The 72,089-nt window shown below is 35.1% G+C and overlaps 1 pseudogene; it reads right to left on the bottom strand.

Annotated features, from left to right (window-relative positions):
• Positions 1–21,131: 21,131 nt before the first annotated feature.
• On the bottom strand, positions 21,132–64,649 carry LOC106007956 (large ribosomal subunit protein uL30 pseudogene; annotated as a pseudogene).
• Positions 64,650–72,089: the final 7,440 nt, after the last annotated feature.

Raw genomic sequence — 72,089 nt, 5'->3', positions numbered from 1 at the left:
TTCTTCTGAAAGATCATTTTCCTACAAGTTTAAATAATATTTCTGACCAAGTCTATTTTGTATGTTTTCTTGATTAGTGCACATATTATAATCTCACTTCTCTCAAAGTTAATGTAAATCAATAAACTGGAGGACAAGGTCAAATGAGAGCAGAAATGATCTGAATGTTTTTTCTAAATTACATAAATGGAGCCCATTGTCCAAAACACTCAACAGTACCATGCTGCTTTGAGTTAGATATAATTTGATTGCTACAAAGAGGGGAAGCACTGATTTTAGAGAACTCATATCTTAATATAATACCCATTTTTCTCTCTGGTATCCATTTACTTTATCACTTTAGAATGAAACAAGAAAATCAAAAATTATCAAGTTTCATTTTCCCTTGAGTTTTTTTGTGTGTGTGTGTTCATACTGACTTTCATTTGCTTGGTTATGTGGTGTTATTTTGTTCTAGCAAAGTTCCTTGTCATAATGTGATTGTATTTTTCACTTGTGCCAATACATGATCCAATTTTGTATTATCTATTTTAATTTCACAGCAAGTAATTGAAGGGCCTATTCCATATACATATTTTTTAGGATACACTAGGGATAAAAAGTAAAATGTAAGAGAAATTAATAGTAGAGTCAAAATAAAATTGTTCTAGTTCATAGTAGCAAATAAAAAAAGAAGACATCTTTTTTTTAACAAGTACATCATATAATCTATATCTAGGAAACCAAGATTGAGGGCTGTGAAAACAGAGAGCATTTCAAATCACATTTAAGCACTGCTCTAGGGAGATGCTACTGTCACTGGAGGGGCCAAACGCTGCAGCTGTGGTAAGGGCCTTACAGATGGCAGGCCCTGAATTCTCCTGCTGGATCCCCTCACATTGGTCTTCTGGAAACAGATGGGACTGCTCTAATCATCACTGGAAGAGTTCCCACACACTGGCTCCATTTGGACCTCATTATCATCTGATACCAATTTCAGCACAGATGTATCTGATTGTAAAAACCTAGGTTTATACCCGCCCTTGAGCTGAGTGAGAGCTTGGAAATACTAATATCTGACTTCCTCAAGGAGAGGAATTCCATCAAATCCTAGAAAATATTTTGATCAGCCAAGGAGACTGACTGATACTTGACAATTCTAAAGGAAATTAAATACAATCACTCATTACATTGAAATATACAATGAATTCCTGAATTATGTGGTTTAGATCATATGCTTTCTGTAGTTTCAACCAGTAGAAACAATAGCAGTAATACTCATAAAAACAGTAATATCACCTTCAGAAAGAAGGAAATCTTGTCATTTGTAACATATGCATGCCTGGGTAATATCATGCTAAATTAAATAAGCAGCACACAGAAAGAAAAATACTGAGTGATTTTACTTATATGTGGAATCCAGCAAGGTGTAACTCACAGAAGCAGAGGATAGAACAGGGGTTACCAGAGGCTGAAAGTGGAAAGGGCATGAGGAGCTGTCCATCAAAGATATAAAATTTCAGTTAGATAAAACAGCATGATACCCATAGTTAATGACAATGTATTAAATGTAAAACTCAGAGTAGGCTTTAATTAAGTGTGCTCATCATAAATAAGGATAAACATATAAAAATGTATTTGTCAATTAGCTCTATTTTCATTCCACAATGTATGCATATTCCTTTTTTATTTTATTAGTACATGTTTACAGTACATAATGATTGTATTTATCAAGGGAAGTTGGTTCATGTACACATTATGCATATTTCAGAATAACATGTACATGATAAGTATACACTTTTTTCAATTAAGAGTTTCATATACCAATTCCTCAAAATAAATGTAAATATTATATATAACAAAAATATATGAATAAAATGTTTAATTTCAATTTAAAAATAGTAATATTAATTGAACACTTCATATGCTATAAATACTTTTATTGTATTTCCTCACTGAATGTATATAATAAGCCTAAGAGATGATTCTCTTATAACCCTTCTTTTAGTCTGAATAATTGACTCCAAAAGAAGTCCACTTTTTGTTATCAAACCTGTTAATCACTTACCTTATAGGGCCAAGTGAAAAATTATTAATGGGATTAACATAGGATCTTGAATGAAGAAATTTTCCTAAATTATCTAGAAGGGCCCAATGTAATCCTTGAAGTCTTTTTAAGAAAGATTAACTTTACAAAACAAGAGATGTGACAATAAAAGAAGAGGTTAGAATGATAAGCTTTGAGGAAGGAAATCACCAAGGGTCCAGTAGTGTAGGTGGCAGGGAGAAGCTGGAAATAGCAAGGACATGGATTCTCTTGCAGCAGTGATGCTGAACCTTTTAGAGATCGAGTGCCAAAACTGCAACCCCAAACTCATCTATAGCAAAGTGCCAGCACTGCAACTAAACCTGAATACTGAGTTTTAGTTTAGGGAAAAGAAAAACTCATATATTAACATCTTTTGTCTTAAAAGAAAAACAACTAACTTGCATGCCATAGGTTCATTGCCACTGTCTTAGAGTCTCTGGAAGTGGTGTAGTTCTGTCCAGTTCTTGATTTTTGCCAGTAAGACTCATTTTAGACTTCTGGCTTCCAGAACTCTTAAGATGACAAATTTGTGCTGTCAGAAGTCCCTAAGTTTGTGATGATTTGTTATGTTGTCAATAGAAAACTAAGTCACCCCTATTTTACAGATAAGCAAAGCAAGGAGCAGAAAATTAATCTATTTTACCCATTTTCGCAGAATAATGAGAGACAGAGCTGGGCTTTGGAGTGATGGTCTCCTGACTTCAGAATCTTACCTTTTGCTCTTTTTCCTCAACTCCTGTAGACATCTGTCTGGGTGAGGGAAAAAGACAGTGTGTTATAGAATTTGGATAACAAAAACATTGAGAATGGGTCGTTTCAAGGAATGAAATGTTTTCCAAGGGAAGTTCTGGAAGTTCAGGAGGCAGAGCTTAGCACTGTAGGATCCTGCCTTGAGACTGATACCAGAGGCACCAAAGTACAGCACTAGCTGCAGGTTGGAGGTTACTTTCTCTGGAGGAGGAACCCTCTTTTCCCTGTGTGGTAATTCCACATAAAGGTACATTGATTAGAGTGACACTCTTGGCCTCTCTATCCATCTATAACCTCTTTCTTCAGAAATAGCTTATTTTACTTATAAGTTTGGGAGAGGAAAAGAGTCTGCATAGCTCATGCCCTTGTTCACCTCCATTTTTTAAGACTTTGCAGCTTACATATGGCGAATGTTTCTTTGAATTTCTCTATGCCTAAAATTTTATAGGGTCCATCTTTTATAGAGGAGGCCTCTATTTTTCAATGCTACTTGAGACTGACAGTCAAATTTCCCTTAATCTTAAGTGTAGTATTAGTGAATCCATTTCAATCTCAGACATATGAAAGGATTCTCCCACATACCCTTTATCATTAATAAAATTTCCTTCCCCACCATTTTATCTCTCTCAATTTCTCAAAACCAAGTAGGAAAAGCATATTTATCAAACCATATCTTCCACCTGAGTTTTTGCACTACATAACTTCCTGAAGCATCTTTTTGTTGTAAATAAGCAATCAGACTCAATTTGTTGGTGGAGATAATAAAGAACTTAAACATCAAGAAATCTCAACAACACATTTTACTTCTGCAGAAGGGCACAAGCACAAGGCAACAGGCACCCCGGACAAAGGAAGGTTGTCCCTTTTATCCCTAATGGAGGAGAAGCAGCTGACCTTTAAATTCATAGGCTGAATTGAAGGACAGTCTATCCTGGCTAACAACTCCAGTGGTGTGGGGGGAAGGGTGTGTTGCTGAGTACATGAGGGGGCATGTTGTTTGGAATGGACAATTCTTGATTCTTTATCTTGGAAATCAACTGTGTTCTGGGAACATGTACTTGGTTACCCTTTCTTGGAGCTTAGGATATTAACTGAGGGTGAGTGAATAGGGAGTAGATGACCAGGTCATTTAAACCTAAAATAGAGTTGCTTTGGCCTTGTGCTTTGACAGAAAAGACAAAGCCTGTTTATTTCTCACATTTTCACCACCTCATAGTCTTCAAACTGATAGTTTAGTAGCCCTCCAACCTGGCAACACATTTGCTATAATTGCAAATTATTTGACATTGCTGTATGTGTATATCTTACACAGTTGACCATCCTTATGAAGCATAATTAGGGGATTAAATCTGATAATTACATATGGCAATTAGAAATGATTTTCTGTGAATTGAAGGAGGGAAATAACTAATTACAACTGTCATCACATAAGTGATCATTGATTTTTTTTATTTGATGTGTGTAGTCAATTCTAATGTTTTTGATGTACTTATAAAATAATAAGAATAATTTTCTCGCCTTAATTTTAGGTCTTTGATTATGAACCTACCTTTTCATCTATGTCTATTGCATAGTGAGATCATTGACTAATTTATCAAACTTATTAATTATGCTATTCAAATCTTCCATATCATCTTTTTTTTGTATACCCTTTTATTGGTACATTTTAGGTGTACAATATAATGACATTCATCATTGGAGATATGCACCTTTACATACTCTCTTGGTTATTATTTTTCCTCCTTCCCCTGCCCTCCCTTCAACCCCTCCATCCCTATTTACAAAGACTTTGTTTCCATTTTTTTCATTTTCTCATATTAATTCCATTTCATCATTGATTTTTATCTGCTTGATTTATCATACTGAAACAGCATATTAAAATAATCTTGTAGTTTTGTCTAGTTTTGCAACACTTGCATACAATTTACAATTGTCTTCCAGATAAATTGGATCTTTTCAGTGTGACTTTTTGCTTTTTTACTTTAGCAAAGTATTTGGCCCCAAAATTAATTTTCATATAATATCAAAAGTGCTATGTCAGTATTTTTTTTTTTTTTAATTTGCTTTCTATAATATGGTGTACCCTCTGAATTTCATTCTTTCTAATACTTTATAGTGCATCTTGATAAATGCCCTATTCCTAGAATATTGTATACTGCATTTGTACAATTATTGTGTTTAACAGAATAGTATGTTTACATTTACTATGACTATAGATTTTGTTTTCCTTTATGAATTTCCTGCTTTTTCTCATTTGCTTCTTCCTCTCTCCTCCCCATACCCATTACCACCCCTACTTTACTGCTTATTTTGTAGTAAGTTTAGTTTTCCTTGTTTCACTTTTCTAGGCATTCCCCATTCCTACTTTTTTTTTTAACCATAGGTTAGCCTTGTTAGTCCTTTTTGTAGAGAAAAATTATTGTATCTGTCTCCTAAATTTTATTCTTTAAAAATCATCTATTTTTTTAAGTATCTATTTCTTAAAGACAACAGATTTTCACATAATACACATCCTACATGATTTGCATACAATCTCTGTCTGAATGCTAACAATCTCATTCCTAAATTGGAGGTTCTTGAGATAAAAACTGGTGGATAATTACACACTTTGTAACGGGGTGTGAATAATAAGTATGTAGAAGTCTTCTCAGCATAGTAGGGAAATCAAGAAAAAAGATGCTAAAATTAAAGTTCTTGAAACCTCTTTTTAATCACACTGCATTTGACTGCTCTTTATGTTCTGGTACCATGCGAAGATTTGAATCCTCTATAACTATACATCAGGTTAGCACTGTTACACTGTATCTTAGTCCATTTGGGCTGCTGTAACAAAATACCACAAACTGTGTAGTTTATGAATAATGAATATTTATTCCTCACTGTTCTGAAGCCCGGGAAGGCCAAGATCAAGATCATGACATGTTTACTGTCTACTGAGGGCCCATTTTCCCACGGATAACACTTCTCCACTGTGTTCTGACATGGCAGAAAGAGTCTGTCTTAGGCCTATTTATAAGGACATTAATCCTTTATAAGACTTTCTTTCCATGATGTAATTTCTTCCCAAAGACCCACTTCCTAACATTTCACAATGGTAACTACGTTTCAATATATGACTTTTGTAAGACACAAATAGTCATACCATCGGCTTCGATAGCCAGCTGCCAAAAGTCACGTTCTTCTCATAAGTGAATGCACTTTCTTGGTTAGAATGTGTCCTATCCAAAACTCAGTATTGTAGCTCATGTTGTGAATTAACATGTGGGGACTTTAACATGTGATTAGGCTACAAATGCTCCTCCTTTCTGATTAAGGTCCTCAGAAAGAGGCTTCAAGGAATATCCAACTCTCTTGTCCTTCCCACTTTGTGCCACATGAGGACAGTGTCCCTCCTACTGAAGAACTCACTGTCAAGGCACCATCTTAGAAGCAGAGAACTGTTCTCAACAGATAACTAAAATGGCCAGTGCCTCTGTCTTGAACTTCAAATCCTCCAAAACTATGAGAAAATCTTCATCCTTTATAGAGTACCCTATCTCAGATATTTATAGAAGCCCAGATAGATTACAATAGTGCTTATTCCATCCCAATATCCCCTCTAGTCTACATTCATACCAGCATCAACTTGAAAGTATAAATCCTTATTTAAATATAAATGACATATGGATGAAATTCAAGTAGAGTAATTCTGAGGCAAATATTCCTTTGAGTCTGTAAAATCAAGGTAGTTATCTGGTGGGACAAGACCTAGGATAGATGCTTCCATCCCAAAAGTTAGAAATATGGAAGAAGAAAAGAGTATCAAGTCCCAGTTAAATCTGACACCCAATAGAACACGCAACATTAAATCTTAAGGCTTGAAAATAACAATCATTGACTCACATCCTTTCTTCCAGATACCTGGGGAATGGATTGGGTTCTGCAGACTCCACATATCCCTGTCTCCATAACTTTACTAGACATAACCATGCCATAGCTCTTCTAGAGTCTAGTTAGGTAGTTGCAGCTGTCCTGTGCTGGACTTGCATACTGGTGGGTCTAGCACTCTGAGGTCTCAGGGCTGGTCCCATCTCTGCCACTCTAGTAAGCATTGCCCTGGTGGGTACTGTCTTGGGGACTCTAGCCTCATGGGGGCTCTCTGCCTGAGTTATGCACCTGAGGCTCCAAGTGGCTCCAACCTTCAAAATCTAGATAGCAGTAACCATGCCTACCTTGATTGTGTACGTGCTCTACTTCCTGCTGGAAATAGTAGCAGACAGATGCCACCAAGATTAAACATTTGTGTCTTCTGGAGGAACACCCACCATGACTCCTTGCTGGTCCGGTGGAGCCAGTGTTAGGTTACCGAGGAATGGGCACCAGAATGCAGAGTGTGAAACTTTGGAGTAACACCAGTTAGAAATCTTTTAGGTCCAACTGGTCTACGTGGCTGCTCCTTTAAAACTTTCCTAGCACCCATACTCTTTAACTGAGACTGTAACTGAAGCAGCAGTCCCATGATCTATGGGGGTCATGCTTTCATTGTCTTGATGAAAAGCATCTAAGAAATCTCTACTAATCTCCTTATGAAACTACTGTTTGGTCACATCCTTGGAGTCCTCTCCAGACCACATTTTCTCATCTTCTATGATGTGGACAAGCTGATTTTTTATAATATGAACAAGCTGATTTTTTATGATATGGACAAGCTGATAATTTTCCAAGTCTTTAAGCTTTGCTTCCTTTTGATTTAAAAATTCATCCTTGTTTCTCTCTTCTCACATTTCACTGTCACCATTCAAGAGAAAGCAAAGTACATCTTTCACACTTTCCTTAGAAATTTCTTCAACCAAATTTCCTCAAGTTCTACCTTTGCACAAGTTCTTCGTTCCAGAAAACACGAGGGTGTGAACACAATTCAGCCAAGTTATCTGCTGCTTTAGAGCAATGATCATGTTTCCTCTAATTTCCAACAATATGCTACTCATCTGAGACCTCATCATACCATCCATATTCCTGCCAATATTCTGTTTATTACCACTTATAATTCTCTGAGATGAAGGCTTTCCCTGTAGCTTTCCTCTTTTGCTGAGTCCTCACCTAATCCTTTATGATCTGTTCACAGAAATGTAGGCTTTTACTAGTATGCAGCTCAAAACTTTTCCAGCCTCTTGTTCCAAAGCCGTTTCCACCTCTTAGGTTATTTCTGAAAGAGGCAGTCCTATTCCTCAGCATCAGTTTTCTCTCTTAGTCCACCAAGGCTGCTATAACAAAATATCACAAACTGTGTAGTTCCTAAACATCCAGTGTTTATCATAGCTCTGGAACCTAGGAAGTCCAAAATCAAGGAACTGGCAGTTTTTGTGTCACTTCAAGGCCCACTTTCTTAGTTCCTAGATCGTACCTTCTTGTTTTGTCCTCACATGGAAACATTGAGGAGTCTCTCCTGGAATTTCTTATCAGTTCACTCAACCATCCAAAGGTCCTACCTGCTACTAGATGCACTAGTGATTAGGTTTTCAGCTTATGGGTGACACAGCCATTCTGACCGCATCATTCTGCTGTTCTGGTAGTCATTCCATGTGAAAGAGGGTCCTTCTGAGTAACTCCTAGCCTCTCTTCTCTATGATCTTTTACTTATTCTTCCTACAGAAATAGTGATTTACTGTATAGAAAGCTGGAAGAAGACACTGCTAAGAAAGCTCAGTTCCCCCTCTCTTTGGGAAAGCCTACCTATGAGTCTGACTCTGGCATCCAATTCTAGGTCACACATTTCACAGCAAAGTGCAATTATCCAGCAGAGTGTGACTAATTCTAGAGTTGAGCAGTAACATCCTTGCCATATTCCATCACCAAACTTTCCCAAAAGTCTCAGTGACAGAGTTAATGCCTGCTCTTTTGCTGAATTCTTTGTTTGGATTTCATACAGTAATAGTAATAGATTGCACTATGTTTATCTATCTGTGAAATTGGTACTACTAATGAGTTCACTTAATAGAGGGTGATGTAAAGTTTCTTAAGTAGCCTGCATCACTTGACACACTGAGTACATTCCAGAGTCATTTCTTCAGTCTTTCTGCTCGATTCTAGTGCCTATGCCTTCAAACACCAAGCTATTCTGTTTATGAAAAATTGTCTTCTAGTATTTTTTTCCTGTGTAAAGATTTTCTCTACTCAACAAGGATAACTTAGTGGCAGGTCTCATTAGCACTGTTAGGGAGGGTGGAGTTTAGTGATGTGAGATAAATTGCAGGTGGCAGAAAATGTTGATACATATTATGAACAATAATTTATTAACCCTTGTTCTGTAAAGATGGATTCCTCAGAAAGCTGCTTGATGCCATACAACATAATATAAATTACAGCCACCTATATAACACTGAATTTAGTAAGCATATTAGTGCCTAACCAAACCATGCAGTTTCATACTTTATGAATTATAGAATTTCCTAAGCAGGACAAAAATTCCTACGTCTTTTTAAAAATTTTTTATGAGTACATGCTTGGAGTACATGATGTCTACATTTATCTTAAGGAGTAGATACACATATTAAACATATCTTGATTCTTTTTATTCCCCTTCCCCTCCTCACCCACCTCTGCTTCTAGATCTGCTTTCCTTATTATTATTATTACTAGTTCATGTTTGGGACATATAAAGATTGCACTTATCGTGGGAATTGGTACATGTACATAGTGCATCTGAAATCTTTTTATGTCTCTTTCCTTCCCCTGGACACCCTTCCCCCAGCCTCAGCCTATTGGTGCCCCTCCTATTTGCAAAAGATTTATCTCCCTATTTTCTTTCATCAATATTTAGTTTGTTCTTTATTTGTGCTTGAATTACTCAAATAAAAGAAACCACATGGTACTGAAGTTTATGTTCCTGATTTATTTCACTTAATAGTATGTCTTCAAGGTGCATCCATTTTCCTACAAATGCCTTGAATTTATTCTTCTATATAACTGAGTAGTTTATCCATAGATACCACATACAACTTCTATAAAAATAGAATCACTACGCTACAAAAAGGTTGAAGCTAAATCATTTAGTTGACCATAAGTACTAAATGTCTTTATTTTGAATAATAATACACTTTAAAAGTTTTTAGTGTACTAAGAATTTGGCGCATATATTAAGACATGTATCATAAACTTTAAAATGAAGATATCGATCCTTTAGTAGAATTATGTGGTATTGATATTTCAATCATTTTTGTTCTGAGAGTAGATACAATAAAGACATTAGAAAACTCACCAAATATATATTCAGCCTAATTATTTAAAATATTTTAGTCTTCTTTACTTTTTGTAATATGTTATGAAATTGAGAAAATAAGCATTTATTAAACATAATATTCAGAATGACAGATTTCTAAAGTAACAGAAAAATACCCTGATCTCTTGAAAATTTAAATGAGGAAAATTAAAATATTCTGTTTTTATATGTGTAGCTATTCTACCTACTGAAATTTTTTCTATCAAATAGTCCATCAACTTTGCAAAGATATTTTAGCAAGAGGAGACTCTAATGAAAAAGTAGGAAACATAAACTTCTACATTTAATTCATATTCATTTTGTCTCTCTTTCTCCCCAGGAGATGGTGTCTGACTGGCTCCAGCCTCCTAAGTAGCTGGGATTGCATGTGTGCACCACCTGTCTAGCCGTATTTAATTCTTTATGTTGGCAGCTACTGAGAAAATAAAATTTTAGTTCAAGTACACACTACTTCAAATGTGTTCAGCAATATGAAAGCACTCTGATTCCTTGTGCTAACTGAAGATCACTTCAGTAAATGCTTGGTGTGATGTGGAGCTGCTAAATGAGAGAAATAACACTTAAACGCCAGTAAAATAAGAAAAAATATAAATTCGTACCTTATAACACAAGATACAAACATAGGTTAGAGAGAAGTATCATAAACTGGGTGAATAAAAAAAGAATATCCCACTTTTGTGCAGTTCTGGCAGGTAGAAGTCAGAGTGGGCAGAGCTGGTTTCTTCCCAGGGCTCTTTCTCTGGCTTGTGGACAGTTGATCATCACCTCCCTATGTTGTCACACCTGTGCAGGTTGTGTCCCAATTTCTTCCTTTTATAAGGACACCAGTCATGTTGTATTAGGACTCACCCGAATGATGTCATTTTAATTTAGTTTTCTCTTTGAATATCCTAGTTGCAAGTTTAATCACATTAAGCAATACTAGAGGTCAAGACTTCCATATATTGATTTCACAGATAGCATAATTCAGCCCACAACAGATGAATGAATGTGTTCAATAATTAAAGCAAAATATATTGAATATCTATCCAAGCTTTTAACACATATTTTAAAAGTTTGCCTCTAAAATGCAGTTTTTACAATAAGAATAATATGAACAGAAAACAATAGAAAATGGGTCCTCCAGCTAAGAAATACTCAGACTATAGTGTGTGAATTTAGAGGACAGAAGAGATTAGACTCTGATACAGTCACTATTGTTCTGTTTTCAATCATATTTTGAAATCCATTTCCTGGCCAAAACAAAACAAAACAAAACAGTTATTGTCATTTGAGATTTCATTTTAGGGCACAGGCTGTTGAATCACTGACAAAATGTTCAGTGCTTATCTAAGTTACTTTCTCATTTCTGGGACAAAATACTCAACATCCAAAATACCCAGCACCATCCATTAGAGGAGGAATGATTTATTTTTAGCCCAGTTTGCAGAGATTTCAGTCCATAGTTGTCTGGCTCCAAAGCAGGGCAGTATGGCAGAGGAGAAACAGTCCATGTTGGGGTGTACAAGAAGCAACTCATCTCATAGCATGGCAATAAGATTTCACTCTTTCTTTCCCTTTTATTCCATCCAGACTACAATCCATTATCCAGACCCAGAGCTGTGCTAAACCAATCAGTGGACTAATTCAGTACAGTATCTCACACCCATGACCCAGCCACTTTCAAAGGCCTCACGTATTGGTATATGAGGCTTTGGGGTAACATTTAGATACAAGCTCTAACAATGCTGTAGGGTGACAAGCAGGGAACGTTCTGCAACATCTGACATTTTGTCTTTTTATTAATATCATCTTTACAAACAAAAAAAAACCTGAGTCATTTTAAGAAGAATATGTCCAGTTCTCTTTATGTCTACAGGAATTAACAATGCATTTACTTACTTGTTTTTCATCTTTTAATAGACAATAGGAACAAAAGGTCACAGGTTTAAGGGGAAGACAATGATTATTTAGAATACAATAAATGAAGTCAGTCAAAAACTGTCGTTTTTATGAACTAAGTCAGGAAAGTGAACTCTTTGAAATATCTGCCTTCATTAAAATGAATTTTATGTCAAATTTTGCGGCATGTGATATAAAGTTTGCACCTCAGTGAGTATCTGTGTATTTCTTCTGTGTAAAAAGCTTTGTACACAATTTCAATATTCCTTCTACATTTTTTATATAACAAAGTGATCCAGGGCCTGCTCCAAGTCCCTGTGGAGCACAGTCCCAGGTGGAGGGATCCAGCTGTTTTCTGCCAGAACAATTGAAAAGTAAGAGGAATCAATCAGACCCTGTCATCCTAAACTGGCTCTTCATTGACTTCTCAATAGTGGATACAAATTGCCCCTACTTGCTGAAACATGCTTTCCTTCATCCCTTACATCACTTATGACTCCTGAATTTTCTACTGCATCAAACCATATACATAACTAGATCTTCAACAGCCATTCTGACATGCAGCAAAAAATCATGCACAGGTCCCTCATCGAGCATTTCCCAATGGAGAAAGTCCATCTCTACCATCTTTAGAGTGTGAAAGACACTATCCTGGGAAAGCCTGAATCACAGGTTCATGTAACCTATATCCAGCAGAGATGATGGGAGTAACCAAGATCTACCTCAAGCGAATTTTTTTTGCAAGCTCTCAAAACAATAGTGTGCAGAGTTCTAAAACCACTAGATCACCAGCTTTATTCCACAAGATGTTGGCTAAGACTTCCAAGGAAAGGAACTTGAACCATTTCTCAATGTTCCAGTTTTTAGCAGAAGCTAATTCTGTTCCTGAAGGGACATATTGTATTTCAAGAAATATGTGGGTAGTCATGATGGAAGTTCTTAAGGTAATGTAAAGAAAGTCTTTAAATGGCTATAAGTTAGTTATCCTGACTTGGCTTTGTTATACAAGGAATTTCAGGAGCATGCAACCCAAATAAATGTAAGTTTGCCTTTTGGATCGCATAAGTTCCACAGCTGTTGGACCTCTGAAATTTTCCTCAGGAGTGTTAGCAATGGAATTTGTGAAGCTACTTCACATGAAGTCCCACCACCAACCTCCACAAAGCTCCACAACCCTCACAACTGTTGGACACAGGGTCACTGCTTCCTTAAACTTTTGGGAGACACAGGGTACATATGCTATCCTGCAGAGGGGGATACCTAGCAATATGGTAAAGCACTTCAGATGAAAAGTGATTCATATAATATTCCTTTCATCTGAATTGTGTCTTTGGGGATTTGTTTTTAAATTTTTTTATTATTACATGTTTGCTGTACAGACTGTGTTGTATGACATTGGTACATGTACATAGCACATCACAATTCCTTAGTCCATCCCCTTTCTCTCCCCTCCCACCAGCTCCCTCCATCTCTTGATCTTCTTCCCATTTGAGAAAGGTCCCTCTCCCTACTTCCTATTATTTCTCTTTTATTTTTCTCTATATTTATAATCTGGGTTTCTTATATAAGAGACACCATGCAGTATCTAATCTTGTGTATCTGATTTATTTCACTTAACATTATGATCTCAAGGTGCATTTCTTTATTCATGAGAGCTATTTTAACAGTGCTTTTGTGACACCATTGCTTTGCTGTCTCCAGTATCAGTGAACAAATCTCTCTTATTTATTATTTGAGTTCAAAAAAACTATGCAGGCATCCATCCACCCACGACTATGGTTGAGAGAAAAGGAGAAACTCCATCACTGTAGTTTCAGGTGCTAGCAAATGGACTATACCTAGAAAGCAAGAATTGTTAAGGACTGGTAATGTAGTTTTGGAAAAGAATAAATCTATACACATAACTTTGGACAGTGTTCTAGGAATAAAACTGGATGATAAAAGAAGTAAATCTTTACAATATTTACTTTTTCCTGCATATATTTACATGAATATGTCAAACAAAATATACTTTTCCTGTCATAAATTATAAATCTTTTCATGTACATAAGTCCCTGGCTTACAAACAAGTTCCAGTCCAGGAGAATGTTCATAAGTTGGATTCATTTGTAAGTCTGACAAAGAGACATACATTTGACACAAATACACCATGTGTATTGCTCTGCGCTTCCTAGCAATCCCCTCCACATAACCACTGTTGTTCCTCCTGCTTCCAGACACCTGGGCTCTGACTGAACACTGCACCATTGTACACTATCACACTGTACATAAACACACAGCAGCACAGCTGTGACAGTGACTGGTAGACATCTGGGATTTGTACACATCTACAAATGTGCATAACGTGAGATCCTTTCATATTTGTGAAAGTTCCCTACTTGAATGTTCCTAATTTGTGGACTTACTGTACTGTGTTATGATTTCGATCGAAGATGTCCCCTAAATGCTTCATGTGTTTGAAAATTGATTAGGTGTGTGTGTGTGGGGGGGGGTTACATCCATCAGTGGATTCATCCATTGATGAATTCAGTAGCCAAGTATGCAGTTAGAAGCTGGATCCTGATTGTAGGTAGGACCCTCAGGACATGACCTTGAAGGGTGTAGTCTTAGCCTCAGTTCCTCCCTCCTCTCTCTGTTTCATGGCTACTATGGGTTGAGAACTTTTTCTTCCATTGTGCCCTTCTGCTATCCTGCTTCTGCCTTGGAGTCAGTGGGCTGAAACCCTGAGCCAGATGTGTGTGTCACACATTTTTTTTTGTCCCAGTAACAAGAAAATGACTAAATCAGGTTTCATAGTTCATCTTTTAGAACATGTATTCCATGAAGACAGATATTTTCTTTGTCTTTTTTACTGCTAATTCTCATTGCTTAAAACAGCACCCATGTAATAGTCATTCAATACATAGTAGGTAAATGAATGTTCCCAAAGGAAATAGAGTTACTGAGAAATGACTTAAATACAATTTTAATGGTGACTTGGAATTACTAATGAGGTCACCATGGTGTTTCTTTGGAAAGAAATTTTGCCTGAAGTGACAAGGATATAGGATTACAATACTATCTCAGTTCATGAACGCTTCTGTTAGTGAATAATTCAGTTCACGAAAGGAAGCATTCAGCAAAATGTTCCTTCTGTTAGCGAACTCTGCATCTGGTGATGAACACCGTGGCCATTTTCCCCAGAATCATGGACTGAATTAAGCTGTGAACAATATCGCCACTGTATTTGTTCCTATACAGTATTTAATGGTGATAGATGGCAATTTTTTTGTTATTGTGATTGGAGTTTTAATAACTGGTCTTATTTGCTCTGTTTTATCTTTGACTAGATGTCAGGTGTCAATTCTTGGTGGTCTTAGCACATCTTCCTAGAAATGGAAACAATGAACTCTACTGCCTCAGAATCTACTCTAGCAGGAGCTTTAATAACAGAGACCATACTCCCCACTTTCCATCCCCAGTGTCAAGCCCAGTACCAGATTATAGTAGACAATTTGTAACCATAACTGAATTTATTAACAAGTGCATCCTTGGAGGACAAAGATTACTAGCATCAGTTGTCTTTGATTTCACTTAAGAAAATATCATGATACTTTCTCTTTGTTATGTTTTATATTTTTTTAGTAGGTTTTTTTTTTAGTTTTTCAATTCTATTCTACTTTAAAAATGAGATAAAGAGCCAGGGATTTAGCTCAGTGGTTTCACTGCCTGCTGCGCAAGCTCAAGGACCCGAGTTCGATCCCCAGTATCAAAAAGTAAATAAATAAATAAAAATTTAAAAAATTAAAATGAGATAAAAATTCAGCCTCTATTTCTATAAATAAATGAAGCTATTATAAACCATTTTTAATGTGATTAGAATGAAAAGGAATTGAGTTTACAATGATACTTCTGTTTGGACTTGGCACTGACAAAATCACTTGTAATCCCATTTTGATCAAATTATTTTATGCAAAGAATAACTAGACACCAAACACAGGGAAGGAGCTGTCTTAACCCATCACAGGGCTTATTTCTTTCCTGATAGGTATTTTAACTTGGTGTAATCATTCTGTTTCATAAAAGCAAAAATCTCTTTAAAAAGTATTCTGATGAAGTCGTAATTTAGAAGTACAACATTTCTGTAACATTTTAAATGTTGACTTGTATAGTTTAAGATGATGATTGCAATATTTTCCACCTCATATGCTTATTAAAGAAACTTCACAATTAAGAGATTAAATATATATCATATTTATAATTATGCCAACATAATTATGTATCAATTAAAACATCAATTAAATATAGCTACATTTTTAATATAAAATATGAATTTATCTTTTGGAAAATTAAGGACAAAAATTCTATTCAAAAATATAATCTCAATTCCAAGTTTAAAATTGATTTTGACATTTGCTTCTTTTATAAAAAGGTAATTATTATTAGATAAGCATGGTGGTGCAGGCTTGTAATCCCAGCACTCTGGGAGGCAGAAGCAGGATGATCAAAAGCTTAAGACCACCTTGGACAACTTAGTGACTCAGTGAGACCTGGTCTTAAAAAGCTAAAATAGCAATAATAATGATGTTGCACTTAGACATTTTATTTTAATTGATGAAATATAGCTACAAATTTTAAAGCATAGCAAAATTTAGAGTAGGAGACGTAGGAACCCCACAGGGCAGGGCTCTTTTCACTTCAATCCAATAGTAGGTCAGTGGTGCATCCCCCACTTGAGAAACACCTAAAGCATTAGATGTAAGCTTTTCTTGCCAAATGACAGCAAATTTACTTTTCTTTGGATAACCACTTCTACAGTCAATTCACAAAGTTACAATTCCTAAATGTATGAAGAAAAGTGCAACACATAAAAACATTTTTGTATTGCTGAAGTTTCCTAACAAATCAGAATCATAAGCTTGTACCTGGAAAACACAAATAAAATGACATTTGGACAAAAATGTGAAGAAATAAATACATCAAAATAAAATCCTAGGTCTGATATACCCATTTATCACAGCTGAAATGCTGGTTTCCTTTCAAACAGACTGACCATATTCTCTGTGTCAGTCAGGAAATAGAAAAAATGAAATGAAATGAAAGAAATTCAAAGTTTTCTACTATTTTCATTACAAGACATTAGAACTCTGATGAATTATTGTTGATGTGCCCTACCTGAGCCCTAATGGGGAAAGTTTCATAAGCAAAACATGGGGGAATTATTTTCTCTAAATAACAGTCCAATTGTGGGTCAAAAGTAAAACAACTTTTATGTCTTTTTTGAGAAGATAAATTTAATGAAATCAAAGAAGGGATATTCTCTCTACTTAGACTGGACACATTTTATTTTTAGACTCTTCAGTCCTAAGAGATAAAGAAGTTACCTATCTGGAATCAGCAATGGGGTGCTAAGGTAATAACAAGAAAACAAAAGTGGGCAGACAGAAGATGACTCCTGACACACAACGGGACTTTGCCATGTGGTCATTTACATTATCATCTTGGGTCAGAAGTCTGGCTTAGCAGATAAGATTAAAAAGTCCTGTGAGGGTCAATTTTATATGTAGTCATTTTCACTATATTGATTTTTATTTTGATAAAATAAAAACTTTATATCCAATATCCAATAATATATCTCACTCATTCATAAGAAATGCTTTATTGCTAATTAAGTATTTTGGAATTTTATAGCACTAAGTGCCTGGCTATGCCACATATATTCTTATGGTTAAAAGTACCCCAATGTCTCTCTAAGTTATGTACCAATTTCCATCCTCATTTTTCGTGCACCATATGGTCTTAAATGATGTGATTAAATCTACAAAAATGAAACATTACTTCTGCAGTGGAAATGTTGACAGCTATCTTTCTCATTGCAATCACTGCAATACCAGATTAACTCCACAGTTAATAACATTTTTGTGTGGAAGAACAGATTCTTCAAGTAGGGCTGTCTTGAAGGTTACATGTATTATTTTTAATGCTTTTTAGCTTTTCAGAGCTCTCATAGCAACTTCTGTAATATAAAATATAGATTTCACAAACAAAAGCAGAAACTTGGATTCATTTTTTTCTTCTTTTTCTTATTAGTTCTGCCAAATCCTTGATGCCTGCTATATGTGTTTTTCTTGTAAAAGCTTTTAGTCAAGTCCAGCTACTCAGAAGCTTTTATTACTCCATGTACAAGTCCCTCAAAGGATGAAAGATGAAACTAATACTTCATCATAATGTCAGATCATAATTTTAAATCATTGTAAATAGATATGTGGTGTTGTGGAATGGAAGGGTGGAAAGTGATACTTTAAAGACTTGCATTTCTTCAATGTTTACTCTTTGAAAATTGAGTGCATCTTTCCTTATTGTTCTTTGCATTGCCTCATTAAGATTTCATCCATCTATTCCTTTATACTTTCTTCAATCATTAATTCATATCTTCTACATGGTAACTCCACCTTGCATGCTATGAAAGCAAAGAAGATAAAACAATTCTGAAGAGCTTAATATGATTGTTTATATGAAAAGAGCCAGGCAAAAAATTTCTACCCTAACTCAGAAGATCAATGAATTAGGCATTGGAGATGGAGACAGATTTTTATATATGGTAGCAAAAGATCCACAAAAGCTTCTTTTTGCCTATGTTCTACGATCATCTTCATTCAATGACACTTAAATATCTTAATAGTGTAGGCTGTCAAAGTAAAAAGCTGATAATTGTTAAAATAATCCCATACAAACTAAACATATGAGTAATAATAAGAAATATTCCCTCAATACTTGCATGAAAATCATGTTTAAGATTAACATCATGAAATAAATTTAACATACTTCCTGTGCATCACATTATGTTTCTTCCATTAGATAACTATTAAGAGTTATAATATTTTCAAGTGCTTTATATGCATTTAACAAATATCTAGCGAGTGTAAAGTATCATGCTAGATTCTGAAGATATTAAAAATTAGCATTTATGGCAGAAGCTTCATGAAGTATCAGTTCAGAGATACAGTAAATTTCTCCTAGATAAATGAATTTAAATTGTGGGAAACAAATGTATGATTTTTGTTTTACAGATGGTAATGCCTAAAGACCAATTTGAGGTTTTTTTCATTGTGTCTACGTAATAATATTTCTCCTTAAACTTCACGGCTTATAAATATGACATTTAAGTATATATGTCTTAAATATCATATTTTGTGGCTATAGTTTCCTGAACTAATAACTTCTAATTAGAGCATTTGGCCTTGTATTTTTCAAGTTACTTTATTCACCATAATAAAACCAGTAGTACAGAGATACTAATCTAAATGAACACAGTAGAAGTAACTGTCAGTGTGAAATATATTTTTGTATAATGCAGGAAAGACAGTGGTCATAGAAACAGAGGGGCTAAATCAAGATACTATAAATAAGATGGATATAATATTCCTCAGAGTGCTTATGCTATATTGTTTTTTAATTGACTTTAAAGGTCATGGATCTAGAGCACATCCCTGTAAGGTAGGTGGCCGTGTGTGTGTGTGTGTGTGTGTGTGTGTGTGTGTGTGTGTGTGAGTGTTATGTGTTTTCTAAGTGATTTAATCTTCCCACTGCATTACTTCTGGAAAAATAAAGACCATGAATTTACCAGCTTTTTTAAAAGCCAGGCTTAATGAGGGCAGCTTGCTCTTTGCTTCTGCGTAGAAGCAGGAGATAGAGAAGAGAGAGAAATCCTTCCAGATTCCAAGTGGTTCTACATATTGAGGAAGGATGGTTTGATCTTCCCTGCACTACACAGCATATCACCAAATTACAAGCTCAGCAAGAAAGATCAGCTCAGGTCTTGCCTTGGCAGTATTTTCTGGTTAACATGCAGCCCCAGGTCAGTATTTACCATGCTTCTGTTTTATTAAAGGCAACAGTGGCTTCAGTTCAGCTTTGGAGAGCTTACAATGGGGTAATTCCCATGCACAGTATTGAGTTTCTGGCCCAGACATCAGAAAGACACAGCAGTTTGGTGCAAGAGGCCATCTTGTCAACCACTCCATGAGCTAAGGTTAGGATGCTACAACAGGATGTGGGAGGGGTGGAATTGATGTGAGTGAACATCACCCTGGGTTCAACTAAGGCTCTAAAGTATTTGTTGAAATGGCCAGGAGACACCTTGCAGTTGACATATCTTGAATTCAGCCTATTTAGTTCAGCCCATGTAATTCTGAAATAAAAATTCAATTCTAGTTATTTTGCAAAGGCCTGGATACATGATTCCTCAATTTCTGTTTGTTCATTTAGTAAGCTTTTGTACAATACAACAGTAAAAAGTGTCATTTATATCATAGCTTATTCAAATAGTTCCCTCTGGAATTATGCAAAGTATTACCTTCACAGATCTATTCTCTGACCTTGTCAAGTGGCAGAATTTGCTCCCCAGCTTTACATGTACTAATTTTTCTTTACATGCAGTAGTTAATGCACCATATATCTTATTTTTAACTTTTTAAGAAAGAGCTAAATTCAGTTCCTTAGGTTTCCAATTCTACCAATAATAGTCTTTCTTTGCAGCCATATAGATCTGTTAGGAACACAATAATTTAAGGAGAAAACGTCCTGGGAAGAAACAATCCAAATTAATTATACATTTTGCCAATGTTGCTGCTTTTTTTGTGAGAAGTCTTATTTTCATTTTCCATTTTCTATCTTTAATTATGTTCTGGTGGCTCTGGAATGCCTAAAAAAGTAGACAAATATCTTATTCCAACTTTGCTGATTAAAACTAAAGCAGTTAAATCTTATATATTCCACAGTACACAGAGGGTCAGTAAACATTCAATCAGGTCTAAAACTTTGTCACCAAATGTGTAGAAACTGTCTTAGGGAAATTGTCTCTGTTCAAATACGAGAAGTGCTGTTATACTTAGAAATGAACATTCTTTCATTTTCTTATTTATAAATAGCAGGTATTATTGGAGCTATAATTCAAATTTTCTATGGAAATGTGGTTTCATATCTGTATAGGAACTTGGGGAACTTTATATAAACATGCTTTGGTTCTAAGTAGGGGACAGTTTTTTGTTGATGAATTTTGTTCTTGACCTTTATATTAATGACATATCCCTTCTTTTTCTGAATTTGATGGAAGAAGCTAGTAACTTTGCAGGGGGAAAGAGCAGACACTTTATCAATTGACTAGATCATAAGTACCAGGGTAGATACCTTCATTCATCTAATAAGCCTGTTGATCTGGTACTTTCTATTTCCAGCATCTCCACCTTCCACAAAATGGGTGGTCGTTTTCTTCCTTCTACCTCATGGAGAAGATAATTTGAATGGCTACAGGAAATCACTTGCCTCTTTGTAGCATTTTCCAACAGTATAGATATCACAAATCAGATCCTTCATGCAGATGATGTCATATTTACCAAGCAGTCGAAGAATCAATGAATTATTTCTCAAGGCAGTTTTGCCTCATATTGATCTTTCCATAGCCACCTTTGTACATTAGTTTGTTTACTGACTTCAGGTTTGGGGACCCCCATGAGATGTATGATCCCACAGTCCTCAGCATGTTAACTGAGCCCTTATTGAGTTTAACAAAGGTACCAGTGATGATCTGGCAAAGGCAAAGGAGCTGCAACACCTTGTAGACTTCGGGCTCACACCACTGATATCCCTGATCCGAATGACAAATGCCAATTTGGGTTCTGCAGGTACATACAACTTGCCAGCCTTTCTAGCCATTCTAGCCATTCAAATCTCAGTTCTGTACATCTGTCTATACTCTTTATAAAAGTATCTGGCCTTGTCATAGCTTCCTCCTTGCCTTTGGAAGGATCTTTTGGGCAAACTTCTTTCTCATGCACTTTACCTTCAGCTCTATGAAATGTCTTTGCTTCTTCTTAAGTGTTTGCAGCATGGCAGGAAACCTTTCCTTCCAGCACCTTCCATTGTTCCAGCTGGAAAAGAGTGAAACTGGTAGTTAAGAATCTAATTCTGGATTTTCTTTTGCCAAAGATTCCTCCCATTGAAACCTATGGAATTTTAAAGTTAACACTACCCATCTCCATCTTTCTGCTTTCCCTGGATTTATTTAGAATGGTTAAGTGAATGACTGTGCATGCTCATGATATAAAGTGCCCATTTTTCTTGGAGATGTGCAAATGGAAGCTGCACATTGTCCTTATCATTTGTCCTGCCAAGGAAACTTCCAGACAATGGCTTTCATGATATTCTTGTATTTTAATACTTACTTTTTTCTCTAATTTAGCATCATTTTGATCTTTTGAATATCTAACTTGCTTTTCCTTACAGAATAAATAACTCTGCCTTAGGCTTTGAAATGCCTTTAATTTTACTTTTTGGGCTTTTTCCATTAGTGCTTTTCTATTCTTCAGAATTCAAATTATTTTTTAAAAATTAATTTGTAGTATCCTAGAATTTGTTAATCAATTTGATTATTTCCTATTAATGCTTTCTTAAATCATTATTTTGGCCTCTGTGTCCCTGTATGCTTGCCAATATCCCATTTTAAAGTACTTTTAATAGACTTGAAAATTTCTAATCCATGCATTTAACCAGTTTATAAACTTCTTACATAACCTACATACATCTGGAAACTAATGACATAACCTCACACATGAAAAAAATTATAAAATAAAAGCAAAAATGCCTCGCCACCAATTTAAATTACAGACCTGGGAAGCTATAAATAGCATTGTTAAAAATCAGCTATGGTGTTTCCTCCTACTGGGAATTTTAGAGGCTTTTGAGTATATGTCACTGAAACTTGATTGTGTTCTTCAAAATCCTACATTCCAGATTATTCTGGCTGTTGCTATTAGGAAAGAAATATAACTCTCAAAAATGCATTTCTGAAAAGACTGAATTTGGAATATAGTGTAGGATAATAATTAACAATCTGACTATTTTCTTTAAGTTGAAACAATAGAATTTCTTTATGAATGAAATCATTTTTGCTACTTATAGCATTAACATAACATTATTACTTACAGCACAACTTGCTATACATATGCAGTTAAATGTATCATTTAGTACTTTCAGTTTCTAAATAATTATGACAAATATAACAAAAATTGTTATTAAGACAGGAAAAAAAATCTGCTGTAGGTAAATCTCTCAGTCTACAACAATGAAATAATTTATTTTTAATTTTGCCTTTGCTCTGATCTCTTACTATATCTGAAGGAAAAATGTTTCTAGGGAAACTGAGTTTTTTTCTATTTCTACAATGCCAACTTTGAAACAATCAGCTGCATTGTCAAGGCAAATGGTACCAACAATAGCTACTCACATTTCACTCCAGTCTATTATGGCTTGTGCCTAGATGCTCCCCCCAAAGCTTCATGCACTAACAGGTGGGACTTGTTCAGAGCTCTAGACTTTGATCTAGAGCATATGATCTTGGGATTGATTCATGGTGCAATGCTAGAATCAAGGGCACTAGGATTAAGGGTGTAAGTGCTACCTGCCCTAAGTAGATTGGATAAGATATAAAGGATAGAAAGAGCTGTGGTTGTCCCTTGCTTGCTTTTGTACCTTCTGCCCACCATGAACTGTTTCTCCTCTGCAATGCCTGTCTGCCATGACACCTTGCCTTGGAGCCAGCTGATGATAGACTTAAACCTCTATACACTGTGAGCTAAATAAACCTTTTCTATCTCAACTTGTAGGTGTTGGGTATTTTGTCCCAGAAATAAAATCAACTAAGACACATGTCCCACCAAAGAGAATTATTGCTTCATGGTAGCATGACTGCTGCCCAGGTCAGTTATTCTTTAGTTGAAAAGTTGTCCTCCTGGAGTTTCAAGAGATACAATACTTTTGAAATTTTTAAGAAAGAAGTATTTTAAATTTCAAATATTTCCTTTTAATAGATCAAGAATCAAACCTAGTTGAGTTGAATTGCAGAATTTTATGATGAGTACAGTCTTGATTTTTGCCTTTTGTTCAGTTGTTTCATCTTACCTAACATTTATTGTTCTTGTTACTTTAAAAAAAGTCCCAGTTTTGAGATGATAAGAATGGATAAAAAAGAGAATGTGAAAGAAATTCCTATGAAACTCCCTATGAATGGAAAATTGAAAGCTCTTCTCTTGTGAAGAAGAGGAAATATGTGGGTGTCCCTGGTCACAACCTCTCCTGGTGATCAACTTGATGGGAAACTATGGTAGACTTAGCCACATAGGTGTAGTGGGGATGAAATGAATGAATGTGTGTTTTGAGGTTAGGGCTAAATGCCAAGTCTGCTTTTTCCTTTCTTTCTTATATCCTGGGAAAGTTGCTAAACTTTTGGAAAGCTTATGTGATAAGTGTGATCCTCTGTCTACCTGGTGCCTCCTCCTTTTATATTCAGAGTAGCTGAGAGAGTCCCAGATGCCTGAAAACTTTACTCGTGTGTTGCATACTTCTCAGATACCTAGTGGTGCATTTAGAAATGATGAAATAAACCACCAAAATGAATAGGTTAATAGGAAAATCAGAAAGTGTCTGAGACTAGTCAAGGGATGGAAGACTGGCGGTAGAGAGCAGAGTGGCTAGACCGTGTGAACTGAGATCACAAAATGGCCTCACTTTGTTTCAGAAGTTCCAAAGTAGAACACTTAAACATGCAGGGCCTATGCATGTTCTGAATTGAACTTTTTTTACTGAGCCAAACCACAGGAACCACAGTATCCTGGAAACTTGTTTGCTCTTGCTGCATTTACAACTGCTGACTCAAGAATTAATAGAACACGTATAGTAACTATTTGCCTCCACCACTCATAATTTGTGCAAAAGAACTTCCACAATTGTGGATTAAAACTCTATCCTTTCCCTCTTTTTCTCAGAACACACTCCAGTTACCACTATATACTGTATCTCTCTAGTACTCTGATTCCTCAATCAATCCCAGATAAACAAATTATGTTCAAGCCTGATGTTTGGTTTCATGTCAGATGTGTTGTCAACCACATAAGAGACTTAATATGGACTCAAGATTATTCTTACACCATGAAAAATGTAAACCTTTCCCTGTTATCTAATCCTCAGAAGGACAAAAGAAGAGATTTATTTTATTTTATTTTATTTTATTTATTTTTTTGGTACCAGGGATTGAACTTGGGTCCTTGAGCTTGTGCGGCAGGCGGTAAAACCACTGAGCTAAATCCCTGGCCCAAGAAGAGATTTTTTAAAGAGAGATAGCACTCCTGGGAATTTGGTCTTTGATTAGATGACATCCTAGTTTTCAGGCTGAGGTTTTTTTCTTGTACTCTCTTTATAATGTACCTATCCATGAATACCCACACATGCAAACATACAATTTTCTTACCATAAGCTTCTTTGGTTTCCAAATACATACATGAAATGTTGATAATCCAAAAAGTTAGAAAATATCTCATTTAGTTTGCATTTTTCACTCTACATGGGCAATTGAAGATGATCTACAAGTTAAGTGAATTGCCAAGGGTCACAGATCTGGTAACCATAAAACTAGTGCTATATGAGAACATTTAATAACCATGTCGGTATTTATTTGTCTGTGAAAGAGTGATAAAAACTATTTGTTTTTTTTTCTTCATTACAAATGTCAAACAAGTTTCTTTATTGTATCTTCAGAAAAATAGTGCCATTGTGAATCTGCATCACTATGAGCAGTCATGCTCCCTGCCACTAATAGTTCACAATTAATTTGAGCATTGGAAATGCTAGTTGTAAATTGAAATGAGGATAGATGTCTCCCAGCTTTCATGTTATGGCAGTTTCCACAACCACATGTCACTTAATACTTTCAGTAAGAATTATGGGCAAAGAAGCTTGACAAGCATAAAATGTTGAATTATTTAAACAATTTATTCCCTAAACAAATTAGCATTTTTCTATCATAAAAATCCATTCATTCATTCATTCATTCATTCAGCTAACACATCTTAAGCACCTATTATATACCAGGCACCTTCCATCTTAATAGGACATAAAAAGAAGTTCCAAGTCATTGGGTGACCAAGAACCGCCTCACATTTACAGCTACCTGCAGGTTTCCAGACTGCTGCATAGATGCTCCTATTTTCAGAAGTCTTCTCAGCTGGTCGGAATTCCTCCCAAGACCCCCATAAGCATAGGAAGTGTAAAGTATGGCATCCAGATTAGGGCCAGGAAGTTCTTTGACTTTCCAGTCCTAGTATAGTATTATGCATATAGCAAGTTCAAAACAGCTACTGAAAAAAATGATACATAGAGGGTATTAAATATGACTTTCCCTAGAAAGTAGATAAGGTTCTGATTCTTTACACATGATTTTTTGGGAATCAGGCACTTCAATTTCTGGTAAGTTAAGAAGTTTTCTATATCTGGGTTTGTAATCAGCAAAATAATTTTTCCTAGAAAAAGTAGATTAAATCCAGATGAAAGATGGGAAATGTAATTATTTTATTATACACTACACCATTAGAGTCTTAATATATTCCCAGTAAAAATAGATTGTTTTGTATGAACTATGCAGAGAGCTAGAGTAATTTTATGGAACACAGAAACTGCTTCTGTAATAGACCTGAAATCAGATGTAATTCAGAATTTAGAATTTCCAGGTTTTGAAAAGATAATGTTATTTGTACACTGTAAGTTAAACTGTATCTTCTGAAATATCTAGGCCAGAAACTAAAAACAATCCCAGGAATTTTTTATCATAAAATGTCTATTCCCAAAAAGTGGAAAATGAAGATTATAAATTTGTGTCATGTTAGTTTAAATCAGCCTTTCTATCTGCCAAAATAGTAAAGAACTGATGAGGTTGTTAACAAGTGAATGACAAATCCCCCTTTGGTTTTCGGAAATTCTTGGATTTTAGAAAGGCAGATGAGGACTGTGGATCTGTGCTGCTTTTTCTGTGTTATTTTAAAAATTTGTATCATCTTTTCTTTTTGTTTTTTCATTTTATGAAAAGCTAAAATAAAATTTCATAAAAAATAATAAGAGAATAATATCATTAATGTACTGTGTATCACTATTTTCAAAGTAGTTACTCAGAGGATAAGGCATGGACCAAAGAAGAAACAAGTAGATATTAACACAAAACTTTCTTTCAATGAACTAAAAGAAACAAGTAGTATAAATGAACCAAATAAGTATATATATATATTAAATTATTTTTGAAATATATATAAAAAATATATATTGAGTTTCTCTTATAAGAGAAACCATGAGATATTTAAGCATGTGTCTGACTTATTTCACTTAACATTGTGTTTTCAAGTTGCATACATTTACCTGTGAATTCCTCAAGTTTATCTTTCTTTATGGTACAGTAGTACTCCATGGTGTATAAATACCACATTTTCCTTATCCATTCATCTGTTGACTGACATATATGCTGTTCCAAGATCTAGCTGTATAAACTGTGCTGCTAAAACCATGGTTAGGAATGTGTCCCTGTAATATGATAATTTTAACTCTTTTTGGAAGATACCTAGAAGATGTACAGCAGGGTCAAATGGAATTTCCATTTTTAGTTTTTTGAGGAATCTACACACTGATTCTCATAGTGGTTACTCCTAGTTTACATTCCCACCAACAACAATGTACAAGAGTTCCTTTTCCCCCACATCCTCTCCTGCATTCATTATTATTAAATATTTTGATAATAACTATTCTTTCTGTGGTAAAATGGTTTCTCACAGTAGTTTTAATTTGCATTTCTTTGTTTTTGTTTTTGTTTTTTGAGGCAGGTTTTTGCTATGTAGTTCAGGCAGGTCTTGAACTCACTATGTAGCCCAGGCTGGCTTTTCTTTTTCATGGTGACCCTCCTGCCTCAGCCTCCCTAGTGCTGAGATTACAGACATGTGCCACCACGCCTGGCAATTAATTTGTATTTCTCTAATTCCATCCTGATCTCTAGGTTGGGAATAATACAGGCAGTTTTTGCCTACCTGGTCGATATTTTCAGAAGTTGCCAAATATAGTTAGATTGGAAAACAGGACTGGGTAATTGATCACACCTATTTCTTCTCTGCTGAGCTCCTAACATTACATTGCCTCAGCTTTACTTCCACATCAATAGTGTTCCTGCTCACACTCCTTAATGATTGACTCATTTTCTTAACTGTTCAGTGTTGCCGAGCTGCAGTACTGTATGTTTCCTTTCTTGGAAGGCACAGCTCTCTCAGTAATCTCAGCTACTCCTGGGGGCTTTAAAGCAATATAAATGTTTTCTAAGTTATTTTATATAGAAAATTTCTTCTCTGAACTCCAGACCTATTAATACTGCTGTTTCCTCAGCATCACCACTTGAATGACTAATGTCTTAAAAGCATAGCGTGCCAAAACTGTTTATTATCCTACAACATTCACACCCTCTTGCAGTCTTCTAAGACATTTCTGGTTGTTCCAGGCACAAATAGTTGTTCCATTTTCTTCCTCACCTGTACCCATGTTTATCACTTTATCATTTTTTTACATCTTCCATTAAAACCTGTACTGCCTCTTTATTTTTTGCTTATTTCTTATTAGTTACATGTGTGATATACAATGAATTCTTTCATTGTGAGGAGTTGATACATGTACATATCACACCTTAACCCTTTTTACTTCCTTTCCCCCTCCTCTCCTTCCAAAGGTAGGAATCATGGTTTATAATGCTGAAGTTTAATTTTGTTTGATATTATTTTAGATAGATCACTTACACTTGCCAAGTAATCACTTGATAATCACTTGCCAACATTACAGGAACTACAACCACTCAAAAGAATGATCTAACATGTATCATGGCACATTACAGCAATACTCTTAGAACATTCTCAAAGTGCTCTTCAGAAACCCGGTCCTAGAAACCTCTCTTTAAAAAATTATTTTATATTAATTTATATATGGAATAGGGTGTGCACATAAAATATCCTCTTCTTTGAATTTTTTTTCACTTCAAAGGTTCTGACAATCCTTTAATAAATTAGTTGTTTTGCCTAAAAAGTTATTTGACAGTGTAACACTTTTTTTGAGTGATATCTACAAGACTTAGCACATTGTTAAAGTTTGTATTTCTCCTGATAGATTTTGGAAATATTTTTCTTACCTACTGTTATCTATTGGAATCTACATAAAGAGATAATGTTTTGAAGAGATTCTCCTTGGAATAGAAAGGCCTGATTAAGTATGTTCCCTAAGCATTACTCTTGAGATTTTTGGTGAGCTGCCCAGGCCTGACATAGGCAAGAGACTCTGCCGGCCTTTGAACATTTTGTAAAGGGGAATAGCGACATTTCCTTCACAGAAATGGACCACACATAGCTGCTATGCTTACTGTGCTAGCTGCTGCCGGAAACTCCAGCACTTCCTGGGGTTTCCCTGAGGCCCCACTGCCTGGCAGGACATCAGTGAAAGCTAGTTCATCCCATGCACTGCCCTCTCCTCCAGACAAGAGAGAGTTACTACGGGTTCTTTAAGGTCCCCTGCCCAGATCAACAGTACAAAGTGAAAGCATGTGGGAAGCTTAGAATACAGTCATGACAATATGTTCTATTGTTTCATGAGTTTTCCATCTCCAAAAGTCATCCCCAATGCAGCAGTATCAAGAGTCATAATCTCTAGGAGTTAGAAGGACTACTGCATGAATGGGATTAGGTTCCTTAGTAAGAAGCCTGGACAAGGAATTCACCATTTTTTACCCCCTTTACTCTTTCTGTCATGTTAGGATACAGTGCTCCTCCTGTCTACAGGATGCAGCTACAAAGCATATTCCTAAAAGTGAAGACCAGTATTTTTCCCTACTCCCAGATTTACCTTCTTTTGGAACTTATAATTGAGAATTATCTTTTTAGACAATTTCACCATCACTCAAGCTTTTGTCTTCCTAGGCTTTTGCTTCAGGAATTCTGCTTTTATTTTATATAGTTTTTAATCTCACTGCTCTTAGCCTTCCCTTTCCTACTTTTCTTCATTCATGACAGCCTGGATTCCTTGTGTTTGCCAATCTATTTAGAAATCCCTCTGCTCTTCCCCTAGCACTGGTTCTGAATCACTAATTATTGAATTCATGTATTCCAAATGCTTCTCTACACTTTTTATCTGGGCAAAATAATTCCTGGTTATTCATAACTTAAATGTAAAATGCATTCCATCTTACAGACATCAATAAAATATTATTTTTGAAAACATCTCATCTAGATGCTTTTTCCTTTTATAAAATAGAAATTGATATAAGTACATATTTTCATGTTAAGAGTCTCATTTCACCTCCCTTTGTGTTTTACTGATGTTAATAAATACTCTAAGGAAAAAGACCTGCACCATATGATCCTTCAGAAGCAGCCACTATCAGTTCTTCTACTAATTGTCTCTTAGTTGGCAACTGTTATTTGGTTAGTTGACATACCAATGTTAAAAACTGTATTAGTAAAATTACAAATACCTGTGTACTCCAGAAAGTTAAAATAGTTTAGAGACATAGAAAAACCTTGCATAAACATACTTTTTAAAAATAAGTAAGGTCTATAATCTGAACTTTTATAGAGAGGCTTGATTCTTAATAGGGTTGTGATTAATTTTGGTCTAAGGGGTTTTCTAATACCAGGATCATCAACGACAGTGGTAAAATCCTTCCTTTAGAATGCTATTATATTTGTCCCAATTGAACAATTTCACATACTGTATCATTGCAGCACTTAAAGAGGTAGAGTGAAGACTTCAGTGAACTCTTAGAACAGGTTGAATGATCACCTTAATTGCCGGTTTACCAATAAAATTTTGGATAATAAATGTCTTTGTGATTCATGCAGTTTTCTCTGGCACTTGTTTTTATTATACCTGGAAATGACGTTTTGAGGAAAAGCCAATCCTTTTTTCAAACATCTTTGAAGCTTGTCATTATCTACCAAGAATAACATGAGTTCCAAAAATAATGTAAGAGATGTGAAGACCAAATTGCCTTTCGTTGGTGTACAACACCTTAATTTTTGGTTTATATATAAAACAAAAAACCCCGCAAAATTGGCTTATTGTCGGTATTTCATTATCAATCTATCATCACATTTTTTAGTGGGTGGGAAGAAGGAGGAGGAATATTTTCACAAGCATACTTTAAAAGCTTCTAATTTATGAAGTGGTTCTGAATTTTCTAAAATATATTAATTTTTAAAATGTCAAACTCATTTAAAAAAATAAAAAAAACAAATTATGCCTGAAATATATTTGTGGCGTGAAACTATATTGGAAGTCTTTTTAAATTAAACTTTCCATTTGGAATCACATTCATTTGTAAGTGACAGTGATATTGAGTGTCCTATACCTACTTTCCTCCAATGGTAACATCCTGCAAAACTATAGTATCAGGATATTGACATTGACATCGATGCAATCAAGAGAAAAACGATCACATCACAACAGATGTCTTTCCTAATCCCTTTTCATAGTCGCAACACTTGCTTATCACATCCCTTCTCCATCCTTAATTTCTGAAAATTGGTAATATGTTTCCCACTTCTATATGCTATCATTTTAAAATCATATACCAATATGTCACCTTTAAGGTTTGGCTTTTTTTCAATCCAAGTTATGTTTATCACCAAATTGTTTCTTTTTTTCTGATGAGTAGTATTCCATATGGATACATCACAGTTTGTTAAAACTTTCACCTGCTAAACAAGGCATCTGAACAATTGCTTCCTGTTTTGACTGTTACACATAAAATTATTAGGAGCATTTCTGTATAGACTTTGTCTATACAGAAACATAAGTCTTCATTTATCTAGAATAAATGGTCAAGAGCATAATTGCAAAGTTATATGGTGGCTGTATGATCAGTTTATTAAGAAATTGCCAAAATATTTTCCAAAGTGGCTGTATGTTTAAATTCCTTCCAGCAATATGAATATATGTTCTCCCACATGTTAATCAACTTTTGTTTCTGTCACTATTGCTGCTGTTGTTGCTATTGTTGTTGTCTGAGACAGGGTTTTGCTATGTAAATCAGGCTGGCCTTGAACTCACTATGTAAACAAGGCTGGCCTTGAACTCCTGGCAATCCTCTTGCCTCTGGCCTTGAACTCCTGGCAATCCTCTTGCCTCAGCCTCTGAGTACTGGAATTACAGTCATGCACCACCACCGTGTCCAACTTCTGTCACTATTTTTATTTTAGTATTATGATGGATATATAACGAGAATACAGTAGTTTTAGTTTTCCTCTCCCTAATGAATAGTGTTATTGAACACCTTTTCACTTGTATATCTTCCATCTATTCATCCTTTTCAGTGAAATGTATAATTATGTCTTCTGTCTACATTTTAATTGGATCATTTGATTTTTACTGTTGGAAGGAGTAGATTCTTTACATATTCTAGATATAGAATTTTTGCAAATATTATTTCTCCATCTGAAATTTGTCTTTTCTTCCTCTACACAAGGTCTTTCATAGAACAAAATTTATATTGGAAAAAAAAGAATAAAGTAGTAAGAATGAGAGTACCTCCTTTAAGACATCATACAGCTACATTAAGCAAGATTGTTTAATATCACCAGATGAAATGACACAGGTCAGTGGTGCAGAGTAGAAGACCCAGAAATAAACCCATGCAATTGCTTTTTTTTCCTTTTATGCCTCATATTTTTTATGTACTTTTTATGTCTAAGAATTCTTTTCTTATCCACAGAACATGAAGAATTTCTTCTATATTCTTAAATTGAAGACAGTCTCTTCTATTTCTCCTTGGGAGACACTGATCACAAATGGGAGTTAAATTGTGTCAAATTCCTTTTCTTCATTTATTAAGAACATAATATGATTTTCTTCTTTATCCTGTGAATATTAATTATGCTAATGAATTTTCAAGTATTTATTCAAACTTTCATCTTGAAATAAAGTGCATTTGACAATTATGTGAAATACGAAAAATACTGAATCATAAGGTTTGCTTAGAGTTCTCTAGGGGAACAGAATCAATAGAAAATATATAAGCACAATTGTTAGATAAGTTTACATGAGCAGAAGTGCGAGAGTCCACAATGGTCATGCAAGCAGTTGTTCAGTCCAACAAGATGGAAGACGTAGAACAAGAGAGATCTTGAATGAAGTTCAGTGAGAGAAGAAAGGGTTGGAAGCTTCCCTAAGAGGCACCGGGATGAGCCTCCTTTGAAAGACTGAAGAAACTGGAATCTGAGAACCATAGGGGATGGCAGTAGCAAAAGGTGCACCACCTGCTCAAGCAGAGTGGAAATTTTCCTCCTCCTTCCCCTTTCATTCAGTCTGGGTTGTAAGCCTATTGCAAGTCAGGTGGACATTCCCCCTGCCTCAGTTTGCGTCTACATGCCAGTTATCCCTGGAAACACCATACAGACAAATGCAGGACCATGTTAGACTAATCTTCTAGGTGTTTTTAATCCACTCAAATGCAAGATCCTGAATAACAGTAACATAATTGTTTTTCTCTTTTAGTTTAATTGTCCTTTTATTTTTTTATATTAGCTTCATAAAATAAAGTGTTCCTTGCTCTTCTATTTTCTGGAAGAGACTGAATAGGATTGGTCAATCTTTCTCAAATGTTTCATAGAATTATCCAGTGAAACTATTTGGTGCTGGACATTTATTTGGGGCGGTTAAACTAAAAAGGAAGTTTCCCTAACACTTATAGGACTACTCAACATTACCTGTTTCCTATTGAGTGAGTTGTACTAATTTCTGCTTTTGAAACAATTGATCTATTTTTATTTATTTTGTGAGATTTATGTGTGTAGAATTCTTCAAAGTATTTCCTTATTAGCATTTTTGTCTCTACAGAGGCCTATAGTTCTCGCCTCCATTCACTCTTGATATTTTCTATTTGTGCCTATTTTAGTCAGTCTTTTTAGTAGTTTGTCAATTTCATTAATATTTTCAGATAAACAACTTTTTGTTTCATTGATTTTCATTACCATTTTACTGTTTTCAATTTCACTGATTTCATCTCATTTTTATTATTACTTTACTAGTTTTGGATCTTTTTAAAAGATTTTTTTCCTCTTTTCTAATGTAATCATTTAATGTAGCAAATTTTCCTTTCTGCACTGCTTTAGATTTATCTCAAAAATTTTGATATGTTGCATTCATCTTTTATTTTATTTAATGTATTTTTTGACTTCCTTTAAGATATCCTCTTTGACTAATGTATTATTTAGAAACATAGTATTTAGTTTACAAGTGTTTGGAGATTACCCTATTATGTTTTTGTTTTGGTTTTCTAAGGAGAGTACAGTGTGGACACTCAATATACTCCATATTATTTCAATCTTTTTAAATATTTGTTTTTGTTGTTGTAATGGCCCAAGATAATTTGATATATGTTCCGTGGCTTTACAAAAAGTGTACTCTGTTCTTGTTTGGTAATTGTCTTATAAATACCTATGAGATCCTATTGGTGGATGACATTGCTGAATTCTGTATACTTGTTAATTTCTTACATAGTTCTATCAATTGTTGAGAGAAGAAAGTTGAAGTCTCCAACTGTATTTGTGTTCTGCTAGTTTTCCTTTCAGTTGTATCAGTTTGTGTCGCATACATTTTTAACTCACTGATGCATTCAATAAAAGAGTTTTATGTTGTCCTAGTGGATTGATCTTTATCATTATATAACTTTCTATATCTGTGGTCATTTTTTTTGCTCTAAAGTCTTGTTTTCCTAATTCTAGTGTAGTTTATTTCTTCTTCCTGTTGATTAATATTTCATGAGAAACATTTTGTATCCTTTTAACCTGTTTGTGATAGTATATTTGAAGTAAGTCTCTTATAGACAGTATATAGTTGGATCATGCTTTTGATCCAATCTTCTAAACTCTTTTTCATTATTGGTGTAGTTAGACCACTTATTCTTAATATAATTACTGTTATTTTATGACCTAAGCCAGGAAATTTGCTTTATTTTTACTACTTATTATCTTTTCACTTATCTATTTTCTTTAAGTTACTTCAATATTTTAAAAATTCTTTTATGATTTATCTATAGGATTTTTAGAGTCTCCATATTGCTTCTTTAGTGATTGATCTGGATATCAAATAATTACATATATCATAGCCTTCTGGAATTGACATTTTTCAGGGTTTTTTTTCAAGCATAGACACATTTGCTCAAGGTCTCTTTGCCCTTCTCTACTTATAATTACCCTAAATTATTGTTTCTGTGTAATTTTAGAACTACACCAGTGTAAGAATTTTTGACTCAGATGTTAAGCAAAGCTAAGAAAATCAAAGAGAAGCAGGAAATGCTATTGTACCTAGTCATAATTTCACTCCTACCATACACTTTTTCTCTTCAGAGAGTTCTATTTTTCTTCTATTATTTCCTCTATGCGTAGAAAGTTTTCTTGAGGTATTCTTTTAGAATAGGCCTTCTTGTGACATATCTTTGTAGTTTCCTTCAATCTAAAGTGTGTTAATTTTTCTTCATTTCTGAACAGTATTTTACTGGGTATAGAATTATTTTTGACAGTTCTTTACTTTCAGCATTTGATAACTATGCTAATTTTTTCTAGCCTCAAAGCTTTCTCATGAAAAATCTACTTTTACTTAAATTATTTTTATTTTTGTTTCTTTCCCCATTAAGTTTATTGGTACATTTTAGCTATAAAATACAGTTTCATTCATAACTGGGATCTTGTACCACTACATGAGTATCTTGGTTCTTATTTTTTCCCCTTCCCCTGCCCTCCCTTAACCCCCTCTACCCTTCCATATTTGCAAAGACTTTGTTTACATTTTTTTTCTTTTCTTGTATTTTTTCTTTGCCCTTTTTTTCCTTTCCCCTACACCTCCCACTTCCCCTGCTCCTTTAGACCATTTCTTCCTATTACACAATATCAATTATACATTTTTTAAATTACAATATCAAGATCTAGGAGACATTACCACAGATTTTACAGAATTTAAAAGGATATAGAAAGCATATTACAAAAATCTTTTTTGAAATAAATTTGACAACTTCTAAGAAGTACATTGGAAGACAAATTAACGAAACTAACTCTGGAGGAAATATAAAATTTGAATAGCACCTATTAAAGAAAGTATATTCCTAGCTTGAAAAACTACCTGTATGATAACAGCAGGCTCATATACATTTTCACTGATAAATTATATCAAACAATTAAAGCAGAAAAAAGAAGAAACACTTCTCCCCTCATTTTAGGAAATCAACATTGTGTTAATACTAAAACTGGATAAAGAAAATAGAAGAAAAAAGTATGAACATAGATAGAGATTTGTTTAACAAAACAAACTATTAGAAGTCAGGTCTGGCAGTATGTAGAAAGTGGTTTTGTTATAGGTATGGCAGTGTTGGTTCAGCTTTGGAAGATCCACCCCCAAAAGTCATCATTTTAACAGAAGAAAGGAAAAAGCCATATGACCCTGGCACTAGTTGGAGAAAAAGTATTGGACCAAATTCTACAGCTGTTCATGGTAAAAGCTATCAGGAGACTAGAAGTAGAACAGCAACTTCTCAACAGATTAAAGACATGTACTCCATACTTCCAGTGAGAATGCCTTATATGAATGGAGAAGATACAATGCTTTCTCCTTAAGGTGGGGAACAAGGGCAGATATGCTTACTCTTTATCTGTCCATTAAACTTTGAAACCTAGTCCCCACCAAAATAGTCTGGCAATAAAATGACAGAACTAGGATAGGATTGGGAAGGTAGAAGCAAAATCTTTATGTGTAGATGAAATGATCATCTACAGAGAAAATACTAAGAAATCTCTAGGAGCCCCTAGAACTTGTATTTGAATTTAGCAGGATTAGAAAACACAAAGTATATATAAAAATTCAGGTCTGTGTATACTTGCTATAAATGAAGAATTGGATATAGAAATTTAAAAGTTATGTAGGAGTACAAAGGACCTAGAAAAGTTAAAAAGAAAAAAATAAAAACAGTGTTGGAAGATGTTTAGCACCTAATTTTAAGACTTCTTCTAAAGCTACAGTAATCAAGGCAGTGTTGGTGTAAGGAAAGGCATATAAATCATTTGAATAAAACAGAGACTCTAGAAATAGAACCACACATATATGGTCCACTGAGTTTTGAAAGATTATTTAACATTAGCATTTTATAGAATATAAACTCAATTCAAGAGCCGAGGAGGATATAGTGTTCTCAGCAAATGGCACTAGAACACCTGATATCCTTTTTTTCCATACATGAAAATAACTTGAAGGGATCTATGAACCTAAATAAGAAAGCCTAAAAGTTTAAAACTTTAAGAAGAAATTATAAGGGAAAATATTTATGAATTCAGGGTAGGCAAGAACTACCTAGGATACAGAAAACATGATGTATAAAAGAAAAAATTGATAAATGAGATTCCATCAAAATTTAGAACTTTAAATGATATCATTAAAATGAAAGGTAGTCCTTAAACAGACCATATTCAAAATGCATATAACCTATGACCAGAATATACAAAGAACTCTTACAGCTCATTAATAGACAACCCAATTAAAAAGTAGACATAAGATGATAAATAGCCAGTATAGCACAAGGAATGGTGTGCAAATCTAGAATCAGAAAAATACTAATCAGTACAGTAACAAGATTGAATTATGCACTCATTAGGGAGATGAAGTTAAAAGTTTTAAAAGCCTTGTCATGACTTTCTTTTTGTTGTATTCTCCCCCTATGCGTTTAATTTGTCACACCCAATGGATTCATTCTGCTGGGTTTCCTGGGGTTGTGATCCTCATTGTCTTTTCTAGGGTATTGTCTAAAATTTTTTGGAGTGCTGGTTTGGTATTCATGAAGTTCCTGAGGTGCTCTTTGTCATGAAAGTATCCTATTTCTCCATCAATTTTGAAAGATAGTTTTGCAGGGTCCATCAATCTGGTTGGAGGTTGTTTTCCTTTAGGGCTTGAAATACATCACTCCAAGCTCTTCTTGCCTTGAGGGTTTGCACTGCAAAGTCTGCTGTGATTCTGATGGGCTTTCCTTTGTATGTGATTTGTTTCTTTTCTCTCACTGTTTGTAGAATTTTGTTTTTCTGTTTGAATTCTGGAATCCTAACTATTATATGCCTATATGTAGTTTTTTTTTTTTATCAAGGCTAGCTGGAGTCCTATATGCCTCACTTATCTGTATGTCAAGTTCTTTTCCCCTCCTTGGGAAGTTTTCTGCCATCACTTCTATGAACAGTTTTTTATGTCATCTGCAATCTCTCCTCTTTCTTCCTTGACTCCAATCAGTCTTATGTTATTCTTCTTTGCATCGTCTAGCAGCTGCTGGATTGATTTCTCATGTTCCCTTACAATTTTAAAGCAATTTTTCTTTTCCTCCTCACTAATTGCAATTTTATCTTCTATGTGTGAAATTCTATCCTCACATTGGTTCATTCTGCTGTGCAGACTTTCGATGGAGTTTTTAATCTCTTGGAAATCTGTTTGCGTATGTTTTATGGATTCCATTTGTTTCTTATGTTGGGATTCCATCATGTTCCTCAGCTCCCCTATTTTTTTAAATCTTTGTCCTCTCTATATTTATTAATCATTTCTTGCTCCATGAGCACAATCTTTGCTGTTATTTGAGTAATTATTTATGATTTCATTTTTCCAGATCCTCTTTTGTTGCCAGTTCAGAGAGTCCAGGTGGTTAAGTATCAGATTGTTCCATCTCGTTTCCCTTTGGGGTTGCTGTAGGTGAACCGGAAGTCTGTTTTTGATGCTTGTTTATGTGTCTTCTCATTTCCATGGTGGGGGCAGCGCTTTTAGCTCCCGCGCAGCTCACTTTCTCTGCCCTAGGAGCGTGGGATGGTAGCAGTGGAGTTGCTTCTGGGTGCTGGGACTGGCTCAGCTTCTCTGCCCCAGGAGCATGGGATGATGACAGTGGAGCTTGCTTCCGGGTGCTGGGACTGGCTTAGTTTCTCTGCGCTAGGAGCATGGGATGGTAACAGGGGAGCTTCCTTCCAGGTGCTCTAAATTATTTTTAACAATAAGTAAAGTGTAGTTTTTCAGCTGCTGCTTCTAAAATAATTTGTTTTACTTTCTAAATTTAAGCATAAATAAATTAAAGTTAAAATAAAAGAGATAATAGAACACATGGAAATAGGCCTTTGGAAAAGGAGATGAGGGAAAAGAGGAAGATGGGAGAAAGAAGAAAAAGAAAGGAGATGAAAAAGAATTACGATGTGTTATGTACACACAAAAACTTCCTACAATTAATGTAATCATTGTGTACTGCAAACATGTACTAATAAAAATAAATATTAAAAATAAAAAAACAAGTTTGACTATGATGTGTTTTGTCATGGAATGTGTGCATGCTCGTGTGTGTGTGTGTGTGTGTGTGTGTGTATGTGTGTGCATGTCCTACTTGAGTTTTGCTTAGCTCATTAGGAAGTTTATGTCTCCTTCTAAATTTGGTACAATTTTACCCATGATTTATTCAAATAATTTTGTGCTATGCTTTATTTTTTCTGTCCAGGACTTTGTTAGTATAGTTTAGTTTGTTTGTTTGTTTGTTTTACTTTTATTTTGTTGTCCTACATGTCCCTAATACTTTCCAAACTTTTTTGAATCTTTTTCTCCTTGTTCTTATTGGATGATTTCTACTGCCATATCTTTATGTTAATGTAGATCTTCTTTCTTTGTTTTTGATCTCATCCACTGAGTCTTTTTTTTTTCTGTTACTGTATTTCTCAGTCCTGAAATTTCCACTTAATTTTTTATTTACTTTAAAAGACTTTTGCTGAGATACTGTTTTTCCATTTTTTAAATCTGACTACAATTGTTCATTTAATGTTATTCTGGCTACTTTAAAATCTTTGCCATATAGTAATATCCCCATCAGCTTGATTTTGGAGTGTACTGGTTGCCTTTTTCATTAAAGTTAATATTTTCCAGGTTCTTGGTATGAGATTTTCATTTGAAATGTATGCACTTTACTTATTATTTTGTAAAACTCTGTATCGTACTTAAGTCTACTCTTTTACCCAGCTTCCTTTGATATCATTCTCACAAGAGAAGAGTAGACACCTCTTGTTACTGACAGATTTGGTAGAAGCTATGTTTCCCCATCTCTCCTCTGTTTAATTCCAAGGACAGGAAGATTGTTTCATGGAACAGCAACTATAGAGAATGAGTGGGTAAATTAATGAGGAATCAGATTTTCTCTATACCCAAATGCCTGTATATGGACAACTGTCCTCAGCACATGCTGTCTTGCCTCAGGAGTGCTGGATTATCAGTATAACCAGGAGCATGTGGTCTTCTGCATACTTTCCTGTTCTGGAGGCAAGATAACCCTAGCCTGGAGACTGTGAAATTTGAATTATGTAGCCTAGTCTCCAAAAAATGGTGAAAATCTTTCCTCTTTCCTGCGCTCCACTGAAACCACCCAGTAAGAAGAAGAGATGCCTTCTTAAATAAATAAATTTGCCACAAAATTTTTATGGACTGTGAAGTGAGGAGGCCGGTCTGTATGAACCTCACAGCTCCTGACTGATCCTTTCTTAACACCACTTCAGTGTGATGTTTAGAGTGACTTGCAAAAGCATGGTGAAGGTGGATATCTACTCTTCCTACTCAACATTTACTGAGATGGGTGAGGGGAGGCCATTTATTTCTGTGCCGTATTCAGTCAAAGTAGAATAGTTATTGTCTAAAATTTTTCATATCACCTGTGCTAACCCATTTCTTGTCCTCTACTTAGAACAAGTAAACTCTTCTTGGAGTTACTTTTGTCTGTATCTGTTAGAGTTTCAAGGTTGCCAGTTCTGCCAAATTCAGTCTGGGAAAAGCAAGGCAAAAAGCCAACCCAGGAAACTCATTATGGGGTTGTTAGCGTCTCACAATCCCTGTATGGTAAGCTGCTCTACATCGTGCAGAATAATCCTACGTATTTTTACACATAATTTGCAGAGTTTATAATTGGAAGGAATATGGAAAAGTATGTCTATTCCATTTTTCTGAAAGCAAAAGTTCATTAGCAAACTGTTAAATGTTGCTTGAACAGTACAAAACATTTCTTAGAAAAATATAAAGACATTTATATGTATGTATGTGCATGCTAAATTTAGTTTCTTCATATGGTTTGTTCTGTTTCCTCAGAAAAAGTTCATAATTTACATACAATCATGGATGTAAGTAAAAATCTTAGTGTTTTACTCACAGATCCCACCTCTTTTTGTTACATGGAATACAAATTCATGTTCTTTTCTTGGCTGTGATATTTTTCATGCTTCTTCTAAGAAGCCATGGTTGTTATTCTTTCATTCTTGTATTATCATCACTATTGGTCATCTCAGAATCACTGTTCTCTACTCAATTGTGTCTTCCAATCTTCCTTTGATCATGATCCCACAGTTGAAAGAATACTGAATCTCTTGTTTGAATATTGGCATTAAATCAGTGTAAGAAATTTCAGTTATTGAGATTCCATTCGTTTTATATCCTAAATTTATTTTCCTTTTTAAAAGTATTAAGAGAAAGCCTCAGAGATGTCCCAAGTAACATTTGAATGACACACTAGATTCTCAGCCTAAAAGAGAATGTGTTTTCCAAATTTTGTGGAGATAGGTATTAAAAAAGAATCCTTTATCTTCCAGATAGACAGTATTAACATTAAGAATCAAAAATAAAGAATACACTTGCCACCCATGTGAATACATAGTTTCTAATATGATGGATGCATTTTGGAGTAGAGTCCCAACAGTAAGTAAATTTCACAACACAGACATCGGGTTGAAATTAATCAAGTGTTAACTAAAATGTATCTTCTAAGTTTTACATGCTAAAAAGATTAAGGAAACTTTAGTAAGGAAAAGTGAATAGCCACTCAAGAGATTAATGTGTTGAATGAACTAAACTAGTATGAATTGACATATAATGGGAACATCAAATCACAAAAGGTAAAATTTGAAAATGTTAGGAATTGCTAAGAAATATGAGACTAATATATCTTCATGTCTAGCAGTGGCATGTTATCTTTGATGAATTTTTAATAAGAAGAAAAAGGTACATAAATATATCTATTATTAGAAAGTAAGAAAGTTATATTTTCTGTAATAGACATTGAATAAATGTTAATTGAATTTCAAAGAGTAATTTGAAGGAGAAATGTAGACAGGAAGTGGCAGTATATGAATTTTTTAATTAAGAAGCCCATAAGTGTTCATGCATGCTGTTCTAAATAACTGTCTTTGGACAAATGAGGCAATCACAAGGGGGTTCTATAATTGCCTGTGCAGAGAACATCAAAATAGTCGTTTTATTTATTTTACATATCTGAATTTGACAGTGTTTTTCCTTTGAAGAGAAAAAATATCATGTGATTATTGTATACACACACACACACATATATATATATATAGTGGGTTAGAATCACATTTCAATTTGAAGTTTAAGTAGTTTATAAGCTATACTTCGCCATGATTCAGATACAGAATGGAAAAGTGGTTGCACAGTATGTTTGTGGCATAGTCATAAGAAACTAGGGCATTAAGTCTCATTGTGTATTCTATAAGAAACTATTCCAGCTATTAAATCTTTAGGAAAGTCATTGAAGTTTAAATTTATGTGCAGATTTATCTCATAAAATTTGGGAGATATACAAACATATTCAGTCATACTGCTAAATCAACCCATATTATGAATCAATTGTGATTCCATTCGAAGATTTACAATACAATTTCAGTATACCATTAAAGTCCCATTTGTCTTACTGCAGAGCAAATTCAGATATGACTTACAACCTAACAGCTAATGGAACTTTAAAACACTATTATGTGTCATACTGGATGCAAAACATACTGCACCAGATCTGGTTTCCTGTGCAGTAGACTTTTTCAATGAATGTGAACCTAGGTACATTTTCTCTTGGCCTTTTTTTAATGTGACATCATGATCTGGAACTAATACACACATTACTAATTCTTCTGAGTAACTTTGTGTTAACTTCCCTTTAGAATCTTGGAGTGTATTGTAACAATATAATGTTCAGCAGTAGTTGTTTTTATGAGGAATAGAAGCAGCAAGAATGCTTATCACAGCTATATCTAACTAAGTATAATATTGATGTCTTTATATTTACAAAATTCAGGAAAGGTTTTACATTTCATTTCAAAAGCTTTCTCAGTAACAGAAGTACAGCTTACATAATAATTTAAATAATAATAAAAAATCAAATTAACTTTGAGTGCATTTTCTATACTAGACTCAGGGATAGATGATTTATAGTTCTTAACTCATTTGATTCACATGACTAGGCTCCAGGATAACAGTTATTATCTTCATTTTAGATAATTATTTTTTATTTGCAACAGTTATATATCTGATCTATCAACAATTAGTAAGTTATGACTGTCGCATATAATTCATCATTTATTTTTAAATGTTTTATGATATTATACACATATAAGGATGAAAGACAGTGTTGATCTAATTTTCTGACATGGTTCATGAATGAGCCAGCTTTTATTGCTAGAATACACCTGCCAGCAAACACCTGGCACACATAGCTTAAAGAGGGAGAGTTTTAATTTGACTTACAGTTGCAAAGGTTTCTGCTTATGATTGACAGTCTTCAACATAGAAACATCATGGAGAAGGGGCTCAAAATTTTTCATCCCATACAAAACAGTGTCAGCGAAAGAAACTGACATGTAGAAATATCTTACCTTCTTGTCTTACATTATTATTTCAAGATATATAAAAACCTAAATCCAGGCAGATAAAAGTGATGTACTAATCTGGTTGGGTAGATGCTTTTAACCAATGCTAAATTTAAGAAGAAAATATATGAGAGTATATATGAGAAAATATATGAGAGCTACAAAGATAAAAACAGCATGATCCCAGCATAAAAATAGACATACAGATCAATCAAACAGCATAGAGGATGCAGAAACAAGTCCAGGCAGATTCAGCCATTTGATCTTTAACAAATAGACCAAAAACCATATGCTGGAGAACAGACAGCCTATTTAATAAATGATTCTGAGAAAACTGGTTATCCAGATGTAGAATGACTCTAGACTCATATCTCTTACCCTGTACTAAAATCAAATCAACATAGATCAAAGACCTAGATATTAAAACAAAAAAAAATGATTCTTCTAGAAAATAAAATAGGTAAAATTCTTCAAGTCTTGGGGATAGACAAGGATTTTCTGCACAGAACCTCAAATGCACAAGCAGTATCACTAAGAATCAACAAAAGGGATCATATCCAATTTTAAAAGCATTTGCACAGCAAAGGAAACAACAAACAGGTGAAGAGACAACCTACAGAATGGGAACAAAATTTTTCCAGCTATACCTGAGACAGAAGACTAATATCTAGACTATATTAAAGCATTAAAAAATTAGATCCCCAAAATGGACAATAGACATGAATACACCTTTCTCAGAAGAAGGACAAATGGCCAATAAGTAAATGAAAAACTGTTCTACATCCTTGACCATTAAGAAAATGCAAATTAAAACAGCACTGATACTCTGTCTTACTCCAGAAAGAATAGCCGTTATCATAAAATCAAAAAACAACAAATACTAGGGAACCTTCTACATTATCTGTGGGGATATAAACTACTATGGTCACTATGGAAATGAATATGAAGATTCCTCAAAAAATTAAAACTAGAAATTCCATTTGACCCAGCTATGCCTCCTCTGGATATCCTTCCAAAAGAGTTAAAGATATCAGATTATAGCTAAACATGAATATCCTTATTTATAGCATCACAATTCACAATGGCTCAATCTTGAAAACAGCCTATATGTTCATAGATAGATAGATAGATAGATAGATAGATATCAGGATATATATATCCATATATATTGATTGTAAGTGGGACACTTTTGCTTGAAACTCATTAAAATTGTCTTTTAAAAGAAAATATATGAAGATACCCAGCAGGGGAATAGCTGGGTCAAATGGGACCTCTAGCCCTAGTTCTTTGAGGTATCTCCATACTGATTTCCACAGTGGTTGCACCAGTCTGCACTCCCACCAATGGAGAAGGGTTCCTTTCTCCCCACAACCCCACCAGAATTTGTTATTGGTTGATTTCTTGATAGCAGCCATTCTTTCTGGGGTGAGGTGGAATCTCAAGTGCCCATCAACTGGAGACTGGATAAAGAAGATGTAGGGTTTTTAAAAATAAAATGGAGTACTACTCAGCCATAAAGAGTGAGAAACTAGAGACATTTGTAGTTAAATGGAGGCATATTCAGGCCATACTCTTAAGTGAAATAAATTGGACACATGTGTAAATACTGAATAGTTTCTCTAGTGTGAGAAACTGAAAGTGTAAATAAGGATTAAAATGATTAAAATGAATAATTGATAATATGAATAGGAAGAAAAGGTCCAAAGGGGTAGGGGAAGTGGGAGAGGAAGGGGAAAGGAAAGAAGGGAAAGGAAAAATTATGAGAAAAGGGAAACAAAGTTTTTGTAAATAGGGAAGGGTGGAGGGGGGAAGGGAGCACAGGGAATGGGGAAAAAATAAGAACCAAGATACATGATGTACAGGTACAAGCACCCAATGATAAATGTAAATGTATTGTATACCTAAAATGTACCAATAAAAAAATTTAAGGGAAAAAAAAAAATATATATATATATATATATATGAGAGTCTTGTGAGTCCTGATGGAAAATATTTGTGATCCAAGAATTCTAGAGCAAATCAATTTGTACTTAAGTACATAGCTATTTAATTCTGAAATATTTAAATGGAGTGCTCCTCATAACCTCAACATTTTAGGAATGGTAAGGAATTTAACTTAACTACATTGAAATGCAAATGCTCATGTTATCCATTTAATCAAAAATTTTAGCAGCTTCTTTTTTAAGAAGAGAAGTAAGTCCTAACAAATAATTTGATGTTTTGAGTGAATTCATAAAAAGAATTTCCGAATAACAGGTCATTATGCTTAGTGAAACTTCTTATTTCTGAACATCAAGACTTTACCTCTATTGGGCCTGGGATTTAGCTCAGTGGTTTCGCCGCCTGCTGCGCAAGCACAAGGACTGGAGTTCGATCCCCGGTACCAAAAAAAAAAAAAAAAAGACTTTACCTCTACTAACACTATTAGAGCTATTAAAACCTAATAAAAGTTCATGTGATTTGAAGATGAGCCCCAGATGAAGAAAATATTTGCAAAACACACACCTGATATTGTTATTTAAAATATACAAAGAACTCTTAAAATTCAATGAAAAGTAAACAACCTAATTGCACAATGAGAAAAATACTCGAATTGTCACTTTCTCATAAAGGCATACAGATTGCAAATAAGCACATGAACAGACATTCAACATTATATGTCATTAAGAAATTGCAAATGAAAGCCAGACCACAACACACCTATTAGAGTGGCTCAAATCCAAAACATAGACAACAAATGCTAGTGAGAATGTCAATCAAGAGGAACTCTCATTCGTTGCTGGTAGGATTGAAAAATTGCCCAAAAACTTTGAAAAGCTGTTTAGTGATTTCTTACAAAACTGAACATATTCTTACCATAGGATCCAGTAACATTGATCATATTTACTCAAAGGAAATGAAATTTATGTCCACACAAAAATTTCCACACAGAGTTTTAGAAAAGATTTATCTGCGATTGCCAATGCTTGGAAGAAACCAAGATTCTCTTTGGCAAATAGTGGATAAACTGTGGTTCATTTGAACAAGGGAATCATATTCAGTGCTAAAAGGATATTAAACAGCAGCCATGAAAGCACATGTAGAAATTTGCACACATATCACTAGGTGAAAAGAACCAATGAATCTACATACTGTATGATTCCAACTACATGAAATTCTAAAATATGTAGCCCTTGGGGCCTAGTAAAATGTTCAGGGGTTTCCAGGAGTAAGGGCTTTCCCTTGAGATGAACATGCCAACCACAGAGGATTTCTGTGCATTACTATAATGGTAACTACTTATCATTATATATTTGTCAAAAGCTATAAATTGTACAGCACCAAGAATGAATCCTAATATAAACTGTGGACTTTGGATGATAACAATGTGTCTGTGCACGTTAATCAATTGTAAAAAAAATTGCTTTGATGAAGGATGTGGGTCATGGGGTAGGCTATGCATGAGTATGAAAGGGTTATATGGAAATTACCCATTCAATTTTCCTGTGAATATAAAACTTCTTTTAAAAGTAAAATTTATATTTTTTAATTAAGTCAAGCCTTGGTTTGATATCCATTTCATCTCTCCTATGAATACTTTCTCTGAGAATATAAATGAGAAATCCCTTTATTTTAAGAAGGTGGTTTTTTAAAAAGATATTCTCTGAGTGGATGAGAATCAAGGACTCTATATAATCTAGAATTTGTATCCCAAATCCAGTATAGTTGAAAAATAACTGAAGGCAATTGTAAGTCAACATGACATTCTATTCACAGAATAATTGTTTATACTTGATCCAAAAAGTGGGTAATTTGAAATGGACAGAAATTTTTTAATAATTATAAAAATGAAAATGATGATTATTTTGTGTCATATACTTTATAGTAAGTGCATTAAGTACATTTATTTAATACCTATTGACACTGATGTACATTATCATGCTCATTTGTGATTTGGAGAAATTGATGAAAAACAAATTAGTATCCCACAGCTAGTTAGAAGTACAACTAAAATTTTTACTTAGAATTTTATTTCATGTTCTTTATAGGATTTTTTTTTTTTGGCTCCTGCCACTCTTTAAGACTCAGCTATTTCTGCTTTTAAGTAACTCTTTTGTCTACAAATAAAAGTACATGTGTTTTTCTTTAAGTTAAACATTTGTCATCGTTTGGGCTGTTATAACAAAATACCATAGCCTAGGTGGCTTATACATGACAGAAATTTGTCATGGCTTTGGATACTGGGAAAGTCCAAAACCAAGGCACTAGAGGACTTATTTTAATTGGTAAAAAAAATCATGTTTATTTGAGATATTGTGATAATGTGGGCTAGAATATTTACAATATCATAAGTTAAGATGAATTTTGCATTTGAGTACATGTAAATGAAAATGTGGTTTAATATCTTTGATAGTTAACTGATTGTGTCAACTTCAGTAAGAAATGCCCAATTAATTGGATTTGTATAGTTCTGGGTGTGCCCAAAGGGATTTGTTGAAAAGAGAATACCCACCCTACATGTAAATGGCACCAACCTAATAGTTTGTAGCCTGAATGGAATAAAGGAAATGACAGCCTTCCAACACAGGCCCTTCAGGCTCCAGCACAGAATCTTTAGGCTCCCACCGCATTCCCTTCAGCCTTCCATCTCAGACCCTTCCATCTCTGACAAGGACTTACGTGGGACTCTACAGTGAGCCCCAGCCCTTCAACCTTTGACTGGTTTGTTCTGATCTCCAGATGGCACAGCCCTTTTACATTGTTCCACACCTGACTCTGCAGGTGGCCATTGTACACTTACTTTGTAAATCCCTCTATGTTTATATATCTTACACTAAATCTGTTTCTCGAGTAAACATTGACTAACACAATGTCTTAAAGCATGGTATGTCTCTCTTCACACTTTGAAGGTGAAAGGGGGAAATTTGGACAGAGATAGTCCAAATTGTAGTGGATGTCCAAGTATGTATCTAGTTTATTTTATTTATTTTATTTATTTATTTATTTATTTATTTATTTATTTATTTATTTTGGTACCAGGGATTGAACTCGAGTCCTTGCAATTGTGCAGCAGGTGGCGAAACCCCGGCTCAGTATGTATCTAGTTTAATGTCTCATAGACTAGAAGTGAGGCTTGATGGGAAACTACCCAAAAGGATATCAAATGTAGCCAGGGACATTTTTGCTATAAATTTCCATTCTTTACTGAAAAAGGAGAATGGTAGCTAATGCAAATAGAAAAAAACTGTTTAACAAAACTCAGCAAGTTTTGATTATAATAACTACTGGGTTGTTTTGATAAGCATTTTTGAACAATATTATGACTTCCTAATTTTTGTGCCAATTTCAGTTGAGTTTAGAAAAATCTACAGACAGATTGTTGTCCTTTCACTCCAACCCCACATGGAGCAAAGTGTGCACTATGTGCACTAACTTCTGGGGTTTCTTGCTGGCCTCTTCAACTCCTAAACATTCCTTATCTAACACCATCAACTTTGATGATAGAATTTCATTATATGAATTCTGAAGGAACCAAAACATGTGAACCAAAATAGCACTGACATTTGGATTGTTAAGTATCATTAATATCTGATGCTCTTCGATTTCTGGCAATCTTTTCCCAAAATCTATCTAACCAATTAAGACTCACACACTTCAATAATTTCATGCTGAAGTTGTTTTAGTCCAAGATTAAATAGTAAAAATTACTATGATTTGATAAATAGGCACTCAGAAATTTTTAGCAACTGCTGAACTTGTATAGTGCCATATGCTACCATATTATTAAAACTATTCAAGTTGGATTCAGCTTCTACATAAACACATTTACGCCTTGAAAAGAATACTATGACTACATTTCAATAATTAAAAGTAAATAGAATGAGGCATGAAAAGGATTTTCCTTCCTACCTCTTTGGCATTAGCTTGCTATTGAGAGTTACAGTAATCTTAAGATTCTAACCTGTCTTTCTGCCAATTTCTTCTTTATCCATCTGTTCACATAAAATATCCAAATTACAAAAAAAACACATATTAGATAGAATTAGTCATAGGATCATTCATTATCTTGACACCTAACAAGTTACTATATATTTAATGCTTGGATACTTTAATACAATAACATGTGTGCATAGAAGTCACTAATAAAACTATATAAACATCCAGTTTATTTATAGTAAATTTTAATATGTTTGTGCAGATTTTGAGTGCATTCCTGAGGTGAATTTAAAATTCAAACTTTATTATGATTTTAATAAAAGTAATTTCTCAATTTTCACTCTTTCTCTTGAATCTGTTTGCCCTCTGTATAAACTTGGAATAAGAAATACCTGACAGGGGCCAGGGATTTAACTCAGTGACTCTGCTGCCTGCCCTGCAAGCACAAGAACCAGAGTTTGATCCCCGGTACAAAAAAAAAAAAAAAAAAAAAAAAACCCTGACAGAATGAATGTAAGAATTAAATGAATGTCCATTGTCAGAAGACATTACCCACATAATATATGCCAGCAGGTATGTATTTTATTTTGTTTTCTTGTTTTCATTGGCCTAGACAAGCACTTAAAGCTGTTACGTATCTTGAACCCATGCTTTATCCACTGAGAAAAGTGAGGACTAAAGTAAAATTTCTGACACCAAAAATTCTGTCCAATGCTTTGTCAACAATGCTTGCTATTGCTTTTGTGGAGAGATTTTATAGCATAGCCCAGATTACTTCTACCATTTCCATGCCCTGTGGTATTGTATGGAGTACTGAAGCTCTGGTAGTATACCTTCTAATTTAGACAAAGCTATAAAAGCTAGTCTTATCACACTAAGCATAAATGCATGTGGAATATCAGCAGTAACATCAGCTGAACAAGCTATGTGGGATTGCACAAGGACAGGTTACTGGAAATGGATAATATTAAGATGGTGTGTTATAACACTTCATAAAAATATTTTTTCTCATGAACATTGAAGAAATCAAATATGGACAGGAAACCATTAAATTCAAAAGGAAACACAATGCTGGAATTTGAAAATGATAATAATACAATACATTGAAAATAATAAAATGGCTACCTTATGGAACAACAAATCTGTACCTTGAGTATTGTATTAAGTTCTTAATAAGTATTATCTCATGTAATCTTCAAAGAAATCCAAGATTTAGAGAGTTTGGAAAGTCATGGATTTTTGACTAAGATTAGTAGGCCAGTTAATAGAAGATACTAAATTTATATCCACTTAAGTCTATGGATGCTTTTATAGTGCAAGAATGGTATTATTACTGTTAAGTAATAATTATGTAATAATGACTGATGACTCAGTGAAGTTTTATTCTTTCAACTGTGCTGCCCAAGTTTCTAATATACAAAATATTTGAATGTGTGTGGCTGTGTATGTGTGTATATTATTCACAGAGTCTAAGATCTTGATATTGAGAAAAAATATTGAGTACAAGACTCTGAGAACACAAAAGGATAACTGGAGGATCAAATAAGTGTTTGTATGAGAGCCAGAGGCTAGAGCTTTTCTGAGAAATATGTGATAATATGGATTCCTCAAACAAGAAGCTTGGCAACATTTTTATATCAATATTGTGAGACCTGGGACCCCCTTGGGAGTAAGGGTAAGAATCAGTCAGATGAGTTCTTTATGAACCACATTCCAACACCATGCTGTAGAGAACAGAGAGTCACACTGCTGAGCACAGAACTTAGACAATAGTGGAAATAAATTAATGGCACAAGAAAATGGCCAAAAAAGAGGACAAACAGTTACTGGAAGCCACCCTGAGTCTCTAAGCATGGAACATCATCAGACAGAAGGGTCCAGTCCAACCTCCTCATTTTGCTGCCACCTGTTTTTGTACAATCCATTTCCCCCTTTCTAGACACTTTTTGTAGGGAACATCAAATTTCAACAATAGTCAGTGTCCTTTCATTGGTTTCCATATTTTTTTATTAAATTCTTTTATTGGTACATTGTAGGTATACAACACAATTACATTTCTCATTGGGAATTGTACCTTTACATAATGCATCTTGGTTCTTATTTTTTCCCCATTCCTAGCTCCCCCTTCACGCCCTCCACCCTTTCCTATTTACAAAGACTTTATTTCCATTTTTTCCATTTCTCATCATTTTTCCTTTCCCTTCTTTTCTTTCCCCTGCCCCTCCCATTACCCCTACCCCTTTGGACCTTTTATTACTATTTTACATTTTCGATTATTCATTCTAATCATTAGTACATTTTAGGTATACAATATAATGACATTCATCATTGGAAATTTGCACCTTTACATAGTCTCTCTTGGTTCTTATTTTTCACCCTTACCCAGCCCTCCCTTCAACCCCTCCATTCCTCCCTATTTACAAAGATTTTGTTCCTATTTTTCCATTTTCTCATATTAATCCCATTCCCTTCTATCCTTTCATCTAGCCCTCCCACTTCCTTCACCTTTGCCCCTTTTCTTCCTATTTCACATTACCTATTATACATTTAGTCTTTATTTACACTTTCAGTTTCTCACACAGAGAAATTATTCGGAATTTATTCATGTGTGTCCTATTTATTTCACTTAAGAGTATGGCCTCAACGTGCATCCACTTAGCTATAAATGTCTCTAATTTCTCATTTTCTATGGCTGAGTAGTACTCCATTTTATTTAAAAAACCACATTTTCTTTATGCAATCTCCAGTTGATGGGCCTTTGGGCTGTTTAAAAGTTTTATCTATCACAAACTGTGCTGCTATGAACATGGGCGCACATATATCACTGTGGTATGATTCTTTTAATTCTTTGGGGAAGATCCCCAGCAGTGGAATAGCAGGGTCAAATGGCACTTCCAGTCCTAGTTCTTTAAGGTATCTCCATACTGATTTCCACAGTGCTTGCACCAGTCTACACTTCCACCAGCAGTTCCTCTTTCCCCACAGCCCCACAAGCATTTGTTATTGGTTGATTTCATGATAGCAGCCATTCTTTCTGGAGTGAAGTGAAATCTCAGTGTTGTTTTCATTTGCATCTCTCGAATGACCAGTGATGTTGAACATTTTTTCATGTATTTATTTGCTATTTATACTTCTTTGTCTGAGAAATGTCTGTTCATTTCAGATGTCCATTGTGGATTGGCTCGTGAAATTTGGGATGTCAGATCTTTTTAAGTTCTTTACAGATTCGAGATAGCAGACCTTTGAGGAAGAGCAGGTGAAGATTTCTTCCCACATTGTGGGTTGTCTCTTCACACTGCTGGTGGTTTCTCTTGCTGTGCAGAAGCCTTTTAATAAGAAGAGATCCCACTTGTTGATTGTGCTAGTTCACGGGCACCTGAGGTTTTGTTCATAAAATCTTTTCCTAAACCGATGTCTTCAAGGGTTCTACCTAACCTCTGTTCCAACTGGTTCAGAGTTTCTATTTTAATATTTAGATCTTTAATCCATTTTGATTTTAGCTTAGTGCATGGTGAGAGATATAGGTCTAGTTTTAATCTTTGGCAAGTTGAAGCCCAATTTTTCCAGCACCATTTATTAAAGAGGCTATCTTTCCTCCAGTGAGGGTGTTTGGCTCCTTTATCAAAGATGAGATGACTGAGTGTGTCTGGTGTTGTTTCTGCATCTTCTAATCTGTCCCACTGGTCCTCAGGTCTATTTCTTTGCTAGTACCATGCTGTTTTTATTACAGGAGCTTTGCAGTAGAGTTGCAGGTTGGGGATTGTGATACCCCCTGCCATGTCTCTGTTACCTAGAATTGCTTTTGCTATTCTGGGCCTCTTCTTGTTCCAAATGAATTTCTGGATTGTTTTCTCAAGGTCCATGAAGTATGCTGCTGGGATCTCAATTGGAATTGCATTAAATCTATATAGCAGTTTTGGAAGTGTGGCCATTTTCACTCTATTAATCTTTCCTACCCAGGAGCAGGGGATGTCTGTCCATTTTCTGATATCATCTTCAATCTCTCTTTTCAGAGTGCCATAGTTTTCAGAGAAGAGGTCTTGATTTCTTTTGTTAGGTTGATTCCTAGGTATTTCAGTTTTTTGGATACTATTGTGAAAGGAATTATTTGCCCTATTTCTCTCTCAGTGAGTCTGTCATTGGTGTAGAGGAAAGCTATTGATTTTTGTGTGTTGACCTTGTAACCAGCTACTTGACTGAATTTGGTTATTAAGTCTAGAAGACTTTTGGTGGAGTTCTTGGGGTCTTCTATATAGAGTATCATGTCATCTGCAAATAATGACAATTTGACTTCTTCATTTCCTATCTTTATTCCTTTTATTTCTTTCTCTTGTCTAATTACCGTGGCTAATGTTTCCAGAACTATATTGAACAAGAGTGGTGATAGTGGCCATCCTTGTCTTGTTCCTGATTTGAGTGTGAAGGATTTCAGTTTTTGACCATTTAGTAGGATATTGGCTGTTGGTTTTTCATAGATGGCTTCTATCAGTTTGAGGTAGAGACCATCTATTCCAATTTTTTGTAGGGTTTTTATCATAAATGCATGTTGGATTTTGTCAAATGCTTTTTCTGTGTCTATGGAGATAATCATATGGTTTGTGTCCTTGGCTCTATTGATATAGTGTATTACATTGATTGATTTTTGTATATTGACCCATCCCTGCATCCCTGGGATGAATGCCACTTGATCAGGGTGTATGATCTTCTTGATGATCTTCTGCATTCTGTTTGCCATTATCTTATTAAGGATTTTTGCATCTATGTTCATTAGTGAGATTGGCCTATAGTTCTCTTTTTCGGTTGGGTCTTTCTCTGCTTTGGGGATCAAGGTGATGCTTGCTTCCAGCCATGAATTTGGGAGTATTGTTTCCCTTTCAATTTCATTGAAGAGTTTAAACAGTAGTGGCAACAGTTCCTCTCTAAATGTCTTGTAGAATTCAGCAGTGAAGCCATCAGGGCCCAGGCTTTTCTTAGTTGATAAGTTTTTAATTATGTTTTCAATTTCATTGGTTGATATTGGGTTGTTCAGAATTTTTAGGTCTTCTTCGTTCAACTTTGGTAATTCATATGTATCTAGGAATCTGTCCATTTCTTCTGTGTTGCCCATCTTATTGGTGTGTAGGTTCTGGAAGTATGTATTGATGATCCTCTGGATTTCTGCTGGGCCTGTTTTCATTTCACCCTTTTCATTCCTAATTGCATGGATTTGGGCCTTTTCTTTCCTTTTTCTGACAAGGTTGGCTAAGGGTTTGTCAATTTTGTTGATTCTTTCAAAGAACCAACTCTTGGCTTCATTGATTTTTTGTATCGTTCTCTTAGTCTCCATTGCATTGATTTCTCTTCTGATCTTTATAATTTCCTTCCTTGTATGAGCTTTGGGGTTGTCCTGCTCTTCTTTTTCTAGAAGCTTGAGGCTCAGCATCAGGTTAATTGGGCTCATTCTGTTTTCCTAATATGCGTATTCACTGCTATGAATTTCCCTCCTAAGACTGCTTTCATTGTGTCCCATAGATTCCGATATGTTGTATTGTCATTGTCATTTAATTGAAGGAACTGTCTGATTTCTTCTTTATTTTCCTCTGTGACTCATTGGTTATTCAGGAGTGTGTTCAATTTCCACGTGTTTATGAAATTTTTTGAATTTCTTTTGCTATGGATCTCCAATTTCATCACATTATGGTCTGATAATATACAGGGGATAACTTCAATTCCTTTGCACTTACTTCAACATGTTCTATGTGTGAGTATGTGGTCTACTTTGTAGAATGACCCATGTGCAGCTGAGAAGAATGTGTATTCTGATTTTGTGAGGTGGAACACTGTAAACATCTGTTAAGTTCATTTGTTCAAGAGTTTGATTGAGTTCTAGTATTTCATTTCTTATTTTTAGTCTAGTTGATCTATCTATTTGTGACAGTGGGGTGTTGAGGTCCCCCACTACAATTGTATTAGTGCATATATGACTTTTCATGTCCATTAGTATTTGTTTTATATAGTTGGGTGCACTAGTGTTTGGTGCATAGATATTTATGATTGTCATCTCTTCCTCTTGGATTCTTCCCTTCACAAGAATGTAGTGTCCTTCTTTGTCTCTCTTCATCAGTGTTGGTTTAAAATCTACCTGATCTGCAAAGAGGATAGCTACTCCTGCTTTTTTTCGGGTTCCTGTCACATGGAGTGTTGTTTTCCACCCTTTAACTTTCAGTCTGTGAGTTGCCCTTTGAATTAAGTGTGCTTCTTGTATGCAGCATATGGTTGGATTTTGCTTCTTGACCCATTCTGCCAGTCTATTTTTTTTTTTGATGGGTGATTTGAGGCCATTAACATTGATGGTTATAACTGAAATGTATTGACTTGTCATTGCCATGACTTTTTCTTTTTGTTGGGTTCTCCTCCTTTACATTTAATTTCTTGTCGTGCCAGATGGGTTCATTCTGCTTTGCTTCCCGGGGTTGTGATCCTCAATGTCTGTTCCTAGGATATTGTGTAAAATTCTTTGGAGTGCTGGTTTGGTATTCACGAAGTTCCTAAGGTGCTCTTTGTCATGAAAGTATCTTATTTCTCCATCCATTTTGAAAGATAGTTTTGCAGGGTCCATCAATCTGGGTTGGAGGCTGTTTTCTTTTAGGGCTTGGAATATGTCACTCCAAACTCTTCTTGCCTTGACGGTTTGTGTTGAGAAGTCTGCTGTGATTCTGATGGGCTTTCCTTTGTATGTGATTTGTTTCTTTTCTCTGACTGCTTGGAGAACTTTGTTCTTCTGTTATGTTTCTGGAATCTTAACAATTATATGCCTATGTGTAGAATTTTTTTGATCAAGGCTATTTGGAGTCCTATATGCCTCACTTATCTGTATGTGAATTTCTTTTCTCATGCTTGGGAAGTTTTCTGCCATCACTTCTGTGAACAGTTTTTTTATGTCATCTCCACTCTCTCTTGTTTCTTCATTGAACCCAGTCAGTCTTATGTTATTCTTCTTTGCATCATCTAGCAGCTGCTGGATTGATTTCTCATGTTCCCTTATAATTTTGAAGCAATTTTTCTTTTCCTGGTCACTAATTGCAATCTTATCTTCTATATCTGAAATTCTGTCCTCACACCTGCTCATTCTGCTGTGTAGACTTTCAATAGTGTTTTTCATGTCCTGGAAATCTATTTGCATCTGTTTTATGGATTCCATTTGTTTCCTATGTTGGGATTCCATCATGTTCCTGAGCTCCTCTATGTTGGGATTCCATCATGTTCCTGAGCTCCTCTCTAGATTTATTAATCATGTCTTGCACTAGGGGCACAATTTCTCCTGTTATCTGAGAAATTATTTCTGATTTCATTTTTTCCAGATCCCCTTTTGTTGCCAGTTTAGTGGGTCCAGGTGGTTGAGTATCAGAGTGTTCCTTCTCATTTCCCTTTGGGGTTGCTGTAGGCGATCTGGAAGTCTGGTTTTGAGACTTATTTATGTGTTTTCTCATTTCCACTGGGGTGGGGGGCTGTTAGCGCCTGTACGGATTACCTCCTCTGAGCTGGGAGAGGTGGGACAGGGGCCGGGAGCAGCGGTAGGGAATGGTGGCCAGGAAACCCCTTCCTCTGGACCAAGAGCAGTGAGATGGTGGCTCAGAAGCCCCTCCCTTGAGCCAGGAGTGGTGGGACGGATGGTGGCCTGGAAGCCCCTTCCTCTGGGCCAGGAGCAGCGGTACAGAAGGTGGCCCAAAAGCCCTTTCCTCTGGGCTGGGAGCAGCGGGAGGGACCTTGGTCTGGTGGTCTGGTGTCCTCTGCGTCTTTGTAGTGTGGAATCAGGTGGCTGCCTGTCTGCAGCGGGGTGATTTGTTGTCTTCCGCGTGACTCAGGACCTCGGTAGGGCGTGCACAGACCTGCCTGTCTGCAGCGGGCTGATTCAGCTTGTTCTGTGGGACTCAGGACCTCGGTAGGGTGTGGGCAGACCTGCCTGTCTGCAGCGAGGTGATTCGACATGACTCAGGACCTGAAATCTACTTTGTCTGCAAATAAGATTGCTACCCCCGCTTTTTCTGGGATCCTGTCACGTGGAGAACTGTTTTCCATCCTTTTACTTTCAGTCTATGAATTTTCTTTTGAGTTAGGTGTGTTTCTTGTATACAGCATATTGCTAGGTTTTGCTTCTTAATCCATTCTGTTAGTCTGTTTCTTTTGATTGGTGAATTAAGGTCATTAACATTGATAGTTATAGTTGAGAGATATTGACTCATTCTTGCCATGTTGTTTTATTGTTGTTGGCTCTTTTCTTATTTTTCCCCCTTTCCCTTTAGTGCCTTACCTTGTGTGGTGTCTTCTCTCTGTTGGCCCTCATGGAGTTGTGACCTTCATTGTCTTTTTCTAGGATATTACATAAAATTATTTGGAGTGCTGGTTTGGTGTTCATGAAATTTTTCAGGTGTTCTTTGTCATGAAAATATCTAATTTCCCCATCGATTTTGAAAGATAATTTTGCTGGATACAATAGTCAAGGTTGGAAGTTATTTTCTTTTAGGGCTTGAAATACTTCACTCCAGGCTCTCCTTGGTTTGAGGGTTTGTGTTGAAAAGTCTGCTATGATTCTGATGGGCTTTCCTTTGTAGGTGATTTGTTTCTTTTCTCTAACTGCCTGTAGAATTTTGTTCTTCTGTTGGGTTTCTGGGATCTTGACTATTATATGTCTAGGTGTAGACTGTTTTTGATCATGGCTGGGTGGAGTTCTATATGCCTCACTTATTTGTGTGTCCATTTCTCCACCTCTCTCTTTGAAGTTTTCTACTATTACTTCTGTGAACAGTTTTTTTATGTCAATTTTACTTTCTCCTGTTTTTTCATGAACTCCTATCAGTCTTATGTTATTCTTCTTTGCATCATCTAGCAGCTGTTGGATTGATTTCTCATGGTCCCTTACTATCTTTAAGAAATCTCTGTTTTCATGGTCCTTAACTGCGATCCTGTCTTCTATATCTGATATTTTGTCTTCAGATTCTCTTAGTCTGCTCTACATGCTTTCAATGGAGTTTTTAATCTCCTGGATATCTGTTTGAATCTGTTTCATGGATTCCACTTCTTTCTTATGTTGGGCAATCATGGTTTCCATTTCATTCTTATGCTGGGCATTCCTGGCTTCCAGCATGTTTCTGATCTCTCTATTTTCTTGTCTGTTTCTGCTCTAGAGCCTCTAATCATGTCTTTCACTCTACTCACCATCTCTGTATTTATCTTGGAGATTATTTCTGCTTTGAATTTTTCTAGTGCCTCATGTATCTGCTTTGTTACTTCCTGTGCTATCAGTTCAGGGTGTCCAGGTGGTTGATTATCAGACTTTTGCACCTCATTTCCCCCGGAATTTCCTTTTAGTGGTGTGGAAGCCTGTGTTTGTGCCTTGCTTAAATGTCTTCTCATTTTTGTTTTTGGTACTGTCCTTGGTTTAATTCCTGGGTTGATATTTCAAAATTGCTTAATGCAGGTATCTTTGTTGCTTGTGTTTAAAAGCCTTGTGGAATGATTGCTTTTCGGAGGTGTCTTCCAAATATGGCTTGTGTTTAGGTTTTGAGGCTCTAATGACTCTGAGGCTATTTTATTTTCCTTATACCAGGAAGGAAAACTGATTAGATCAATCACAACATGTTAGGCCAAATGATACAATCAGCAATATCATAGCATCAAGCGCAGCTTAGAAAATGACAATTTGTGGTAGTTATTAATCTACCACATTTAACTATGTGAAGCATAATCCCCTGTGCCTCTGTAGTGTGGGACCAGGTAGCAGAAGAGCCGGAAGGTGGTGGCGTGGGGGGGGATGGAATTGGGCCTTGCAGGCACCCACACAGCTAAGCAGAGCACTGGATGAGGGTGGGACTCCAAGCTGCTCCTGGGACCTCCCCATGATTTGATCTTTTAAAAGTTAGAAAGATTATGAATTCCCCCTTCTTCAAAATGGTCTGCTCTTTGATGCTAGTTGAACTGTGATTGTTTAATTGATTCAATTATATGGACTTTAGCTATTTTTGCCTCACTAATTTTCAATTAATTGATATTCAGTTTTTTAGCTATAATGATTCAAAAATGAGTAATTTTATATTAAACAGCAAAAGAATTTTCCCATATTTGATTTCATGCTCTCTTCTTTTTCCACTCTGAAAGCCAATGAAAATTTCTATCACTTAAGAAATATGATAACTGTGGGAAGTAATGCATTCAATAAAATTGTAGCAAGTTCTACTGTGCTGTATATGGAAATTGATACTGTGTGAAAAGAGTTGCTACTCCAAAATCATTCATTTTTCTCACATTTTTCAAAGAATTCTGTTGCTATGTACCCTATATCTTTCAAATATGCAAATATGTGCACCTCCCTTCCCTCCTTACACCCACTCAATATCCTCCACACTTAACAAGGTTCCAAGTTGGTACCATTTAGAGAGTCACTGGTATTTACTAAGGAGGCACAGGAGAAATCTACTCCTGTAATAGACAAAAGAATTGACACATTGTTGCTGATAGAAACTTTTTAAAATCCCAAGATTCCAACTTAAATTGAACCAGTAAGGAAGTATTAAAGAAAATACTATTTTCTGAGTTTCTTTCATATTTTCACCACTCTACATAAAGGAACTGAACAATATTGATGCTAGAAATATTTTTCATGAGAAAATTCTGTTTTACTTGGGGAGCAACTTGTGCTGTTACTATCCTTAAGAATTTTAAGGAAAAATTGCAAGAAAGAGGGTCATATTTTAAGAAATGTTAGGACAAAATAAATGTAACTTTCATAGGATATTATGACAGGAAAGAGATGTTGTACATCAACATGAATTACCTACTATACCAATTTCTGTTTTCAACCTTCACTCACTATTGTCTTATTCATTCATTCATTTAACACATAGATTTCAGAGGAGGAAAAGCAAGAAAATGCACAGTAAATCTTCTGGAGAGGATTGCAGTCTAATGAGAAGGACATGTAATTTTGTGAATTTAGTGGTTGATATTGAAGTGATAGCTTAATGTATAGTAATAATGCCAATGGACTTAACTGTTGTCAACTTTTGTATTATTGAGTTTAGTTTCTACTCTGAGTCTCATTCTACCAAAGGGCAAAAATTCAATATAAGCCAATTTGGTATATATATTATTTATATATAGTAAGTATTATAGTAAAGAATTTTGTGATAAGTAGATAAGAGAGTGACATGAACAGGTGCTGATATTATAAATTATACATTTTATATCATTTAGAATAACAATAGATTTAATTTGTTCTTTCTGACCTCCCCTCCACCCAGAATTTCTCTCATAGGAATAGTTTGTGGACTGTACTACAGGTGAAAATGTCTGTATCCAAGATCATATCTCATTTACACTTTTATCTTTTGTTAATTTTCTATTGAATGCATACACAAAATTTTAGAATTAAAGATAGATCTATACACTATTCATTTAAAGGTAAATATTAAAGGTATAATTCCCAGCATGATAATTCTCATGAGGTACAATAAATTAGTTTCTTAGTACCAATTCATATAGAAATACTAAAAAAATGAATCTGCATATTTATACAGAAGAGAGAGACAGCTATTCCACCTCCTCTGATTAAAAAAAAAAAAAAACAGGGCCAGGATTTAGCTCAGTAGTTCCACTGCCTACCTCACAAGCACAAGGTCCTGAGTTTGATCCCCAATACCAAAAAAAAAGCAGAGAGAAAAGATAAAATTTGGCTCCTCAGCAAAAGATGAGATAGAAAAGATCTTACAATCTCACTCTAACATTTTGGTGTAAATATAAATAAATCTAGGTCTATTAGACATTTTCCCATGGCTTGGACAACATAACTGACACCCATACATTAGAGGAGAGATTTTTTTTTTTTTTAGCACATGGTTTTAGAGTGTTCAGTCCATGGCTGTCTGGCTCCATATCAGAAACAGCATGACAGAAGGGCTTGGAGAGGAAAAGATGCTAAACCTATGACAGCTAGGAAGCAGAGGTTGGAGGGAGGGAGAGAAAGAGAGAAACAGAGACCAGGAACAACAATATATTCTCCCAGGTCATGTTTCTCTAACTGACTCTTCTGACCAAGTCCCAACTCCAAACAGAACATTCAGCTAGAAATTCATCAGAGGCTTAGTCCACTGATGAGTGTCATGTCCCCCGTTCCAATCACCTTTTAAACTACTAAGACTTTTGGAAGAAATTTTAAATCTAAACCATAACTCTACAGAATGGGTAATAGCAATGACTTCAGTTCTTTGCAACCTAAATTCCTAGGCCTCTTCACACAGCTCCAGAGTTGTTAGCTTCTTTTGAGTTCCATCTATAGAGTTGTAAATTATTTTCATGGATCCAAAGTCCAGAGTTTTCCCCAACTTCCATAAATTTTGATTATATGAAATAAATTGATTTTTAAATACCCATAAAGTGACTATCTCTGACCTTAATGGCAGTTGAACTAATATCCAGTTGAATACAAGGCACAAGAAAATTCTGGAAAGCCAGAGATGATTTCCTTTTATACAACAAAGAGTGGGCAGTTCTTTTCTCTTCCCCTCTTTCTTCTCTTTTATTCCCTTCTCCTCTTTTTTCTAAAAGAACCTGGGAAAAGCCTTTTTAATCATCCATTTCCATATTTTTAAAAAATATTTTATTGCTTTAAATTTTTTTTTCATTTTTCAGGGTCAAATACAACAGGCAAAAAAATCTTTGAAAACATGCAACAAGTTACAACTTCCAATTCCCTTATAGACTAAAAATTGATGAAGTGGTCTTTATATTTTATTTTTTATTTGCTTATTTTTAATGTATATATTTAAGGTACACAATATTGATGTTTAGGTATACTTACCTTGATATTCATAAATATGAATATAAATGTATATATATTGAAGTGATTACTACAGTCACACAAATTAATAGACCCAATATATCATCTAATTGTCTTTTTGGTGGTGAAACAAATCTAAAACATATTTTCTTAACAAATTGCCACTATGCAGTACAATATTATGAACTATGGTCTTCATGTTTTATATTAGATTTTTAGATTTATTAATTCTACATTTTTATAATTTTATATTCTCTATCTTATATATTTCCATTTCTCCCTTCCTTATCCAACTTCTACAGTTGGACTTTCTTATGTATTCAATATTTTTAGATCCCACATATATATGAGATTATGTAGCATTCAGATATCTGCCTATTTCACTTACCATAATTCTTCTTTGTTTATCCATGTTATTGCAAATGGTAAGATCTCCTTTTTAAGGCTGAATAGTGTTCCATTATGCAAACATACATATATATGTATATATGTATATATACATATGTGTATATGTATATATACATATGTGTATATGTGTATGTGTATATATACATATGTGTATATATATACACATACACACAAGTTTGTGTCATGATTCTTCATTCATCTGAAGAATTGATGTTTCCATATCTCACCATCCTTGTATTTTTCATCATCAATGAAAGGCCATAAAGATTTTTATGAATTTGTATGTACATATGTATACACAAAGACATTTCCAAAAGACTATTTGTTTTCTTTTGTACCTTAGGTAGATAGTAGTTCTGTGGTTATTATAAACATATGGTTCAAATAGTCTAATTTTTCTGAACAAGAAAAAGTAACATGCCTCTATGATTTTCTACTCACATACAAACTATTACTGCAAAGAAATGCATGAATCAAGCATAAAAACAACCCAATTACTAATCACTATATTTTAATGATCTCTAATTAAAGCAAATTTATTTTATGTTAGTCTTAATCAAAGCCAATTTAAAATGAATTCAATCACATTAGAGGCCTTCTTCATATATCCTTCATTCAAACCTGTCTCTCCTGAAGCTAAACCTGCATGTCTGCTTCTGCAGTTTGAAAGAACACATCATGTTACCTGCATTAAACCTACTCTCAGATGCAAATACCTTTCCTAAGTATAGATCCAGAAAGTACATTTAATAGCTCTACTATATGAAAAAGCTCTTAAAACTTGCACTATTCTGACTCTGGTACTTTTTATTTTATTTTGAAAAGAACTTTTATTAACTAGTTTTCCTTAAAGATCCAAGTTTGAGCTCTTGCCTGTAATTTGATTCTGTCTTTTGTTTCTGTTTGTTTGTTTGTGTATTTCTCTTCTGTTTGAACAGCATCTTCATGTTTATCTATTCTAAGGCAGAAACTGAAAAGGAAAAATCTAAATATGCCAGTATCAAATACTGTTTAGCTTGGATCAGAGAGATAAAAAATTATCCACTCAATTTCAGCTTGTAAATTTTGGAAGCTGGCATTTGTGCTTTCCTTGATTTGCAAGAACTGATGGCAAAGAAACCATCACACAGGAAAAATTAAATGAAAAAAGTACTGATCCTAAACATATATCAACAGTTTCAGCTTTGCTGGAATGTAACTGTTCAGAAAGAATTATAGTGAAACATTATTCCAAGAGGAAGTTGATGTGCTCAAAAGCCTGTACTCAAATTACTTCAATACTGGTCTTTCAGGCAGCAGTATCAATTTGTTCTTCTCATCCAATACAGAAAAATAACAGGGTGAAGCCTCAATCCAACCAGCTGCAGTCGGTGGCACCCTCAGGACTGCAAGCAATTGCCACTTGAAACTAGAACAGTTTCAGCAGGTAGTGGGTGAATCAAGGAAATCATGAAGGACTCTGTATGAAGGAAGTTCCCATTACATTTTGGAGATGACGTGAATAAAATGTGGTCTGAACCAACAATAAGGGTCTTGGTGCAGGTGTGAACACAGATTGCAACTACTAGTAGAGCAGCAGTGGCAGACTGATCCAGCTCATACTCTTCATCACTTTGTAACATTTGCAAGAGTCATTCTTGGCTCCCAATAGTGATGGTTTTAGTTCTCATTGTGGATTCATAATGCTTCTGTCTGTTATTTCTGGCCTCTATTTCTTGTTTCTCAAAATGCGGTCTCAGATGAGGAGCTTCAGTATCATCAAGAAAATTATTAGAAATGCAGAATCTCAGGCTCCACCCCAGTCCTACTGAATCAGAATCCGCATTTTTCAACAAGATTCCCAGATGACTCCTTAACCCAGGAACATGAAACACAGACTTATCCAGACTATCTTTCTCAGAGTGTTGCCCTGCCTTGGCCCTCCCTGTACATTCCCATGTGTTCTCCTCCACACTCTGCTTCCAGCTTTATCTTGCTTTCTTCTAATTCTCTAGATGTCATGTTAACTTTCCACTGACCTGAACTCTAATTTTCTATCTTCCCACTGAAAAAGTTATAAAGTAAAATGGAAGAAAGTTCATTTCTTACAGTAGTTTTTGATAGGTCTCCCACTACCTCAGCAGCTATTATGTATAGTAGCTGCCCTCTTCCTATCATGCCTTGCCCCCTCCCCTGTGTGACATCATGCCAAGATGGTTGCTCCCACCAAAGAATAATCCCTTCTTCCCAGCATGCCCCTGTTCCCGCCTAGAGAGTAACCTAATACTCACTCACCTCCTACCATCTAGTGACATCACCGGCTCCTCCATTCCCTATCACTACCTCACTCAACCCGGCCTCAGCCCCTACAAACCCCACCCCAGTCTCTATAAAACACTCTCCCTGCCCCGGCCATATTGCTTTTGTCTCTCCTTTGTTCAGAGACAGCCCCGCAGATCTATTCCCCTAATAAAGGCTTGTTGTGGCCTGGTCTGGTCTTGGTCTTCGGCCCTTTTATCTGACAGTTTTATAAATAAAATATACCTCATTTGGTAAAAAGTGAAATAAAATCTCATACTTTGAATAAAGCTAGATTTGTACCCCTTAGATCATGACTAGAAATATTCTGATGGTAAACATAAATGGTCACTCTTAAGACAGACTTATGGCTATTTCATGATAATTTCTCCTTTTTGATACTACAAAGGGAAATCTTATTTTTCTTTTTACTTACCTAGTCAATTAAATGCAGCTTCAGGAGCATTCAAAGACAAAAGTCATTGAAGTAAGTAAAATTCATCTTTAAATACATTTTAAAATCATTTGAATTAATATAAAAGGAATTAATATGAAGTTGACCAAAGCAGAAAATTGGATTAAAATTGATATTTTTATTGCTTGTTATAATTATTCCCTTTTAAACTCAAAGAATATTTTACTCTTAAAATATTGAAGCCAATGTTTCTTTGTCTGAAATAGATCTTAACATTTAGCAGAAATAAAGTGAGACAACAAAGTCCTCTCAATAACTAGCATTTATGGCTGTGTTCATTGAGTCAAATGGTTTGAATAAGACATTTAAGCCTTGGGGGCATGAAATGTTCATTTAAATGTTAACTTAAGAGTATTCAAAAGTTTGAATTTGCATTTTCTTGATTTGGCTAGGTAGTTAATAACACTCACTTCTCTGGGTTATTGTATAAGTGGGTAACAGCAGAGGCATTCAAAAACTCAGGAATCCTATTAACATAAAATGAAGGAAATCCATCATGTTAATGAACTGCATATGTCCAAATTGCTTTAAGACTTTTTAGCTTAACAATATGTGACTGTCTTTTTTGTGATTAAATGAGAAGGCGTGATTTAGAGACTATATCACTTCTTTGTGTTCATTTATAAGGTATCATAAAATATGAATTTAATAGAGCATATTTTAGATCACCTGTACTTTTCTGAAGTGAATCCTGTTGAGTGTTTGATTGTAGATGCATCAACTAGCTTGGTGTAACAATAACTATTTATGCTAATTTGCTCAGAAAAACATATAAAAACAATCTAATGTAGATTGTTACAGAGAGGTTAAATGAAATCAAAATTTTCTAGATTTTGTTTTCTTAAGCATTCTATTTTTTATGTGTATTTTTTGTTATCTAGGATGTCAGAAACTTGCATTTCTTCTAACTGTAGGGATTTATAGTTGTGTTGCATCTAAGATGATAATTCTAATTTTCCTGGGAATTATGTGACTTTGTTTTTTACGTGCAGTTCGGATGGTATGGAAATTAGAAATAGTGGAGATGATTCTACAATCATACAAGTGAGATCCAACCACTTGTAACTTCCTTATCTTTTGTGAAGGAAAATGATGAATCATTTACCCATCAGCATTAAGAGAAATGGGTTCATGTGATTTGGCTAATAACAGACAGTGAAAAGGTAAATTCAAATTAATGAGCAAGGTCACTGTGGCCAGATGTGCAGAGCAGGGAGAGAGCAACTCCTTCCTGGAAAAGATTGTATTTGAGAACTGAACTTGAAGGAAGCCTACAGATGACCAAAGAAAAATAAACTGCATAAGAAGAGGCAGAAAGATAGAAAACTGCAAGATCTGTTTGTGGAATCATGAAGAGTTGTGTTTCTTGGGATTCTTCCACTGAAGTGAGCAGAGAGACAATTTGTGGAGCACAATCATATCACAGAGAAATTTACACACCAGGGAAAATGTTTGGACATTGTAATACATAATAACAAATTTTAATCATAGAGATGGCATAATTGAAGCTGTTAGAAAGTAAAAAGCTAACATGTCAACATAATATGAGACAGTTTGGCTGCGACAAAGATTAGAAATAGTGGAGACAATGCACTGTTGCAATCATACTAGTGGGATACAACCACAGGTATACTCCACAGGGTAGCCTTAGGCAGATGAATATGGGGAATGAGGTAGTTAAGTCTAATAGACTTGGTGACTGGATGGGGAAAGTAAGGAATGAAAAGGCAACTGTGGGTGATAAATAATGTCATAGTTGTAGAAAGATGGGGGCAGTGACTAAGGGCAGCTATTCAAGACTGCGATAAAGTAGGTAATGGCTTGTAAGGTACAACCAGTTCTTCCTTTTTAGTTTCATTTATTTCACAAAAAGAGAAATAAAAAATCATAGTGTCAATCAGAATCTTATCTAAATAGGATATCATGGAAACTACATTCCACAATATGTAAAATTGAATAAATTATTTAGGTTGTCTCAACCTTGGTATCCTTAAAAGGGAAATACACAACTACTTGTGGAGACACTTGAACATGTTGATAAATATATATGATAGCAGGACATACAGTGAGCAGCCAGCTAAATAAATGTTAGTTTAAGTATGTTTGTATAAATGTTGGTAACACTAGGAATCATACTTTCCCTGAAGAAGAGAATTCCATAAAGCAAATGGTTAAGTGATTGTAGCTTGGCTTATTTTCCCTTTCTCTGGGCACCAAGCTTGTTTTCCTGTCTAACCTGAGTAACCTCTGGGATCATGAATAACAGAACATAACTAAGGTCTTGGACTCTGTTGGAGGCTGGAGGCAGGTCAGGTAGTGAAACATTTCTCAGGGCTTCTATTTTGGATGCTAGACACACACTGAAAAAGCACTCAGCTCATGATTATGTACAGAGAATGAAACACTGAATATCTAAGAACACTGAAAAGATTAAAACTAAGTAATATAAAGTAAAATAGAGTGGATATTCTTATTAATTTAATGAACTACTGCATCTAAACCTGGAGTTCTGAAAGCAAAAACTTTCAGAAGTTTGGTGGACGATTTCATGTATGCCCTGATGAAAGAAAGTGTAGCCCTCAGGATACAAGCCGCTCTGTGAGTTCTGTACTATGGAAATCATATAATTCCACATGTACTCAGGAAAGGGAAACCTAATTGCATATAACAGTGTTTTAAAGAGTTTAAATAGTAGTAGAGCAGCTGCAGTGGAAGCCAAATCTTCAGAGGAAATTAGAGTATGTGGATGACAATAAGAGGATAGTTAGTACATTGTTCCAAATATTTGGTGATTTAAAAAGAAGAAAACAGGAAAAAAGAACTCAGCACTACAGCAGAATTAAGGGAATATTTCATATGCATTTGTCTTTATATCTCAGGGAGAACTGAACATATTGACAAACTATGGTAAATCACAGAAAATAGAAGCAATGGAAATACACATTGAATGTGCAAGAAACAAAGGAAAATTGACATGAAACTTATAGGAGCTCTTTGGTACTGGATACATTATTCTGCATGATAAAATTTACATATTGGTATACAAAGGGTGATCAAAATATATGATGAAAGTTTAAATTTAAAAATGTATTATAGTAAAAGACACATTGCCATTAATCTTCCTCAGAATAACTCCTCTCACTTCAAACAGTTTTATAAAGTAAAGGTTAAAAGTAAAACTTAGACATCAACTATATACAAGTATAAATTCAAGGTCCAACATTTACAAGTTATATGTTCTTAGGCAAAGTAATTTCTAAATATGTCTGTTTTCTCATTTGTTGCTGAGAAAACATCTAGCTCAAAGAATGGAGGACTAAATATGATGCTGGAGATAAGTCACTAGCCTAACCAATCATTTCACAAGCACCACACACATTGTAAGATTCATGTTTTATTGGATAACTATTCAGGACATTGACCTCCAATATAGAGTTAAGATATAGCCAAAGAGCGGCACATGTCCACACAGCCAGGGAATCACAGAACAAAGGAAGTTTCCACATCATGGAAAAAGTCAAGAACCTGATCCTGACAGCTTGACTTTCAAATCTGAGTCTGCTACTTACAGATTGCATGGCCTTTGTAAATTCACTTATTTGTGCCTCAGTTTACCAACCTTTAATATATTGACTCTTATGTCTTATATCTAAGTGTTCCCCCAAAGGCTTATGCACTCATAGTTGGGGCTTTTGGGAGGTGACTGGATCACCGGTATGTGATAATGGGTCACTCCACTGATTAGTTTAGCATAGTTCTCAGTGTGAGTGAAGGATTCACTGAGGAGGGGGACACATTCTCGGTGTGCATGGTACCAGACTTGTAGCCTGGATGGAATTAAGAGAGAAAGCAAAAGGAAGGTTGCTGCTTCCTGCTTGCCTTGCCATGAATTGTTTGTCCTCTGCCAGGCCCCTCTGCCATGTCACCCTGCCTTGGAGCCGCCTATGGACAGCAACATCTACAAAGTGTGAGCTAAAATAAACTTTTCCTCCTTCAACTTGTAGGTGTCAAGTATTTTGTCCCAGCAACAAGAGAGTGACTAAGACATCTACCTTATAAGGTTGCTTTGAATAAGTTCTTGTATAATAAATGCTTAGCTACTTGCACATTCAAGCATGTAACTAACATAAAAGTAGGAGGAGCAAAGAACATTCAGGAAAATCAAAATGGAATGCAAGTTCTTTCTTGAGAAACAATAGGTAGACTTAAAGAAGAGAAATGGAGTGGGTAGGGATGAAGTATGAGGTGAGGTGGACCAGAAGAGAAGTGTGGCAAATGAAAATAAAAACAAAGAAAGGATTCAGCAGTGAAGCCATTAGAACCCGGGCTTTTCTTACTTAGTAAGTTTTTAATAACATTTTCAATTTCACTGATTGATATTGGGTTGTTTAGAATTTTTAGGTCATCTTTGTTAAGCTTTGGTAATTCACACTTATCTAGGAATCTGTCCATTTCTTCTGTGTTTTCCATATTTTTGACATATAGGTTCTCTAAGTAGGTATTGATGATCCTCTGGATTTTTGCTGGGTCCGTTGTAATTTCATCCTTTTCATTCTTAATTGCATGGATTTGGGGCCTTTTCTTTCCTTTTTCTGATAAGGTTGGCTAAGGCTTTGTCAATTTTGTTTATGCTTTCAAAGAACCAACTCTCAGCTTCATTGATTTTCTGTATCATTCCCTTAGTCTCCTTGGCATTGATTTCTGCTCTGATCTTTATAATTTCCTCCCATGTATGACTTTAATGTTTGTCCTGCTCTTCTTTTTCTAGAAGCTTGAGGTTCAGCATCAGGTTGTTTAATTGGGCTCGCTCTATTTTCCTAATATGAGTATTCACTGTTATGAATTTCCCTCGTAAGACTGCTTTCATTGTGTCCCATAGATTCTAATACAAAATATTGTCATTGTCATTTAATTGTAGGAGCTGTCTGATTTCCTCTTTAATTTCCTTGTGACCCATTGGTTATCCAGAATTGTGTTGTGCACTTTCCATGAGTTTATGAAATTCTTGCAGTTTCTTTTGCTATTGATCTCCAATTTCATCGCACTATGGTCTGATAATATACAGGGGATAATAACTTCAATTCCTTTGCAATTACTTAAACATGTTCTATGTGTGAGTATGAGGTCTATTTTGGAGAATAAGCCATGTGCAGCTGAAAAGAATGTGTAGTCATTTAGAGCGGAACTACTGACACTATTGTTTAAACTCTTCAATGAAATTGAAAGGAAACCAGTACTCCCAAATTCATTCCTGGAAGCAATCATCACCTTGATCCCCAAAGCTTAGAAAGACCCAATGGAAAAAGAGAACTATAGGCCAATCTCACTAATGAACATAGATGCAAAAATCATCAATAAGGTACTGACAAATAGAATGCAGAAGGTCATCAAGAAGATCATATACCCTGACCAAGTGGGATTCATCTCAGGGATGCAGGGATGGTTCAACATATGCAAATCAATCAATGAAGTACACTAAGAGCCAAGGAAAAAAACCATATGATCATCTCAATAGATACAGAAAAAGCATTTGACAAAATCCAACATGCATTTATGATAAAAACCCTACAAAAACATTGGACTAGACGGTCTCTACCTCTATGTGATAAAAGCCATCTATGAAAAACCAACAGCCAATATCATACTAAATGCTCAAAAATTAAAATCCTTCACACTAAAATCAGGAACAAGACAAGGATGTCCACTATCACCACTCCTGTTCAATATAGCCTTGGAAACATTAGCCACAGCAATTAGATAAGAGAAAGAAATAAATGAAATAAAGATAGGAAACAAAGAAGTCAAATTGTCATTATTTGCAGATGACATGATACTCAAATATAGAAGACCCCAAGAACTCCACCAAAAGTCTTCTAGACTTAATAACCAAATTCAGTAGAGTACCTAGATACAAGGTCAATGCACAAAAATCAATAGCTTTCCTCTACATGAATGACAGACTCACTGAGAGAGAAATAGGGCAAACAATTCCTTTCACAATAGCATCCAAAAAACTGAAATGCCTAGGAATCAACCTAACAAAAGAAATCAAAGACCTTTTCTCTGAAAACTATAGCACTTTGAAAAGAGAGATTGAAGATGATATCAGAAAATGGAAAGACATCCCCTGCTCCTGGGTAGGAAGAATCAACATAGTGAAAATGGTGCTACTTCCAAAACTGCTATATAGATTCAATGCAATCCCAATTGAAATTCCAGCAGCATACTTCCTGGACCTTGAGAAAAAAATCCAACAATTCATTTGAAACAAGAAGAGACCCAGAATACCAAAAGTAATTCTAGGCAACAGAGACATGTCAGGGGGTATCACACCCCCCCCCCCAACTTGAAACTATATTACAAAGCTACTGTGATAAAAACAGCATAGTACTGGCAAAGAAACAGGCCTGAGGACCAGTGGAACAGATTATAAGATCCAGAAACAACACCAGACACACTCAGCCACCTCATCTTTGACAAAGGAGCCAGATACCCTCATTGGAGAAAAAATAGTCTCTTTAATAAATGGTGCTAGAAACATTGGGTTTCAACTTGCCAAAGATTAAAACTAGACCTTGGGCCAGGGACTTAGCTCAGTGGTTCTGCCACCTGCCTTGCAAACATAAGGACCCAAGTTTGATCCCCAGTACCAAAAAAAAAAAACAAAACTGGACCTATATCTCTCACCA

The sequence above is a fragment of the Heterocephalus glaber genome, unplaced genomic scaffold (genome assembly GCF_053883595.1).
Source record: "Heterocephalus glaber isolate CG9 unplaced genomic scaffold, H.glaber_assembly_v1.0 deba00001509, whole genome shotgun sequence".
Taxonomy (NCBI): domain Eukaryota; kingdom Metazoa; phylum Chordata; class Mammalia; order Rodentia; family Bathyergidae; genus Heterocephalus; species Heterocephalus glaber.
Note: the sequence above shows the minus strand (reverse complement) of the source record. Positions and strands in the feature narration are given on the sequence as shown.